Genomic DNA, 72,089 nt, shown 5'->3' with positions numbered 1-72,089 from the left:
CATAAGAACGGATCTCGTTTGAAACTCACTGGCGGAGGGGTCACAATGGCATCATATGATACACTCCACCGTTATTACGTATTCTATATCTGCCCCACTATTCCCCTGACAAGTTTATACATCGTGCCGGGCACATACACTCAGCATCTGGGTGGTATGCCAACAGGCATCCTATTCACTCACTCTCGCGGGGGCATCGATTGCCAGTTGGATCGGCCCAACGAGAGGTCACATACGAGTGACACTGTCATTGTCAGCTCCAGATGTACAGAATAGACGCAGCACATTGATTGTTTTTAGTAATTTTATCCATCTCAACATTTTCTGACAGCGGGGACGGTCCCATTTGGAGGCAAATCCATATTGAGGCGGTCATCCCAAGTCCCGTATCCACCCCAGGATACGTAACGACAGTGGATTGGACTGTCACAGCACTGACATGCAGAACAATGTATGTTCTGCATAAAAGGTTCAGCCCTTATGCCCGCCCTACAGCACGCGGCGGCGGAGGATTGGACTAGTATGACGGCGCAAGGGCACGCCTATCATCAGGCTTCCAGCACGTCAGATTGTCAAGCCCAGCCCTCCCAAATCTGCCGCCCCTTCACTTGCGGCGGGTTGGGATTGGTCCACTCCACGAGCGGTCACGCCCAGACGATAGGGGCGCACGGGCACGCCTGCCACTCAGGCCCTAATCACGCCCACAGCGTCAGGCTTAGCCTTCTCAACCCGCCCTGACACACGTGGCGATATTGGGTTGGTCCATGCGACGAGCCAATTACGCCCACAATTATGTTAATTTTTGGATTCAAACGTATATATACGGTAGCTGAATTGAGACTCTGGTTCAGCCTTGATAAAGCGAGACGGCGAAACGCGCGTTGGCGTTCAGCTAACCGCGGGGGGCCATATTTGTTTGAAGGGGTAGTGTTAGTGTTTGAATTGATGACTAATAGCTTATACTACTACAGCCACAGGGCAGGATTATATTTCCCATGTATGAGACTAGCTCGTGAGCTGTCAGTGTGTAACCAATCTATGCCAGCATCATAGTAGATGGGTTTACCTCTAAGAGCACTGCTACATTGCTGGGGGACATAGACAGTTTTTGGGAATACTTACCTATATGTCTATTGATCCCTAGATATAGCAACGGGCTCACTGATCATGATTAGTTCGCTCTGTTATTAATTAAAATTCAGTAGCCACAGCTCCTATAGCGACCATACTATGGGTGATACACTTACTATTGCTGGGGGACGTAAAAAGCACGGGAACTATTAGTTCCAGATCACATAATATAGTCCCTAGATATAGCTACTATATATCACCAAATCTGGTCGCTAGGAACTGAGGAATTATTATTAATACCCATCTCTATTGGTTCATCAGTGCTGGGGCTTAATTTATTGCCTAGATATAGCACCTTGGTGAAACAGCTGCAAAAGTCACCATTTCTTACCTGAGCAATTCAGTAGTATACCCGTACCCACTGAGCCCATTCATTAGAAAGGGAGCACTCTCTCAGTGGATGCGATAAAACGAATGGCATAACAGTAGTAGTGTGCAAATACTGTGAAACACACACACCCCCTGCTCCCCGTGGATAAATACAGATGTGTCTTTTCATGGGAGCATAGACTTCCATCAAGATATATGAATTTCCTTTACTGATCCACACATTTCTGTGGTTGTTAAATCTTTATGTGTCCAACATATTTCGCTGCAATATATTTTAATAAAAATTTGAATTAAAAGTTACGTTTTAACATGATACATTTTTCATCTTCTCCAGAGTGCACCGCCACCCAAGCAGTCTTTTCTGTCCTGTTTGTCTGAATCTAACCACTGCATGGGCGGTAGCACACCCCATAATTCACGAGCAATTCATGTGCAGTATGCTTAATAAAGGGGGTCTTCAGAAAAATCTTTAATAAAACTCACCTGTGCGGCAGCCCTTTCTCTGTTTGTATGTCCAATTGTTTAGTGGGGTCAACTCACTTTCTTAGGGCAGCCAGCACGGTACACTAATCTTTAATCATTATTTTACTGTATAGTTACTTGGTATCAACATCAGAGATCGACATTAGCTACCTTTTACCATGAATTTCACTATGAATAATCCTGTATCGCTATCTGCCAACTCAAGTCTGGACCTTAATCCTCCCCTGGCAACAACGTTTAACCTCCTCCAAGAACTGAAAGATAGACAGGCCACCCTACAGAGAAATCTTGACAGTATCATCACGTCAGATCTGTCCAATCTGAATGTGACACAGGAGGATTGGCAGAATGACCTTTATTCCCTCAAATCCTTACTCTTAAAGCAGACCAAAACCCAGTGGAACAAAACAGCTTTTGAGACATATATAAAACAACAGATTACCCCAAGGGGGCTTAGACCGAGAGTATTCCCATCATTTGAGTTGGCCATTCAGGCCTTAAAAGTGGAATGGGAGAAAGCTCTAACATCATGTTCCCTTAACTTGATACATATTCTCATTAAACATGACGAACTGGTGCTGCAACAACTTAACCAGGATATTTCTAAACTGGGTGACAAACTCAAACCATTTGAAACACTGGAGAAATTCCAGAAGGTGTTCAACAAGATTAAGTCAGAGGTAGAGGAGACAGAGAGGGATATCATTAATCGGAAAAAACACAAACTTAATAGAGACCTCCAGGATTTCCAGTCGAATCAAGTTTATAAATGGAGTACTCGAGGCTCAAAGGGTAGGAATGAGAGCAGGGGCTACACCACCTCGGAGGCTGAGTCAACTGACAGTGAGTCCGCCACTCCGACCCCACACTCTAACCCCTCCCAACGTCATCATTTTTTAGGGGTTGGTCCCAGGGACGCCAGGGATTCCTGGCGAGACCCAGGAGAATTAGGAGGTCCAAGAAGAGGAAAGCGAGGTCCAAGAGAGTGGCGAGAAGAACGCAGGGACACCCGCAAATACAGGAAATAGATAACATGGACCAACTCAGAATAATAAACCTCACCACTCATGTCCTTACTGATTCCCAGATATCATTACTTAACAAAGGTTTATCCTTCTCACCAACAGCAGACTTCAACAGATTTGAGTATGAGAAGGATACCCAGTTGTTTGCTAGGAAATTGCTTTTAAAAAATTTTTTTGCAAAAAAAGCAATATCTCACACAGGGTCACAAGAAGAGAGTAATGCCGAAGGTTCTGATATCTTTGATGATCAAGACAGGTCCATCCTCAGGATACTAACAGAGTTGGAAGCTGAGACTGAACATCAATCCACCCCAGCTGGTCATTTGAAAAAGAGATCCACTTTCTGCCCCGATATGAACATCTGCCCACAGGTTAGGGTCTTTGTAGAGATGGTCAACCGAGATCTTGACCAACTAGAACGGGCCAAACAATGGCGACCCAGATTTGACAACCTAAGTGAGACAGAGAGAAGGGCCCTTCAAGAACTTAGGGAGTGGACAGATACCATCATCAAACCCTCAGATAAAGGGGGAAATATAGTTTTGTGGCCTGTGGAGAAATACATGATTGAACTTCACAAACAATTAAGGGATAAGACCTGTTACCAAAGACTTATTTTCAATCCAACGGATAACTTTTTAGGATTGTACAACCAACTGATCTCTCAAGCCCTTCAGGAAGGCACCATTACAAAGACCCAATATGACTTTCTGACTGTTAAAAATGTCAGGATACCTACCCTGTACCTGCTTCCAAAAGTCCACAAATGTGAGACGAACCCGCCCGGTAGACCGATCGTCTCGGGCATTGGTGGCCTAACAGAAAGGGCCAGCCAATATGTGGACACCTACCTGAGAGGATATGTGGAAGGACTACCATCGTATGTGAGAGATACGATGGACGTCCTCAACAAAATCCAGGGCATCACGATTGGAGATGACACATGGCTCGCCACATGTGATGTCGAGAGCTTATATACCAGCATAGTCCACCAGGCTGGTATCCAGGCAACAGAATACTTCCTCCGGATTAACAACCATACCCCCAATGGTGACTTCATCCTTAAACTTTTGGAATTTATCCTCACCAAAAATTACTTTGTGGTAGATGGGCACTACTACCTCCAGGTACGGGGCACTGCGATGGGGAGCCCTTGTGCCCCCACGTATGCCAACCTGTACCTGGGGTGGTGGGAACGGGAGGTGGTATTCACTGAAGGCATGGAACTCTACACTGACCATGTCGTCATGTGGTTACGCTACATTGACGACCTCCTGATCATCTGGGAGGGGGAAAGAGATCTTTTTAAAGAGTTCATTACAATGCTCAATGATAATAATAACAACCTCAGACTCACATACCACATGAGCAGGACAGAGGTGGAATACCTGGACCTCCGCATATTTGTGGAACCCGATGGTAGGGTTTCCACAGACCTGTTTAGAAAGAAAACAGCCACCAATGCCCTTTTACATCATGAGAGCGCCCATTTCCCCCCAGTCAAGAAGGGGCTGCCAAAGGGTGAATTCCTGCGTATAAAAAGGAATTGCTCAGGACCCCTGACTTTTCAACAAAGGGCGGACGAGCTCAGTCAAAGGCTTCGAGACAGAGGGTACAGTAATAGGGCTATTGGTAAGGCCAGACAACAGGCAGAGGAGGTAGAAAGAGAAACCTTACTGGTCCCCAAGGACACAAAGACAGGTGATCAAGAAAAGGTCCGTTTCATAGGGACCTATTGCAATCAGTGGCGAGAGATCAAGAGCATCCTAAACAAACATCTGGGTATTTTAAAGACCGACAGAGACCTTGATTCAGTACTGGGAGAAAGCATCGACATGAGCTGGAGGAGGAGTAAAAATTTGAAAGATATACTGGTACTTACCAGTCTCACCAGTGCAAGGAAACCCACTGCACATAAGAAGGGGTCATACAAATGCGGGACATGCCGCAATTGTGTGTATATGACCAAAACCACTGACTACTGTGACAAATTTGGAAAAGTATGGCGTATTTTTGACTACATTACGTGTGACACGGAAGCAGTGGTCTATAACCTTGAATGTCCCTGCGGGAAACAATATGTGGGGAAGACTTTGCGACCTCTTAAAAGGAGAATATCGGAACACGTGTACAGTATCCTGAATGCACAAAAGGACAAGGAACGTATGAAAACCCTCACGCCAGTGGCCAGACACTTTTTGAGGTCCCATCAAGGCAGTCCTAAGGGACTGAAAGCCTATGGGATGCTCCAAGTGAAGTTAGATGCGAGGAAAGGGGACCTTGACAAGGAACTTCTTAAACAAGAAACCCGACTGATTTTCCTCATGGGTACCATGACACCATCGGGACTCAATGAGGAGAACAGTTTCAGTGTTTACCTGTAATATCTGTAACTCAATGAAACATCAGCAAGTGAGACTAGTCACCAGATGTCTCCACATACTAGGTTATGGACCCATAGACTTACTTGGTGGATAAATCAGCACAAACCATAGTTCACTATGAATGACTTTTGACAGGCCGTATTATAAGGTATATCCCGGCAATCCCGGTTGCAGGGCTACTTCGCTCACCCTACCTCACTCACACACCCGTGTGTTACCATCTCACCATCACTCATCATTATCACGCCTCCAACAACCTGGTACCCTTGGGTACCTCCTACACCTCTTTGCACACCTCCTGGCACAGGCCTCATACACCCTGTTTCTTCCTTGGCACCAACACCGTCCTTCCCCTTTCCCCCTCTCTACCTCTTTTTCTGGGAACGATGACCACCCACCAACCGTATGTGTAAGGGCAGATCTGTCCAAACTCTATGGATTGCTTGCATTCACCCACATACTTCACATGTCGGCACAACTTGTGACCACAGCATCTCTCTATAACAATACCATTCACACCTTATTGTGATTTTTGTCTCACAATGAATATGACACATCATAAGTAAGTTCTAAGTCATGATGGGATCCTAATACTTACCTATAGTGGATAAACCTCATCCCCCTTATTGGTGGGAACATGAACAATCATATCCAGAGACAACAGTGTGACTTTGTACCACACTAGACCCAGACTACACATAAGAACGGATCTCGTTTGAAACTCACTGGCGGAGGGGTCACAATGGCATCATATGATACACTCCACCGTTATTACGTATTCTATATCTGCCCCACTATTCCCCTGACAAGTTTATACATCGTGCCGGGCACATACACTCAGCATCTGGGTGGTATGCCAACAGGCATCCTATTCACTCACTCTCGCGGGGGCATCGATTGCCAGTTGGATCGGCCCAACGAGAGGTCACATACGAGTGACACTGTCATTGTCAGCTCCAGATGTACAGAATAGACGCAGCACATTGATTGTTTTTAGTAATTTTATCCATCTCAACATTTTCTGACAGCGGGGACGGTCCCATTTGGAGGCAAATCCATATTGAGGCGGTCATCCCAAGTCCCGTATCCACCCCAGGATACGTAACGACAGTGGATTGGACTGTCACAGCACTGACATGCAGAACAATGTATGTTCTGCATAAAAGGTTCAGCCCTTATGCCCGCCCTACAGCACGCGGCGGCGGAGGATTGGACTAGTATGACGGCGCAAGGGCACGCCTATCATCAGGCTTCCAGCACGTCAGATTGTCAAGCCCAGCCCTCCCAAATCTGCCGCCCCTTCACTTGCGGCGGGTTGGGATTGGTCCACTCCACGAGCGGTCACGCCCAGACGATAGGGGCGCACGGGCACGCCTGCCACTCAGGCCCTAATCACGCCCACAGCGTCAGGCTTAGCCTTCTCAACCCGCCCTGACACACGTGGCGATATTGGGTTGGTCCATGCGACGAGCCAATTACGCCCACAATTATGTTAATTTTTGGATTCAAACGTATATATACGGTAGCTGAATTGAGACTCTGGTTCAGCCTTGATAAAGCGAGACGGCGAAACGCGCGTTGGCGTTCAGCTAACCGCGGGGGGCCATATTTGTTTGAAGGGGTAGTGTTAGTGTTTGAATTGATGACTAATAGCTTATACTACTACAGCCACAGGGCAGGATTATATTTCCCATGTATGAGACTAGCTCGTGAGCTGTCAGTGTGTAACCAATCTATGCCAGCATCATAGTAGATGGGTTTACCTCTAAGAGCACTGCTACATTGCTGGGGGACATAGACAGTTTTTGGGAATACTTACCTATATGTCTATTGATCCCTAGATATAGCAACGGGCTCACTGATCATGATTAGTTCGCTCTGTTATTAATTAAAATTCAGTAGCCACAGCTCCTATAGCGACCATACTATGGGTGATACACTTACTATTGCTGGGGGACGTAAAAAGCACGGGAACTATTAGTTCCAGATCACATAATATAGTCCCTAGATATAGCTACTATATATCACCAAATCTGGTCGCTAGGAACTGAGGAATTATTATTAATACCCATCTCTATTGGTTCATCAGTGCTGGGGCTTAATTTATTGCCTAGATATAGCACCTTGGTGAAACAGCTGCAAAAGTCACCATTTCTTACCTGAGCAATTCAGTAGTATACCCGTACCCACTGAGCCCATTCATTAGAAAGGGAGCACTCTCTCAGTGGATGCGATAAAACGAATGGCATAACAGTAGTAGTGTGCAAATACTGTGAAACACACACACCCCCTGCTCCCCGTGGATAAATACAGATGTGTCTTTTCATGGGAGCATAGACTTCCATCAAGATATATGAATTTCCTTTACTGATCCACACATTTCTGTGGTTGTTAAATCTTTATGTGTCCAACATATTTCGCTGCAATATATTTTAATAAAAATTTGAATTAAAAGTTACGTTTTAACATGATACATTTTTCATCTTCTCCAGAGTGCACCGCCACCCAAGCAGTCTTTTCTGTCCTGTTTGTCTGAATCTAACCACTGCATGGGCGGTAGCACACCCCATAATTCACGAGCAATTCATGTGCAGTATGCTTAATAAAGGGGGTCTTCAGAAAAATCTTTAATAAAACTCACCTGTGCGGCAGCCCTTTCTCTGTTTGTAAATCCCGAGTATAATATTTAAAGACCAGACTGGATTTATTTCAGGCCACCATTCAACTACGAATGTTCGTAGGGTACTGGCAGCCATACAACAAGCCCATAATAAAAAAGATAGAAAGGATGGAACTCAAATGGTGCTTACAGTTGATGCTGAAAAAGCCTTCGATTTAGTTTTATGGCCCCACTTATTTAAAACATTAGACTTATTTGGCTTCCCTTCAGAATTCATTGATACTATCAAGGCAATTTATACTGCTCCCAGGTCGGCTGTGTCATGTAATGGGCTACTATCCCAGTTCTTTCAATTAGGACGGGGGACAAGGCAGGGGTGCCCTCTGTCCCCCCTCCTATTTGCAATAGCAATAGAGCCTATGGCAATAGCAATCCGGATATCCAAAAGTATTCATGGCATCAAAATACAAAAGGAAGAATTGAAAATTGCGCTATTCGCGGACGACACATTGATTTTCATTTCCGATCCAGAGAGGTCTATTCCAGCATTGCTGGATCTCATAGGCTCATTTGGGGAGACCTCTGGATACAAGATCAATTTGTCCAAATCTGAATTAATGGTGCTGGGAGAAAAGAACTCATTGACCCTTCAACAAATTCATAGTCCCTTTTCAATCACTGACTCTCATTTCAAATACTTAGGAATCCAGATTAGCTCGGACCTATCTAAATTATATAAATTGAATTTCACAAATACTATAAATTCCATAGAACTAAAATTAACATCTTGGAGAGACCTACCGGTCTCACTCCTAGGTAGACTAGCAATAATCAAATCAATTATTTTCCCTAAGATTTTTTATGTTATGCAATTGATTCCTCTGAAATTGAGTAGATTGGACCTAATACGGATTGAAACTCTGTTTTCAAAATTTATTTGGCAGGGGAAGCGCCCGAGAATAGCTAGAGCAAAACTGCAGACTACGAGAGAAGAAGGGGGATTCGGGCTCCCAGATATGAAAGCATATTCGATGGCAATTTTCTTTCGATACATATCAGACTGGATTCTTAATAAGGGTACTTATACCGACCAAGACCTAGACCGAGCTGTTTGTCATCCATTCTCCCCGGGTGCCCTGATTCAATCAAAAGGAATAGCTATCCCAAAAGAAATTAAAACTCATGTTTTGTTTGGTGACACCTATGCCATGTGGTTAGCAATGAATAAAAAACTCTTAAGGAACCCCTTTGTGTCTCGGTTTGTGTCGTTATGGGGGAACCCGTCCTTTCCTCCTTCAATGAACATACCGTTATATACGGAATGGAAAGATAAGGGACTAGATATGGCCTGCCGTGTATTTGACCCAGGTGGATGTTTTTACTCTTTCTCAGATTTGTTAAATAACTTTAATCTCACACGATCACACTTTTTTGTGTACCTGCAAGTGCGCCACTTTATCTCTTCCTTGAAAATATCTAGCTTACAAGTGAAGGGAGCAATCCCTATATCTCAGGTGACCTCTATAGACCTGCTTTTGCATTATCTTATGTTTAAAAATTATAAGATTAAGTATCTATATATGTTACTTATGAAAAACCAATCCTCGAATAATCTTCAATGGCAACTTTTAATGCAAAAATGGGCCAATGACATACCAGGAATTGGCCAAATAGAAGATATTATTGGAATGCAGTCACAGTCTTTAAAGGTGCTAAACGCAGTCTATCTGCAAGAGGTCTTTATGCGTACTGTGCACAGGGCATATATAACTCCTCATAGGCGCAGCTTTATGGTCCAAGAAGAAACGGGGGCCTGCATGAAGTGTGGACTTTCTGTGGCCAACTTTGCACATTGTATGTGGTCATGCTGTAAAGTTCGTCGATATTGGTGGAAGGTTCTAAACTTCTTAGATAATATATATCATGTTAAGTTTACTTTTGACCCCTTGGCCCTGATGGGCCTATCTTTCAAAGGTTGGTGTACGGAAAATCTTAACAAAAATGACATAGCTCTTCTTATTATAATTTTGGCGGTGGCAAAGAAATGTATTCTTATGTTTTGGACTAAAAAAGCAGCTCCACAACTTGAGACCCTAAAAAAAAGCTAATACAGATTTTATATTTTGATAGGAAATATGCCAAATTAGATCTTGTACATGGAATGCGAAAGTTTATGGCAAAATGGTCTCCATTTATGAATACCTTAGACACTGAGTCTAAGACACATATTCTTTCCATTTTTGAAACTACAAGTGAATCAGAATAACAAAAAAAAAAAAAAAAAATGTACTCTACTATACCAGCCTTTATTGAGGTGACTACGTATATCTTCCTTGCCTTTGAATTTGCAATATAGAACTAAAGGAGGATGGAATACCTCTGAAGAGGTTTGTTCTTATAGACATGGCATACTGTACTAGAGGTATATTCATAGAACGGTGTTAATAGACTAATGATTAAAGATGTGTATAGTGTTAATAGTATATTAACTAATGTATATATATGCCAACCTCTTGTGATCAAACTGTAAGTTGTCTCTTTCTAACTTCCAACAATTCTTACTAATAATGGCCCTTATTCTGATCGGTGCGGCCCGATCAGAATATGCGGCCGCAACCGTGCAGGCGAATCCCCGCCTTCCATACGGATCGCCACCTGCCGTCCGTATGCGGATATGTGGCGATCCGCATGAAATTGGACGGGGATACGCCTCCTCCATCTTGGGAGCAGCCCCTGCATTCGATGGTCGCCGAACATCGAATGCAGGGCCGCACGCTCCACCAGGTCCCGCAACACAAGACCACACGGACACTTGTCCGTGTGAAATCATGTATGGGGGCGGGCAGCTGACATCCGGCGATGTCAGATGCCCGCCCCGTACCCACGCGTCACGGCCTCATTACCATGCATACGCCCCGCGTTTGCATGGTAACGCCCATGAAACGCGGGGCGTATGCATAGGGTAATGAGGCTAAGTAGCCCCTCACGCCCCTCTACGCCCCCTGTGCGGCGTATAAAGAATCCGTGCGGCGAAATCGCCTGCACATGCGCAGAGTGACCTCTGCACATGCGCAGACGATCAACATCGGCGGTCCGTCCGCATGCGGGAATATCCGCACCGATCAGAATAAGGGCCAAGATTATTCCTTCCTACCCCCCCCCCCCCCCCACTGGTACTTTCCTAAGTGTTATCCCATGTATTGTCTTGTCTTGTTGTGTCTGGGTTTATTATTGTTCCATGTAATTCATGTCTAATTGATATAGGAATACTAAAGAGCAGGTGTAATGACACAGTTAAAATACATCTTTATTAAACTGGATAGTAATAAGTAATAATTGTGGTGTTTACAGTCACAGAGCAATCCAGACATATATCTTCTTGTCAAATGTTTATTATTAATGGTAAGATATAAAGACTTGTAATATGGTATGTTTACAATCGCTTGTCCAAATTGTATGATATTGCATGGACACAATTTGTTCATAATTTGTGTACTATTCTATGTTAAGCAAAGAAAATTTGAATAAACAGATTTAAAAAAAAAAAAATGTTACCTCAGATCTCTTTCTCTCTCACACATGCAAAAAGACAGAGGCAATCACAAAGTAGCAGACTAGCTTTCGAAGCATTTGCTTCGAGCGGGCTTACAAGTTTATTAATATTTTCTTATATAGCGCATCAAATTTCGTTGCGCTTTACAATTGGAATCAGTGATACAACAAACTGGGAAGCTACAGTCAAAGAGGAAGGGAAATAGGCATTGATACACAAGGATAGGTGTTATCTATTGCATAGGGTCCAAAGCTCAACAACAAAAAAGGTTGATAGGGACAAAAGGTCGACAGAGTCCAAAGGTCGACAGTGATAAGGTCAACAGGGTCAAAAGGTCAACATTCAAAGGTTGCCATGAAAAATGTCAACATGAGTTTTGCATAGTTTTTGTGTCTATGTTGACGTAGGTCGCCATGGACACCGCCTAAGTATACCGCGTCCCCTCGCATGGCTCGCTACGCTTGCCATCCTCCACACTGTAGTTGGCCCTTCGGCTCAACATTTTGTACAAAAATGCATGTCAACCTTTTCATGTTGACCTTTTGACTGTCAACCTAGAGTCAATCTATCATGAGTCCGGATACCAATACAGTTATGTGGTGAGGGACCCACATATTTTATAATTGGAAGCCACAAGTGCTGATTTTGCCTATTTCATTGACCATAAATAATTTGAATTGGTTCTGGACCACCATCCTGAGGCACCCCTGCAAGTGATCCGCAGCAGACCAGGGAGCTACGGCATGCAGTTTGGGAACCGCTGTCATAGGCTACAATGATCATTTACTTACTGATGCAAATCTATTCGGCTCAGGACCTTGTTAACGTTTCTAATCAATGAAGCGTTATATCTCCAAATCGTTTTATCTTCTATTAAAGATGTGTTCTGACGAGGCGCTCTGCAATGGTGAAGCAGGGCTGTCTCAGAAGAGACTATTTTGTAATGTCCAATAGATTTTAGAACAGTGTGTACAGATGTCTGAATGACTTTCCTCGGATCCATAATAATTTTTTCACTATCTAAATAGCCCGGTCCTCTAGGCTCTCGGAGAACGTGCTGCAGTATATTGTATCCGGGCAAACTCTGCCAAGATGAGATGTTGGAGAAGCTTCCATCAATGGTGACAGTTTGAGGGAACACGTGATTCTCAAAGAGAAAAATCCCAACTCCTGGGTGCTGTTGTTGGAGACTTTCCATCAGGACGTCCCAGGTCCGATGTTTAATTGGCAGTATTATTTCATCAAGGTCATTAAGCAGCACAAACTTACTCCTGTACATGTTCCGATAGACACAGTCATTGAGTGCTGCCACTTGACCATAATACCCAATATCATTGGCATCCATAGAATGGTACCATGCTCGAGTCGTTCTTAGATACCGGTGAATTGGCCAAGGTGTCACCTCCACAACACCTTCTGCAATGTAGTACTGAATGACTTTTTCCACCTGTGGGCTGCAGTTATTGAGGTAGATCATGACCCGTTGTGCCCCCAGTATCCGGTACATCTCCACCGCCTGTATGAACTGTAAGATGTTACTATAATTCTCAAACATGGGGGAAATGCAGACCGTGAAGTTGGCAGAGAATGGTTCAATGTCCAGATTTTGTATTTGGAACAGGGGTAACTGCATCATGTTCCCCGTAGGAGATGTATGGACAGATAGGTACTCGGCGTAGCAGCCTGGTGGCTCCATACAGACCAGGTCCGTTGTGCCATATGGAAACTCAAACCGATCAGTGTGTATGTCTATCTGAGCCTGGGAAACCTTCACCGATTTGGTAACGGTACAACAAAAAAAGCAGTACAGCTCCTTCACTTCTGTGTGGTGGATAATGGCGAGGATACGGACTGCGCGTTTATCATTTATTCGGGGTTTGAAATAAGGGGCTATAATAAATGTCCGGTTGTCTTGCAGTGGGGTTATAGTGTCGGTGGTTAGTCTATGTTCACAGCAGATACACAGAGATCTCCAGTGATCCAACTGGGTGTTTAAAGAGTTAGTATAATATCCCAGTAGAAAGGCAGCAGTCAGTAAGACAGACATGTATATTAGCTTCTTCCTTGTGATGATGGTCATCATATCAGGAAATGAGTTACTGGGGGAGAAACACAGGAAACATGTGAGAAGGCAAAGTGATAAAAGTATAGAACGTGCTCTGTTTTCCACACCTGTTTTATACTCAGCCAGTGGATGGTGCCACATGTTAATGTGACCAGTGGAGATATAAGAGCGGTACTGTTTCTGGCTGATAGATTAGTATTACATCTTATTTATAAGGTGCCACAAGTGTTTTGCAGTGCTGAACAGAGAGGGTGATTCAGACCAGGTTTTCTCCCATGGCCAATAAGGAGGGTCTGCGCATGCAAATGTGAGAATATGCGCATCTGTAGACCCCTGTGAAAACTCCTACAGTGAGTATCCCACTCATTCAGAACACTACACTGGTTAAACCCAGAATTATGCTAAGTATGAAAGATACACAGTAAGAGCAGGTCAGACTTGAGCACGGAGCGGGTTAACAAAATGGCTGCTGAGTGTAAACCAGGAGCCCACATCTATGGAATGAGCGAGGGCATAGGTTTTATATATCTAAGGGGGATGCTGTGCGTCTCATTACGCTAGTTAGAACACACAGGGGATGCAATGATCGACCCGCAGCTCCGGTCCCCTACCCACACCGCTGTCCTGGCTTGCACCTGCTGTGAAACAGGGACTGAGCACCTGGCAGGAGGTGACCCACCTGAGCACAGGACTGCTCACCGTCACCTCCCCGCAGTCCGGCAATCGTGCCCTGGCTGCAGACAAGGGCGGATCCAGGAGAAAATGACAGGGGGGGCACCCTGATATGAGAGGGTTTGGGAGGGGGAGGGTGTTAGTGGTGCCAGTGTACATGCTAAGGGAGTGACGAGAGCAGAGAGAGGGCGGGAATGGGGATTAAAAATAGGTCCTGGCGTTTAAAGTACACAGGCCCACCTTGGCGAAAAAAGTAAAGGATGTAGTTGTGCGCGCGCCGAAGGTGCGCTCTGGAAAAGGGGGTGTGGCCACTCAATAGGGGGCATGTCCCTGAGTGTAGTGTACCACACCATATACAACTTCTACATATTATGCAACAAAATACTAGACCCCATTATACTTGCCCCTTACACATGATGCTTACGCGTGACGCTTCTGACGAAGGAACAATTTCCGAAACACGTTAAGTGTGATTCTCCCACTATCCTGACTTGTGGTTCCCTGAAAAGAGCTGTGCGGCGACGGTGAATCCTGGACTGAGCCCCCTTGCTTCTGGATCAAGGGACCTATACTGGAGGAGGACCCATTTACATCATATGCCTGCTGCTTGCATGGGGCCACATTGTTCATGCTTTTAAACAAGTCACTAATTTGTAAGTGCATTTTCCACATTAAAACCGCTTTTAATCAAAGTGATCTGCACCATGTTGCTTTCTATTATGTCTCCCCTGTATGTTGAATAGGGGAGAATTGGAAAATATTTGAATAATCTGGATCATCCACATTTCTCATCATATGCAATCAACCTGTAACATCTGACAAGTTGCACCTGGTTTTATATTTTACCTGTACAAGGTTTATTCACCTTGGGGCATAGTTACCTTTGAGCGCTATTTCTTCAGATTCACTTTTTTTCTATTTGTACCATGTACAAATGTGAAAAAATATATAAAGACTACCTTAATACAAAGTATTGAAGAAAAAACGGAGGCCCTTTGGGTGACCATAGAAACAGGGGAGAAGGCGATTCTTCGTATAGGGGTGATCTACAGACCATCAGGTCAGGAAGAGGAACTATACAAGAGCCTATTGCAGGACATCAATAAAATGGCATTAAAAGGAGAGGTGATAATCATGGGAGACTTTAATCTACCTGATGTAAACTGGGAGCTGCCTGTTGCAAGTTCCACCAGAAGTAGGGACATGCTGAATTCCTTGCAAGGAGCATCCCGCCAGCAATTGGTGAGGGAGCCCACTCGTAAGGACACAATATTAGAATTAATACTTACAAATGGTGACAGAATATCTGTCATAAATGTGGGTGAAAATCTGGGATCCAGTGACCATCAAGCAGTATGGTTCAAAATAAAGACAAAGACTGACTCATCGCACACAAAAACAAAGGTGTTAGATTTCAGAAAGGCTGATTTTGTAGAGATGGGAAACTCTGTAAGGGATTCTTTGGCAGAGTGGAAGAACTTGGAAGGAGTGCAGGATAAGTGGGAAAAATTAAAAAGTGCAATTCTAAAAGCAACAGAACTTTGTGTCAAAAGAGTTAGGAAAAACACAAGAAAAAGAAAGCCATTGTGGTTTGCAAAAGAAGTAGCAAGTATTGTGAAAGCAAAAAAGTTTGCCTTTAAGAAATTTAAGCAGACGCAGAAGAATGAGGAAAAAGAGGTGTATCTTGTTAGACAGAAGGAGGCTAAGAAGGTAATCAGATGTGCAAAAGCACAGGCTGAAGAGAAAATGGCCCAGTCAGTGGGTAAAGGGGGGAAAACTTTTTCTAGGTATATAAGTGAAAGGAGAAAAACAAAAAGTGGAATAATTAGACTGAAGACAGAGAGTGGAAGTTTTCTTGAGGGGGACAATGTAATAGCAGATAATATTAATAATTATTTCTGCTCAGTATTCACTGCTGAAAGAGAGGGGAAGGGGCCACAGTTAAGTTGCAAGTATAGTCAGAAAACTGAGGGAGAGACAAGTACATTTACAGAGGAGAAAGTCCTCACAGAACTCTCAAAACTGAAAGTGGATAAATCAATGGGGCCAGATGGGATACATCCAAGGATACTAAAATAGCTGAAAGGGGAGTTGGTAAAACCAATAACAGAATTATTCAATCAGTCACTAGCTACTGGAGTAATCCCAGAGGACTGGAAAACAGCGAATGTAGTCCCACTGCACAAAAGTGGAAGCAAGGAAGAGGTAAGCAACTATCGGCCGGTGAGCCTTACATCAGTAGTAGGGAAATGGATGGAAACACTCTTAAAACAAAGAGTTGTAGAATATCTCAAAACCAGCAATTTACAGGATCCAAAACAGCATGGGTTTACTGGGGGAAGATCATGTCAAACAAATCTTATTGACTTTTTTGACTGGGTGACTAAAGTAATAGATCAAGGTGGGGCTGTAGATGTAGCTTATCTAGACTTTAGTAAAGCTTTTGACACTGTCCCACATCGCAGACTGTTAAATAAACTTGAAAGCTTGGGATTGGATTCTAAGATAGTTGAATGGATAAGAGCGTGGTTGCAGGACAGAAAACAGAGAGTTGTAGTAAACGGAGTACAGTCAAAGGAGGGAAAGGTTACAAGTGGAGTACCCCAGGGATCTGTATTTGGACCGGTGCTTTTTAATATCTTTATTGGTGATATTGCAAATGGAATTGAGGGTAAAATGTGCCTTTTTGCAGATGACACAAAGGTATATAACAGGGTAGACACACCAGGAGGGGTAAAACAAATGATTGAGGATCTAGGCAGATTAGAGAAATGGTCAAGAGAATGGCAACTACAGTTTAATGCCAAAAAATGCAAAATCATGCACTTGGGTCTCAGAAATCCAAAGACTCAATATAGTATAAATGGCACTATAATGGAAACTACAGAGGAAGAGAGGGATCTAGGTGTCACTATTTCAGGCAGTGGCGGAACTCCCGGAGGCAATGGAGTCATCTGCCGCCGGGCGCCAGCCTTAAGGGGGGCACTGGCTCCATTGCCTCCTGTTGTTCCAAGCCAGCAGGGCCGGAGACTCCGCACTGCCCAGGGCCCCAACCTAAGCGAACTGGTTACTGTATGCAGCAGCTGCGCTGGGTCCCCGCTCGTTAGATATACACGAGCGGCTACTCAGGCAGCAGTGAGCGGTCCCCGCCCCTTGAATATCTAATGAACGGAGACCCAGGCCGGAAGTTGTACTTCCCTGGCTGCCGCTGGCTTCCTCCAGGGCTGTGTGGGGACTGGGGATGATGCGGTTGGCACTGTGCAACATGCGCGCCGCGGAGGGTGTGATGCCTGGTGATCCCCGTGCCAATGGGACTTTCTGCAGGTGGGAGACTGCAGTCTCCTGGGACTTGGCAGCCACTGTTTGCCTTATACATCCAGGACTTATTACAGTAAGTGTCTCAGACTAAACAGGAATTGTTCAAATGCTGTATTTTAGTTTGTGTTCCTGCACATTGCAGTCAATTAAAACCTTTATAACATGCCTATTGCCATAACTTTACCTTTCTACCAGTCCCAAATGTGTCCAGTCCCTCCACCCATCCGTCTGTGCCCTCCTCCACTCAGCTGTCTGTGCCCCCTTCTACTCCACCCTTGCCCCTTCCCCATTACCCATTTGCCTTTTCTCTCTCCACCTGTGCCCCCTTCTCCTTTACCTGTCCGTGTACACCACCTTCCATCCACCTGTCTGTGCATGCCCCCTTCCCCTTCACCCGTCTGTCTGTGCCCCCTTCCCCTCCACGCATCTGCCTGTGCCCCCTTCCACTACACCTTTGCCCATTCCCCTCCACCCATTTGCCTCCATCTGTGCTCCCTTCTCCACCCGTCCGCCTGTGCTCCCTTCTTCTCCTTCCGTCCACCTGTGCCCCCTTCCCCTCCACCTCCTTCCTCTCTGCCTGTGCTCCCTTCCCCTCCACACATCCATCTCCTTCCTCTCCACCTGTGCCCTCTTCCCCTCCACATATACACCTGTGCCCCCTTTGTCTCCACACCCCCCCATCCACCTGTGCCCCTGAAACCTTCTCTTCCTTAACACTCTTTCTCTCTCATATTACTGACAACCTCTCTTCCTCTTTCTCTCCCTGCATCTCTCTTCGCTAAGGCAGCAGAGAGCAAGGAGCCGGGCAAGCTGCCTGCATGGCGTGATTAATTATTATTATTTTTTTTTTTATGTAGTGGTCTGTGATGTGTTTGCAGGGAGGTACATCTGTGAGTGAGTGTAGGGCAACAAATTGCTTAATGCCAGCTGCTCTGTGCATCATATTTAATAAAGTGTGTGTGTGTGGGGGGGGGCACAAACAAAAGTCTTGCCTCCGGGCGCCTGAGACAAACTTACGCCACTGATTTCAGGGGACTTAAAAGCAGGTAGGCAATGTAACAAAGCAATGAAGAAGGCAAGTCAGATGCTTGGTTGCATAGGGAGAAGTATCAGCAGTAGAAAGAAAGAAATAATAATGCAAATGTATAGGTCATTGGTACGACCTCACCTAGAGTATTGTGTTCAGTTCTGGAGGCCATATCTCCAGAAGGATATAAATACATTAGAGACTGTACAAAGAAGAGCAACTAAAATATTGCATGGCCTACATCACAAAACGTACCAGGAAAGACTAAAAGATCTTAATATGTATACTTTAGAGCAGAGAAGGGAAAGGGGGGACATGATAGAAACTTTCAAATATATCAAGGGCTTTAACAAGGTACAGGTGGGAGACATTCTCCACATTCCCCTATAATGGTTTACCACCCAGCCTCCTGCTGTCATGCACCCTAACTCCCACCCAGTAGGAGGAGACACTGACTCAGGGTCACCGTCCTGTACTCCTGTGCTGCCACACTTTACCCTCACCCACTGGCAGAAGCTGCACAGTGTCCCCCACCCTCCTCTTCTGGCAGTGGTGGAACCTGCAGCGCGGCAGCCAGGTCCAGATTTCCCACCTAGGGGCGGCACCTGCTTGTGGCGGTACCGGATCCCCCATTCTCACTGGGGTACGTGAAATGCGGGAGCGGGGTCGCAGGAGTCCACTCGGGGTGGAATTGCCGGAAGGGGGTCAGGGGGGTCTGCAAATTACGGGAGGGGGGGCGCGAGGGTCCGCGAATTGTGGGAGGGTGCGGGGGTCCACAAATCGCAGGAGGGGGGTTGTGTGGGTCAGTGAATTGCGGGAGGGGGGGGTTGCGGGGGTCTATGAATCGCGGGAGGGGGCGCGAGGGTTCCGTGAATCGCGGGAGGGGTGCGGGGGGTTCCTTGAATCAAGGGGGGGAGGCACAGGGGGGCGGGTTTAGAATCGCGGGAGGGGGGCGCAGGGGTCCGTGAATCGCTGGAGGGGGTCTGCAAATTGCGGAAGGGGGGCTGGCGGGGTGACGTGAATCGCGGGAGGGGGGGTTGTGAATCGCGGGAGGGGGGGCGTGAATTGTGGGAGGGGGCGCAGGGGGTCCGTGAATTGCGGAAAGGGGGGTGCGTGGGGCGCCCTGAATTGCGGGAGGGGGGCCGCGAATTGCGGGAGGGGGGCATTGGGGACTATTAAGCTTATTTTACATACACACACATAACATCCATATATAATGGATGAATGGGGGATGAAACGCGTTGAGAGAGGGACTCTTACCTATGCGATGACTGAATGACCTCATCCAATGCATCAGATAAGCTCTTAAAAATCTTTTTTATTGTACGGGCAAATTTTGTCTTGTTTGCTTTTTAATAAATTTGTGTTAGCAATATTACGCTATTATATTCCTTTTTCCATTCCTGTGAACCTGAGGTGTTTTGTTGTGTATACACGGAGCTGAGAAATATTGAAGCTACCAGACACCCAGAGGCACCTATCAATTAAGCGAATGAAAGAGTGGTTGGGAGACCACTGATTACGGTACACTTGTACACACTAGGGGTGATCTATTCACTTAAGGTGGAGGGATCCGTTTTAATATCAATATACTGCACCAGAAGGCGCCCATCTCACTTTTTTCCAGATTCACATACAAAGATTCCCGAGAACAGGAATCAACAGGAGAGGAGCGGCCACTCGAAAAAGAGGAACTGGGCAGGACTATAGAAAACGGACACATAGTGTCAACTTTCCTAAAAAGACTTGACAGGGGGGCATCCACTCAGCGCTAGTACCACCAATATCTTGTTACAATTTTGTTCTTTCTGGGTACATCAAGCAGCAGAGTGTATTGTGTTTTCCCTGTCTGTAGACTTTGGCTTTTAAACCAGTGTGTAATATGAGTAACGTCTTCCAACCCAGAGCAGGGATGTCGCGGAGAATGGACATTTGTCAGAGAATCTTTAGTAATACAGAGACACCAACCCAGCCAGGGAATAAATCTATAGATGATAAATTTTGGGACATAGAAAGGGTCCTGGCAAAAGAGATTAGAATATGGTGGGATATTGCCAGTATAGACCAATACATTAAAATGGATAGAGTCCCAAGAGGCCTGAGAGTCCAAAAAGAACCCACTTTTACGAGTACAAATGAAGATTTTCTTAAACAGTGGGATAAAGCTTTGCATGACTGCTCTATAAAATTGATGGCACTGATAGTAGAAGAAAAAGGTAGAGAGCTACTTAAAATAGAAAAAGAAATAAAGGAAAAGGAAAAGGAATTGGAAGAACATAAGAATAGTGAGGATTTCAAAGCAAACGAAATAGTACTTGTGAAAAAGTTAGAGAAAATTGAGGAGGAAGTCATTCGTACTAAAGAAAAAAAGCATAAGAGAGATAAACAGGACTATGATAATGATAGAATAAAAAAGTGGAATGACAGAACCATGACGGGAAAAGAACGCAGAGATGACTCAAGACAAAGAGTATACAAAGAGTGGAAAACCATACCACAAGGACACAGAAAAAGACAACAGGGGACTCCAAGAAGGGGGTATCTGGAAACAACAAACAGATATGGGGCATTATTGCATCAGAACGAAGAACAGAAGTCAGAACAAGGACATTTTTTATCCAAAACAGCCTCCGATGTCATGCCGAGGAGGGTAATGGAAGTAAAAGAGGTAGTGACCAGAGCACCACAACTAAAAAGAAGACTGGCAGAAAGCGAGGTTCAAGAGGAAGAGGGCTTAAGCGAATATATCAAAAGAAGGAACATACGGACCTAGAAGGAGAATACAAAATGGGAGATGGAGGCATTTATAATTTGTCAGATCACAATCTGACAAAAATGGAAATAAAATTATTGAACAAAGGCCTCTCCTTTGCACCTAGCTCCGATCTAAATCAGTTCGAGATCTTTACGGACTTGAATAAATTCGTCAGGAAGCTCACCCTGAAGAGACACTTCGCAAAAAGGGAGCCCATGAATACACTAACAGAGGAAGATAGATCTAAATCAGGACTCAAACCAGTTTCTAAATTTTACCCGTTAGAGTCAAAAAGCACCCAAATTGACCTATTTTATGAATTAGCAAGGAAGGATTTGGAAGGTCTGAATCTAACAAAGAAAAAGAAAGCAGCGAATCTAACGAATTTTGAAAAACAGGCGTTAAAAACCCTCAAAAATAATGCAAAAGTAGTACTGAAGAGTGCAGACAAGGGAGGGGGACTTGTCCTAATGAATCGCACAGATTATGAGGGAGAAGCTCTAAGACTTTTGGGGGATGAGAAGTCGTATCAACGACTCCCCAAAGATCCCACGACAGACTTCCTAGATAAACTCAGACCCATATTGGTTACTGCATTACATCGAAAAATTATTAGTAAGGATGAGTACCAATATTTAATTAAAAACTCACCGTTTATACCGGTTTTCTACTTTCTTCCGAAAATCCATAAGCGGTTAGACAATCCCCCGGGGAGACCTATAGTCTCAGGGACAGATTCTCTCACTTCTGGCCTTTCAGAATACGTAGAAGTATTCCTCAAGAAACATGTACCAATTTTAAGCTCGTATATTAAAGATACCACCGCCATACTGCAGACCCTAGAGGGAACAGAATGGAAAGAAGGCTATTTATGGGCAACGGTGGATGTACAGTCATTGTACACGTCAATCATACACGAGAAAGGCATCGAATCCTGTAAAGAATTCTTAGAAGGTGACCAAAGCATGGACGCCACCCATAAAGATTTTGTGTGTACCTTAATGAGATTCATTTTGAGTCACAATTATTTCAAATTCCTAGAGCTGTTCTACATACAGACGTGTGGAACAGCAATGGGGACGGTTTTCGCTCCCAGTTTCGCGAATCTACATATGGGAAGCTGGGAGAAGAAAAATATATATGAAAATAACCGTTTTTTGAATAAGATCAAATTGTACAAAAGGTATATCGATGATATCCTGATCATATGGGATGGGACGAAAGGAGACTTCGATGTTTTCATGAGGGAGCTGGAAGTGAACGATTACAATCTTTCCTTTACATATAAGATCAGTGAAGAAAAGGTTGACTATCTGGACCTGGTACTATCTAATGAAGGGGAGAGAGTGATAACCAAGAATTTTGTGAAAGAAGTGGATGCCAATTCTTATGTTCATTACAAAAGTAATCATAAGAAACAGTGGAAAAATAATACTCCACTATCACAATTTTCAAGGATTAAAAGAAACTGCACAGAAGAGACAGACTGTGAAGAACAAGTCGAACTCTATAAGAAGAGATTTTTAGAGAGAGAGTATCCGGACACAATCTTGGAAGAAGCTGTGGAGAAAACAAAAAAACTGAATAGAAAAGACCTCCTAAAATACAAAAATAAGGACCAAAGAGGAGAACGGGTGAATTTTATCACAACCTTCAATTCGCAAGAACAAGAAATTAGGAGGATTTTAAAGAAACATTGGGGTATTTTACAGACAGATCCAATTTTAAAGAAGATCCTCCCTATACAACCTGATGTAGTATTCAAGAAAGCGAAAAACCTTAAGGACTCATTAGCACCAAGTATGCTCCAACAGAAGAAGAAGGGAGTAAACACCCCCTGGGACTGAGCGAAAGGCTTTTTTAAATGCAATAAGTGCAATATATGCAAATTTGCACATCCCGATTTTAGGAATTTTAGCAATTTTAATGGTTCTAAAAAATACACTCTGAAAAACCTAGTTAACTGTAATAGTAGCTGGGTGATATACATGTTAGAGTGTACATGCAGTTTCAAGTACATTGGCAAAACGAAACGCCAACTGAAACTGAGAATTCAGGAACATGTGAGAGGTATAAAAAACAAAACAGATGGTCACACAGTTCCGAGACATTTTGTACAGGCCCATAATGGGAATGTAGAAGATCTAAAATTCAAAGTACTGGAGCATGTCACTTTAGGTCCAAGGGGAGGAGATAGGGAGAATCTTTTATCCAGAAGGGAGATGTTCTGGATTTATGAACTTGGTACGTTAACCCCAAATGGGCTTAACGACAACTATGAATTAGCACCATTTTTATAAAGCATTTTATAAGCCTTTTTTACCCCATTTTATCGGGTTTTTATGATATTTGATGTTTTTTGTGTACTTCTGTGAATCGTTCTGATGTGTGATATATAATTTTTTATGTATTTTATATTTTTCCATACTGCTGTTATATTGAACTAAAATCCGAAATGTTCAGAAGAGAGAGGGGCGGACTGTAATATCGGGAATTTCGTGGGAGGGCACTGTGACCTACAACCCCATGAATGCACTGATTAGACACCGGCCCCCCCTTTTGTATATGTATACATTTATCTGTGTCTAAACACATATCGGCAATACCATTGGCTGAGTACCCTCCCATGCCATACACTGTGTAGGTAGGGGGAGGATCAAGTTACCATGACAGCCGAGGTATTTACGAATGGTTCTAGCTAGTGACAGCAGAACCAGGAAATCGCGCACGAAACCGGAAGTCGCGTGCGTATCATGGGACTTCTGGTGATGATGCGCGTGCGTTCCATTTAGCCAGAGAGTCTATGAATGGCTCTGAATGCCGGGGAAGAACCCGGAAGTCGCGTCTAGAACCGGAAGTCTCGTGCGTGTCACGGGATTTCCGGAAGTGACGCGTATGCGTTCCACATAACCGGAAGAGGGAGTGGAGAACCGCGATTTGGCGGGATCCACAACCATAGAAGTGGTATAAATAGAAGCCTGTTTTGAGAGAGGACTTATACTCCTGAGGAAGTCCAAGCCGTTTTGAGGCGGGGGATGAAACGCGTTGAGAGAGGGACTCTTACCTATGCGATGACTGAATGACCTCATCCAATGCATCAGATAAGCTCTTAAAAATCTTTTTTATTGTACGGGCAAATTTTGTCTTGTTTGCTTTTTAATAAATTTGTGTTAGCAATATTACGCTATTATATTCCTTTTTCCATTCCTGTGAACCTGAGGTGTTTTGTTGTGTATACACGGAGCTGAGAAATATTGAAGCTACCAGACACCCAGAGGCACCTATCAATTAAGCGAATGAAAGAGTGGTTGGGAGACCACTGATTACGGTACACTTGTACACACTAGGGGTGATCTATTCACTTAAGGTGGAGGGATCCGTTTTAATATTAATATACTGCACCAGAAGGCGCCCATCTCACTTTTTTCCAGATATATATATAAATGCATACACACACATACATACATACATACATATTCACACATAAACAAAGCATGCATGCAGTAAATACAGCATACATACATACATACATGCATATACACACACATACCACCTTATTAACACAAAGTACATACATCCCACTGCCTGCCCCATCACCCATCCACATGCTGTTTACAATAACAACTGCACAGTTTCTTACAGGCAGCATCCCCTGAGGCGGAGCTCATCCTTCTTAAAAAAAAAAAACCACATTCCACAGCTTTGATATATCAGCACACCCTGCGTGCGACTATGTACATACCCCCTGGGCCCACCCTTTCTTCCGGCTCTACTGGCTGTGCAATGTGAGTGGGCGGAGAGCAGCCACCGCCCCTGGTACTTATCCTGCCTCCAGCTCCCATGGCCTCTGGCCCAGCAAGCCACTGTAGTGCACCTTGCCCCTGCACACCCTTTTTCTGCAAATCGGACCCTATTAAATTGGTGATTTCAGAAAACTGTTTGAATTCTGACGTTTTTTACTTAAAATCACAAAAATTAAAATATCTCATCCTATTAAATGTTACCTCAGATCTCTTTCTCTCTCACACATGCAAAAAGACAGAGGCAATCACAAAGTAGCAGACTAGTTTTCGAAGCATTTGCTTCGAGCGGGCTTACAAGTTTATTAATAATCTCTTATATAGCGCATCAAATTCCATTGCGATTTACAATTGGAATCAGTGATACAACAAACTGGGAAGCTACAGACAGTCAAAGAGGAAGGGAAATAGTCATTGATACACAAGGATAGGTGTTATCTATTGCATAGGGTCCAAAGCTCAACAACAAAAAAGGTTGACAGGGACATAAGGCCGACAGGGTCCAAAGGTCGACAGTGATAAGGTCAACAGGGTCAAAAGGTCAACATTCAAAGGTTGCCATGAAAAATGTCAACATGAGTTTTGCATAGTTTTTGTGTCTATGTTGACGTAGGTCGCCATGGACACCGCCTAAGTATACCACGTCCTCTCGCATGGCTCGCTACGCTTGCCATCCTCCACACCGTAGTTGGCCCTTCGGCTCAAAATTTTGTACAAAAATGCATGTCAACCTTTTCATGTTGACCTTTTGACTGTCAACCTAGAGTCAATCTATCATGAGTCCGGATACCAATACAGTTATGTGGTGAGGGATACTCATATTTTATAATTGGAAGCCACATGCGCTGATTTTGCCTATTTCATGAACCATAAATAATTTTAATTGGTTCTGGACCACCATCCTGAGGCACCCCTGCAAGTGATCCGCAGCAGACCAGGGAGCTACGGCATGCAGTTTGGGAACCGCTGTCATAGGCTACAATGATCATTTACTTACTGATGCAAATCTATTCGGCTCAGGACCTTGTTAACGTTTCTAATCAATGAAGCGTTATATCTTCAAATAGTTTTATCTTCTATTAAAAATGTGTTCTGACGAGGCGCTCTGCAATGGTAAAGCAGGGCTGTCTCAGAAGAGACTATTTTGTAATGTCCAATAGATTTTAGAACAGTGTGTACAGATGTCTGAATGACTTTCCTCGGATCCATAATCATTTTTTAGTTATTTAAATAGCCTGGTCCTCTAGGCTCTCGGAGAACATGCTGCAGTATATTGTATCCGGGCAAACTCTGCCAAGATGAGATGTTGGAGAAGCTTCCATCAATGGTGACAGTTTGAGGGAACACGTGATTCTCAAAGAGAAAAATCCCAACTCCTGGGTTCTGTTGCTGGAGACTTTCCATCAGGACGTCCCATGTTTAATTGGCAGAATTATTTCATCAAGGTCATTAAGCAGCACAAACTTACTCCTGTACATGTTCCGATAGACACAGTCATTGAGTGCTGCCACTTGACCATAATACCCAATATCCTTGGCATCCATAGAATGGTGCCATGCTCGAGTCGTTCTTAGATACCGGTGAATTGGCCAAGGTATCACCTCCACAACACCTTCTGCAATGTAGTACTGAATGACTTTTTCCACCTGGGTGCTGCAGTTATTGAGGTAGATCATGACCCGTTGTGCCCCCAGTATCCGGTACATCTCCACCGCCTGTATGAACTGTAAGATTTTACTATAATTCTCAAACATGGTGGAAATGCAGACCGTGAAGTTGGCAGAGAGCGGTTCAATGTCCAGATTTTGTATTTGGAACAGAGGTAACTGCATCATGTTCCCCGTAGGAGATGTATGGACAGATAGGTACTCGGCGTAACAGCCTGGTGGCTCCTTACAGACCAGGTCCGTTGTGCCGTAGGGAAACTCAAACCGATCAGTGTGTATGTCTATCTGAGCCTGGGAAACCTTCACCGATTTGGTAACGGTACAACAAAAAAGCAGTACAGCTCCTTCACTTCTGTGTGGTGGATAATGGCGAGGATACGGACTGCACGTTTATCATTTATTCGGGGTTCGAAATATGGGGCTAGGATAAATGTCCGGTTGTCTTGCAGTGGGGTAATAGTGTCGGTGGTTAGTCTATGTTCACAGCAGATACACGGAGATCTCAGTGATCCAACCGGGTGTTTAAAGAGTTAGTATAATATCCCAGTAGAAAGGCAGCAGTCAGTAAGGCAGACATGTATATTAGCTTCTTCCTTGTGATGATGGTCATCGTATCAGGAAATGAGTTACTGGGGGAGAAACACAGGAAACATGTGAGAAGGCAAAGTGATAAAAGTATAGAACGTGCTCTGTTTTCCACACCTGTTTTATACTCAGCCAGTGGATGGTGCCACATGTTACTGTGACCAGTGGAGATATAAGAGCGGTACTGTTTCTGGCTGATAGATTAGTATTACATCTTATTTATAAGGTGCCACAAGTGTTTTGCAGTGCTGAACAGAGACGGTGATTGAGACAAGGTAGGCCAGGCGTGAATTTTCTCCCCCGGCCAATGAGGAGGGTCTGCGCATGCAAATGTGAGAATATGCGCATGTGTAGACCCCTGTGGAAACTCCTACAGAGAGTATCCCACTCGTTCAGTACACTACACTGGTTAAACCCAGAATTATGCTAAGTATGAAAGATACACAGTAAGAGCAGGTCAGACTTGAGCACGGAGCGGGTTAACAAAATGGCTGCTGAGTGTGAACCAGGAGCCCACATCTATGGAACGAGCGAGGGCATAGGATTTACATATCTAAGGGGAATGCTGTGCGTCTCATTATGCTAGTTAGAACACACAGGGGATGCAATGATCGACCCGCAGCTCCGGTCCCCTACCCACAACGCTGTCCTGGCTTGGGCGCACCTGCTGTGAAACAGGGACTGAGCACCTGGCAGGAGGTGACCCACCTGAGCACAGGATTGCTCACCGTCACCTCCCCGCAGTCCGGCAATCCTGCCCTGGCTGCAGACAAGGGCGGATCCAGGAGAAAATGACAGGGGGGGCACCCTGATATGAGAGGGTTTGGGAGGGGGAGGGTGTTAGTGGTGCCAGTGTACATGCTAAGGGAGTGACGAGAGCAGAGAGAGGGCGGGAATGGGGATTAAAAATAGGCCCTGGCGTTTAAAGTACACAGGCCCACCTTGGCGAAAAAAGTAAAGAATGTAGTTGTGCGCGCACCGAAGGCGCGCTCTGGAAAAGGGGGTGTGGCCACTCAATAGGGGGCATGTCCCTGAGTGTAGTGTACCACATCATATACAACTTCTACATATTATGCAACAAAATACTAGACCCCATTATACTTGCCCCTTACACATGATGCTTACGCGTGACGCTTCTGACGAAGGAACAATTTCCGAAACACGTTAAGTGTGATTCTCCCACTATCCTGACTTGTGGTTCCCTGAAAAGAGCTGTGCGGCGACGGTGAATCCTGGACTGAGCCCCCTTGCTTCTGGATCAAGGGACCCATACTGGAGGAGGACCCATTTACATCATATGCCTGCTGCTTGCCTGGGGCCACATTGTTCATGCTTTTAAACAAGTCACTAATTTGGAAGTGCATTGTCCACATTAAAACCGCTTTTAATCAAAGTGATCTGCACCATGTTGCTTTCTATTATGTCTCCCCTGTATGTTGAATAGGGGAGAATTGGAAAATATTTGAATAATCTGGATCATCCACATTTCTCATCATATGCAATCAACCTGTAACATCTGACAAGTTGCACCTGGTTTTATATTTTACCTGTACAAGGTTTATTCACCTTGGGGCATAGTTACCTTTGAGCGCTATTTCTTCAGATTCACTTTTTTTCTATTTGTACCATGTACAAATGTGAAAAAATATATAAAGACTACCTTAATACAAAGTATTGAAGAAAAAACGGAGGCCCTTTGGGTGACCATAGAAACAGGGGAGAAGGCGATTCTTCGTATAGGGGTGATCTACAGACCATCAGGTCAGGAAGAGGAACTAGACAAGAGCCTATTGCAGGACATCAATAAAATGGCATTAAAAGGAGAGGTGATAATCATGGGAGACTTTAATCTACCTGATGTAAACTGGGAGCTGCCTGTTGCAAGTTCCACCAGAAGTAGGGACATGCTGAATTCCTTGCAAGGAGCATCCCTCCAGCAATTGGTGAGGGAGCCCACTCGTAAGGACGCAATATTAGACTTAATACTTACAAATGGTGACAGAATATCTGACATAAATGTGGGTGAAAATCTGGGATCCAGTGACCATCAAGCAGTATGGTTCAAAATAAAGACAGAGACTGACTCATCGCACACAAAAACAAAGGTGTTAGATTTCAGGAAGGCTGATTTTGTAGAGATGGGAAACTCTGTAAGGGATTCTTTGGCAGAGTGGAAGAACTTGGAAGGAGTGCAGGATAAGTGGGAAAAATTAAAAAGTGCAATTCTAAAAGCAACAGAACTTTGTGTCAAAAGAGTTAGGAAAAACACAAGAAAAAGAAAGCCATTGTGGTTTGCAAAAGAAGTAGCAAGTATTGTGAAAGCAAAAAAGTTTGCCTTTAAGAAATTTAAGCAGACGCAGAAGAATGAGGAAAAAGAGGTGTATCTTGTTAGACAGAAGGAGGCTAAGAAGGTAATCAGATGTGCAAAAGCACAGGCTGAAGAGAAAATGGCCCAGTCAGTGGGTAAAGGGGGGAAAACTTTTTCTAGGTATATAAGTGAAAGGAGAAAAACAAAAAGTGGAATAATTAGACTGAAGACAGAGAGTGGAAGTTTTCTTGAGGGGGACAATGTAATAGCAGATAATATTAATAATTATTTCTGCTCAGTATTCACTGCTGAAAGAGAGGGGAAGTGGCCACAGTTAAGTTGCAAGTATAGTCAGAAAACTGAGGGAGAGACAAGTACATTTACAGAGGAGAAAGTCCTCACAGAACTCTCAAAACTGAAAGTGGATAAATCAATGGGGCCAGATGGGATACATCCAAGGATACTAAAATAGCTGAAAGGGGAGTTGGTAAAACCAATAACAGAATTATTCAACCAGTCACTAGCTACTGGAGTAATCCCAGAGGACTGGAAAACAGCGAATGTAGTCCCACTGCACAAAAGTGGAAGCAAGGAAGAGGTAAGCAACTATCGGCCGGTGAGCCTTACATCAGTAGTAGGGAAAGTGATGGAAACACTCTTAAAACAAAGAGTTGTAGAATATCTCAAAACCAGCAATTTACAGGATCCAAAACAGCATGGGTTTACTGGGGGAAGATCATGTCAAACAAATCTTATTGACTTTTTTGACTGGGTGACTAAAGTAATAGATCAAGGTGGGGCTGTAGATGTAGCTTATCTAGACTTTAGTAAAGCTTTTGACACTGTCCCACATCGCAGACTGTTAAATAAACTTGAAAGCTTGGGATTGGATTCTAAGATAGTTGAATGGATAAGAGCGTGGTTGCAGGACAGAAAACAGAGAGTTGTAGTAAACGGAGTACAGTCAAAGGAGGGAAAGGTTACAAGTGGAGTACCCCAGGGATCTGTATTTGGACCGGTGCTTTTTAATATCTTTATTGGTGATATTGCAAATGGAATTGAGGGTAAAATGTGCCTTTTTGCAGATGACACAAAGGTATATAACAGGGTAGACACACCAGGAGGGGTAAAACAAATGATTGAGGATCTAGGCAGATTAGAGAAATGGTCAAGAGAATGGCAACTACAGTTTAATGCCAAAAAATGCAAAATCATGCACTTGGGTCTCAGAAATCCAAAGACTCAATATAGTATAAATGGCACTATAATGGAAACTACAGAGGAAGAGAGGGATCTAGGTGTCACTATTTCAGGCAGTGGCGGAACTCCCGGAGGCAATGGAGTCATCTGCCGCCGGGCGCCAGCCTTAAGGGGGGCACTGGCTCCATTGCCTCCTGTTGTTCCAAGCCAGCAGGGCCGGAGACTCCGCACTGCCCAGGGCCCCAACCTAAGCGAACTGGTTACTGTATGCAGCAGCTGCGCTGGGTCCCCGCTCGTTAGATATACACGAGCGGCTACTCAGGCAGCAGTGAGCGGTCCCCGCCCCTTGAATATCTAATGAACGGAGACCCAGGCCGGAAGTTGTACTTCCCTGGCTGCCGCTGGCTTCCTCCAGGGCTGTGTGGGGACTGGGGATGATGCGGTTGGCACTGTGCAACATGCGCGCCGCGGAGGGTGTGATGCCTGGTGATCCCCGTGCCAATGGGACTTTCTGCAGGTGGGAGACTGCAGTCTCCTGGGACTTGGCAGCCACTGTTTGCCTTATACATCCAGGACTTATTACAGTAAGTGTCTCAGACTAAACAGGAATTGTTCAAATGCTGTATTTTAGTTTGTGTTCCTGCACATTGCAGTCAATTAAAACCTTTATAACATGCCTATTGCCATAACTTTACCTTTCTACCAGTCCCAAATGTGTCCAGTCCCTCCACCCATCCGTCTGTGCCCTCCTCCACTCAGCTGTCTGTGCCCCCTTCTACTCCACCCTTGCCCCTTCCCCATTACCCATTTGCCTTTTCTCTCTCCACCTGTGCCCCCTTCTCCTTTACCTGTCCGTGTACACCACCTTCCATCCACCTGTCTGTGCATGCCCCCTTCCCCTTCACCCGTCTGTCTGTGCCCCCTTCCCCTCCACGCATCTGCCTGTGCCCCCTTCCACTACACCTTTGCCCATTCCCCTCCACCCATTTGCCTCCATCTGTGCTCCCTTCTCCACCCGTCCGCCTGTGCTCCCTTCTTCTCCTTCCGTCCACCTGTGCCCCCTTCCCCTCCACCTCCTTCCTCTCTGCCTGTGCTCCCTTCCCCTCCACACATCCATCTCCTTCCTCTCCACCTGTGCCCTCTTCCCCTCCACATATACACCTGTGCCCCCTTTGTCTCCACACCCCCCCATCCACCTGTGCCCCTGAAACCTTCTCTTCCTTAACACTCTTTCTCTCTCATATTACTGACAACCTCTCTTCCTCTTTCTCTCCCTGCATCTCTCTTCGCTAAGGCAGCAGAGAGCAAGGAGCCGGGCAAGCTGCCTGCATGGCGTGATTAATTATTATTATTTTTTTTTTTATGTAGTGGTCTGTGATGTGTTTGCAGGGAGGTACATCTGTGAGTGAGTGTAGGGCAACAAATTGCTTAATGCCAGCTGCTCTGTGCATCATATTTAATAAAGTGTGTGTGTGTGGGGGGGGGCACAAACAAAAGTCTTGCCTCCGGGCGCCTGAGACAAACTTACGCCACTGATTTCAGGGGACTTAAAAGCAGGTAGGCAATGTAACAAAGCAATGAAGAAGGCAAGTCAGATGCTTGGTTGCATAGGGAGAAGTATCAGCAGTAGAAAGAAAGAAATAATAATGCAAATGTATAGGTCATTGGTACGACCTCACCTAGAGTATTGTGTTCAGTTCTGGAGGCCATATCTCCAGAAGGATATAAATACATTAGAGACTGTACAAAGAAGAGCAACTAAAATGGTGCATGGCCTACATCACAAAACGTACCAGGAAAGACTAAAAGATCTTAATATGTATACTTTAGAGCAGAGAAGGGAAAGGGGGGACATGATAGAAACTTTCAAATATATCAAGGGCTTTAACAAGGTACAGGTGGGAGACATTCTCCACATTCCCCTATAATGGTTTACCACCCAGCCTCCTGCTGTCATGCACCCTAACTCCCACCCAGTAGGAGGAGACACTGACTCAGGGCCACCGTCCTGTACTCCTGTGCTGCCACACTTTACCCTCACCCACTGGCAGAAGCTGCACAGTGTCCCCCACCCTCCTCTTCTGGCAGTGGTGGAACCTGCAGCGCGGCAGCCAGGTCCAGATTTCCCACCTAGGGGCGGCACCTGCTTGTGGCGGTACCGGATCCCCCATTCTCACTGGGGTACGTGAAATGCGGGAGCGGGGTCGCAGGAGTCCACTCGGGGTGGAATTGCCGGAAGGGGGTCAGGGGGGTCTGCAAATTACGGGAGGGGGGGCGCGAGGGTCCGCGAATTGTGGGAGGGTGCGGGGGTCCACAAATCGCAGGAGGGGGGTTGTGTGGGTCAGTGAATTGCGGGAGGGGGGGGTTGCGGGGGTCTATGAATCGCGGGAGGGGGCGCGAGGGTTCCGTGAATCGCGGGAGGGGTGCGGGGGGTTCCTTGAATCAAGGGGGGGAGGCACAGGGGGGCGGGTTTAGAATCGCGGGAGGGGGGCGCAGGGGTCCGTGAATCGCTGGAGGGGGTCTGCAAATTGCGGAAGGGGGGCTGGCGGGGTGACGTGAATCGCGGGAGGGGGGGTTGTGAATCGCGGGAGGGGGGGCGTGAATTGTGGGAGGGGGCGCAGGGGGTCCGTGAATTGCGGAAAGGGGGGTGCGTGGGGCGCCCTGAATTGCGGGAGGGGGGCCGCGAATTGCGGGAGGGGGGCATTGGGGACTATTAAGCTTATTTTACATACACACACATAACATCCATATATAATGGATGAATGGGGGATGAAACGCGTTGAGAGAGGGACTCTTACCTATGCGATGACTGAATGACCTCATCCAATGCATCAGATAAGCTCTTAAAAATCTTTTTTATTGTACGGGCAAATTTTGTCTTGTTTGCTTTTTAATAAATTTGTGTTAGCAATATTACGCTATTATATTCCTTTTTCCATTCCTGTGAACCTGAGGTGTTTTGTTGTGTATACACGGAGCTGAGAAATATTGAAGCTACCAGACACCCAGAGGCACCTATCAATTAAGCGAATGAAAGAGTGGTTGGGAGACCACTGATTACGGTACACTTGTACACACTAGGGGTGATCTATTCACTTAAGGTGGAGGGATCCGTTTTAATATCAATATACTGCACCAGAAGGCGCCCATCTCACTTTTTTCCAGATTCACATACAAAGATTCCCGAGAACAGGAATCAACAGGAGAGGAGCGGCCACTCGAAAAAGAGGAACTGGGCAGGACTATAGAAAACGGACACATAGTGTCAACTTTCCTAAAAAGACTTGACAGGGGGGCATCCACTCAGCGCTAGTACCACCAATATCTTGTTACAATTTTGTTCTTTCTGGGTACATCAAGCAGCAGAGTGTATTGTGTTTTCCCTGTCTGTAGACTTTGGCTTTTAAACCAGTGTGTAATATGAGTAACGTCTTCCAACCCAGAGCAGGGATGTCGCGGAGAATGGACATTTGTCAGAGAATCTTTAGTAATACAGAGACACCAACCCAGCCAGGGAATAAATCTATAGATGATAAATTTTGGGACATAGAAAGGGTCCTGGCAAAAGAGATTAGAATATGGTGGGATATTGCCAGTATAGACCAATACATTAAAATGGATAGAGTCCCAAGAGGCCTGAGAGTCCAAAAAGAACCCACTTTTACGAGTACAAATGAAAATTTTCTTAAACAGTGGGATAAAGCTTTGCATGACTGCTCTATAAAATTGATGGCACTGATAGTAGAAGAAAAAGGTAGAGAGCTACTTAAAATAGAAAAAGAAATAAAGGAAAAGGAAAAGGAATTGGAAGAACATAAGAATAGTGAGGATTTCAAAGCAAACGAAATAGTACTTGTGAAAAAGTTAGAGAAAATTGAGGAGGAAGTCATTCGTACTAAAGAAAAAAAGCATAAGAGAGATAAACAGGACTATGATAATGATAGAATAAAAAAGTGGAATGACAGAACCATGACGGGAAAAGAACGCAGAGATGACTCAAGACAAAGAGTATACAAAGAGTGGAAAACCATACCACAAGGACACAGAAAAAGACAACAGGGGACTCCAAGAAGGGGGTATCTGGAAACAACAAACAGATATGGGGCATTATTGCATCAGAACGAAGAACAGAAGTCAGAACAAGGACATTTTTTATCCAAAACAGCCTCCGATGTCATACCGAGGAGGGTAATGGAAGTAAAAGAGGTAGTGACCAGAGCACCACAACTAAAAAGAAGACTGGCAGAAAGCGAGGTTCAAGAGGAAGAGGGCTTAAGCGAATATATCAAAAGAAGGAACATACGGACCTAGAAGGAGAATACAAAATGGGAGATGGAGGCATTTATAATTTGTCAGATCACAATCTGACAAAAATGGAAATAAAATTATTGAACAAAGGCCTCTCCTTTGCACCTAGCTCCGATCTAAATCAGTTCGAGATCTTTACGGACTTGAATAAATTCGTCAGGAAGCTCACCCTGAAGAGACACTTCGCAAAAAGGGAGCCCATGAATACACTAACAGAGGAAGATAGATCTAAATCAGGACTCAAACCAGTTTCTAAATTTTACCCGTTAGAGTCAAAAAGCACCCAAATTGACCTATTTTATGAATTAGCAAGGAAGGATTTGGAAGGTCTGAATCTAACAAAGAAAAAGAAAGCAGCGAATCTAACGAATTTTGAAAAACAGGCGTTAAAAACCCTCAAAAATAATGCAGAAGTAGTACTGAAGAGTGCAGACAAGGGAGGGGGACTTGTCCTAATGAATCGCACAGATTATGAGGGAGAAGCTCTAAGACTTTTGGGGGATGAGAAGTCGTATCAACGACTCCCCAAAGATCCCACGACAGACTTCCTAGATGAACTCAGACCCATATTGGTTACTGCATTACATCGAAAAATTATTAGTAAGGATGAGTACCAATATTTAATTAAAAACTCACCGTTTATACCGGTTTTCTACTTTCTTCCGAAAATCCATAAGCGGTTAGACAATCCCCCGGGGAGACCTATAGTCTCAGGGACAGATTCTCTCACTTCTGGCCTTTCAGAATACGTAGAAGTATTCCTCAAGAAACATGTACCAATTTTAAGCTCGTATATTAAAGATACCACCGCCATACTGCAGACCCTAGAGGGAACAGAATGGAAAGAAGGCTATTTATGGGCAACGGTGGATGTACAGTCATTGTACACGTCAATCATACACGAGAAAGGCATCGAATCCTGTAAAGAATTCTTAGAAGGTGACCAAAGCATGGACGCCACCCATAAAGATTTTGTGTGTACCTTAATGAGATTCATTTTGAGTCACAATTATTTCAAATTCCTAGAGCTGTTCTACATACAGACGTGTGGAACAGCAATGGGGACGGTTTTCGCTCCCAGTTTCGCGAATCTACATATGGGAAGCTGGGAGAAGAAAAATATATATGAAAATAACCGTTTTTTGAATAAGATCAAATTGTACAAAAGGTATATCGATGATATCCTGATCATATGGGATGGGACGAAAGGAGACTTCGATGTTTTCATGAGGGAGCTGGAAGTGAACGATTACAATCTTTCCTTTACATATAAGATCAGTGAAGAAAAGGTTGACTATCTGGACCTGGTACTATCTAATGAAGGGGAGAGAGTGATAACCAAGAATTTTGTGAAAGAAGTGGATGCCAATTCTTATGTTCATTACAAAAGTAATCATAAGAAACAGTGGAAAAATAATACTCCACTATCACAATTTTCAAGGATTAAAAGAAACTGCACAGAAGAGACAGACTGTGAAGAACAAGTCGAACTTTATAAGAAGAGATTTTTAGAGAGAGAGTATCCGGACACAATCTTGGAAGAAGCTGTGGAGAAAACAAAAAAACTGAATAGAAAAGACCTCCTAAAATACAAAAATAAGGACCAAAGAGGAGAACGGGTGAATTTTATCACAACCTTCAATTCGCAAGAACAAGAAATTAGGAGGATTTTAAAGAAACATTGGGGTATTTTACAGACAGATCCAATTTTAAAGAAGATCCTCCCTATACAACCTGATGTAGTATTCAAGAAAGCGAAAAACCTTAAGGACTCATTAGCACCAAGTATGCTCCAACAGAAGAAGAAGGGAGTAAACACCCCCTGGGACTGAGCGAAAGGCTTTTTTAAATGCAATAAGTGCAATATATGCAAATTTGCACATCCCGATTTTAGGAATTTTAGCAATTTTAATGGTTCTAAAAAATACACTCTGAAAAACCTAGTTAACTGTAATAGTAGCTGGGTGATATACATGTTAGAGTGTACATGCAGTTTCAAGTACATTGGCAAAACGAAACGCCAACTGAAACTGAGAATTCAGGAACATGTGAGAGGTATAAAAAACAAAACAGATGGTCACACAGTTCCGAGACATTTTGTACAGGCCCATAATGGGAATGTAGAAGATCTAAAATTCAAAGTACTGGAGCATGTCACTTTAGGTCCAAGGGGAGGAGATAGGGAGAATCTTTTATCCAGAAGGGAGATGTTCTGGATTTATGAACTTGGTACGTTAACCCCAAATGGGCTTAACGACAACTATGAATTAGCACCATTTTTATAAAGCATTTTATAAGCCTTTTTTACCCCATTTTATCGGGTTTTTATGATATTTGATGTTTTTTGTGTACTTCTGTGAATCGTTCTGATGTGTGATATATAATTTTTTATGTATTTTATATTTTTCCATACTGCTGTTATATTGAACTAAAATCCGAAATGTTCAGAAGAGAGAGGGGCGGACTGTAATATCGGGAATTTCGTGGGAGGGCACTGTGACCTACAACCCCATGAATGCACTGATTAGACACCGGCCCCCCCTTTTGTATATGTATACATTTATCTGTGTCTAAACACATATCGGCAATACCATTGGCTGAGTACCCTCCCATGCCATACACTGTGTAGGTAGGGGGAGGATCAAGTTACCATGACAGCCGAGGTATTTACGAATGGTTCTAGCTAGTGACAGCAGAACCAGGAAATCGCGCACGAAACCGGAAGTCGCGTGCGTATCATGGGACTTCTGGTGATGATGCGCGTGCGTTCCATTTAGCCAGAGAGTCTATGAATGGCTCTGAATGCCGGGGAAGAACCCGGAAGTCGCGTCTAGAACCGGAAGTCTCGTGCGTGTCACGGGATTTCCGGAAGTGACGCGTATGCGTTCCACATAACCGGAAGAGGGAGTGGAGAACCGCGATTTGGCGGGATCCACAACCATAGAAGTGGTATAAATAGAAGCCTGTTTTGAGAGAGGACTTATACTCCTGAGGAAGTCCAAGCCGTTTTGAGGCGGGGGATGAAACGCGTTGAGAGAGGGACTCTTACCTATGCGATGACTGAATGACCTCATCCAATGCATCAGATAAGCTCTTAAAAATCTTTTTTATTGTACGGGCAAATTTTGTCTTGTTTGCTTTTTAATAAATTTGTGTTAGCAATATTACGCTATTATATTCCTTTTTCCATTCCTGTGAACCTGAGGTGTTTTGTTGTGTATACACGGAGCTGAGAAATATTGAAGCTACCAGACACCCAGAGGCACCTATCAATTAAGCGAATGAAAGAGTGGTTGGGAGACCACTGATTACGGTACACTTGTACACACTAGGGGTGATCTATTCACTTAAGGTGGAGGGATCCGTTTTAATATCAATATACTGCACCAGAAGGCGCCCATCTCACTTTTTTCCAGATATATATATATAAATGCATACACACACATACATACATACATACATATTCACACATAAACAAAGCATGCATGCAGTAAATACAGCATACATACATACATACATGCATATACACACACATACCACCTTATTAACACAAAGTACATACATCCCACTGCCTGCCCCATCACCCATCCACATGCTGTTTACAATAACAACTGCACAGTTTCTTACAGGCAGCATCCCCTGAGGCGGAGCTCATCCTTCTTAAAAAAAAAAACCCACATTCCACAGCTTTGATATATCAGCACACCCTGCGTGCGACTATGTACATACCCCCTGGGCCCACCCTTTCTTCCGGCTCTACTGGCTGTGCAATGTGAGTGGGCGGAGAGCAGCCACCGCCCCTGGTACTTATCCTGCCTCCAGCTCCCATGGCCTCTGGCCCAGCAAGCCACTGTAGTGCACCTTGCCCCTGCACACCCTTTTTCTGCAAATCGGACCCTATTAAATTGGTGATTTCAGAAAACTGTTTGAATTCTGACGTTTTTTACTTAAAATCACAAAAATTAAAATATCTCATCCTATTAAATGTTACCTCAGATCTCTTTCTCTCTCACACATGCAAAAAGACAGAGGCAATCACAAAGTAGCAGACTAGTTTTCGAAGCATTTGCTTCGAGCGGGCTTACAAGTTTATTAATAATCTCTTATATAGCGCATCAAATTCCATTGCGATTTACAATTGGAATCAGTGATACAACAAACTGGGAAGCTACAGTCAGTCAAAGAGGAAGGGAAATAGGCATTGATACACAAGGATAGGTGTTATCTATTGCATAGGGTCCAAAGCTCAACAACAAAAAAGGTTGACAGGGACATAAGGCCGACAGGGTCCAAAGGTCGACAGTGATAAGGTCAACAGGGTCAAAAGGTCAACATTCAAAGGTTGCCATGAAAAATGTCAACATGAGTTTTGCATAGTTTTTGTGTCTATGTTGACGTAGGTCGCCATGGACACCGCCTAAGTATACCACGTCCTCTCGCATGGCTCGCTACGCTTGCCATCCTCCACACCGTAGTTGGCCCTTCGGCTCAAAATTTTGTACAAAAATGCATGTCAACCTTTTCATGTTGACCTTTTGACTGTCAACCTAGAGTCAATCTATCATGAGTCCGGATACCAATACAGTTATGTGGTGAGGGACCAACATATTTTATAATTGGAAGCCACATGCGCTGATTTTGCCTATTTCATGAACCATAAATAATTTGAATTGGTTTTGGACCACCATCCTGAGGCACCCCTGCAAGTGATTCGCAGCAGACCAGGGAGCTACGGCATGCAGTTTGGGAACCGCTGTCATAGGCTACAATGATCATTTACTTACTGATGCAAATCTATTCGGCTCAGGACCTTGTTAACGTTTCTAATCAATGAAGCGTTATATCTTCAAATAGTTTTATCTTCTATTAAAAATGTGTTCTGACGAGGCGCTCTGCAATGGTAAAGCAGGGCTGTCTCAGAAGAGACTATTTTGTAATGTCCAATAGATTTTAGAACAGTGTGTACAGATGTCTGAATGACTTTCCTCGGATCCATAATCATTTTTTAGTTATTTAAATAGCCTGGTCCTCTAGGCTCTCGGAGAACATGCTGCAGTATATTGTATCCGGGCAAACTCTGCCAAGATGAGATGTTGGAGAAGCTTCCATCAATGGTGACAGTTTGAGGGAACACGTGATTCTCAAAGAGAAAAATCCCAACTCCTGGGTTCTGTTGCTGGAGACTTTCCATCAGGACGTCCCATGTTTAATTGGCAGAATTATTTCATCAAGGTCATTAAGCAGCACAAACTTACTCCTGTACATGTTCCGATAGACACAGTCATTGAGTGCTGCCACTTGACCATAATACCCAATATCCTTGGCATCCATAGAATGGTGCCATGCTCGAGTCGTTCTTAGATACCGGTGAATTGGCCAAGGTATCACCTCAACAACACCTTCTGCAATGTAGTACTGAATGACTTTTTCCACCTGGGTGCTGCAGTTATTGAGGTAGATCATGACCCGTTGTGCCCCCAGTATCCGGTACATCTCCACCGCCTGTATGAACTGTAAGATTTTACTATAATTCTCAAACATGGTGGAAATGCAGACCGTGAAGTTGGCAGAGAGCGGTTCAATGTCCAGATTTTGTATTTGGAACAGAGGTAACTGCATCATGTTCCCCGTAGGAGATGTATGGACAGATAGGTACTCGGCGTAACAGCCTGGTGGCTCCTTACAGACCAGGTCCGTTGTGCCGTAGGGAAACTCAAACCGATCAGTGTGTATGTCTATCTGAGCCTGGGAAACCTTCACCGATTTGGTAACGGTACAACAAAAAAGCAGTACAGCTCCTTCACTTCTGTGTGGTGGATAATGGCGAGGATACGGACTGTACGTTTATCATTTATTCGGGGTTCGAAATATGGGGCTAGGATAAATGTCCGGTTGTCTTGCAGTGGGGTAATAGTGTCGGTGGTTAGTCTATGTTCACAGCAGATACACGGAGATCTCAGTGATCCAACCGGGTGTTTAAAGAGTTAGTATAATATCCCAGTAGAAAGGCAGCAGTCAGTAAGGCAGACATGTATATTAGCTTCTTCCTTGTGATGATGGTCATCATATCAGGAAATGAGTTACTGGGGGAGAAACACAGGAAACATGTGAGAAGGCAAAGTGATAAAAGTATAGAACGTGCTCTGTTTTCCACACCTGTTTTATACTCAGCCAGTGGATGGTGCCACATGTTACTGTGACCAGTGGAGATATAAGAGCGGTACTGTTTCTGGCTGATAGATTAGTATTACATCTTATTTATAAGGTGCCACAAGTGTTTTGCAGTGCTGAACAGAGACAGTGATTCAGACCAGGTAGGCCAGGCGTGAATTTTCTCCCCCGGCCAATGAGGAGGGTCTGCGCATGCAAATGTGAGAATATGCGCATCTGTAGACCCCTGTGAAAACTCCTACAGAGAGTATCCCACTCGTTCAGTACACTACACTGGTTAAACCCAGAATTATGCTAAGTATGAAAGATACACAGTAAGAGCAGGTCAGACTTGAGCACGGAGCGGGTTAACAAAATGGCTGCTGAGTGTGAACCAGGAGCCCACATCTATGGAACGAGCGAGGGCATAGGATTTACATATCTAAGGGGAATGCTGTGCGTCTCATTATGCTAGTTAGAACACACAGGGGATGCAATGATTGACCCGCAGCTCCGGTCCCCTACCAACACCGCTGTCCTGGCTTGGGCGCACCTGCTGTGAAACAGGGACTGAGCACCTGGCAGGAGGTGACCCACCTGAGCACAGGATTGCTCACCGTCACCTCCCCGCAGTCCGGCAATCGTGCCCTGGCTGCAGACAAGGGCGGCTCCAGGAGAAAATAACCCTGATATGAGAGGGTTTGGGAGGGGGAGGGTGTTAGTGGTGCCAGTGTACATGCTAAGGGAGTGGCGAGAGAGACGAGAGCAGAGAGAGGGCGGGAATGGGGATTAAAAATAGGCCCTGGCGTTTAAAGAACACAGGCCCACAGGTGAAAAAAGTGGAGGATGTAGTTGTGCACGCGCCGAAGGTGCGCTCTGAAAAAAGGGGGTGTGGCCACTCAATAGGGGGCATGTCCCTGAGTGTAGTGTACCACACCATATACAACTTCTACATATTATGCAACAAAATACTAGACCCCATTATACTTGATGCTTACGCGTGACGCTTCTGACGAAGGAACAATTTCCGAAACGCGTTAAGTGTGATTCTCCCACTATCCTGACTTGTTGTTCCCTGAAAAGAGCTGTGCGGCGGCGGTGAATCCTGGACTGAGCCGCTTGCTTCCGGATCAAGGGACCCATACTGGAGAAGGACCCATTTACATCTTATGCCTGCTGCTTGTCTGGGGCCACATTGTTCATGCTTTTAAACAAGTCACTAATTTGTAAGTGCATAGTCCACATTAAAAACCCTTTTAATCAAAGTGATTTGCACCATGTTGCTTTCTATTATGTCTCCCTTGTATGTTGAATAGGGGAGAATTGGAAAATATTTGAATAATCTGGATCATCCACATTTCCCATCATATGCAATTTATCATCTGACAAGTTGCACCTGTTTTTATATTTTACCTGTACAAGGTTTATTCACCTTGGGGCATAGTTACCTTTGAGCGCTACTGTATTTCTTCAGATTCACTTTTTTTCTATTTGTACCATGTATCTAGTAGTTTAAGGTGTTGCTACTGTGTGGATCTGTTTATAGCTGCACGCTGGTTTAATTGCGTACCCACTAGTCATATCTTTGTGCTGCCTCATGGATTGAGCCAAAATTCACATAATGCCACACTGATTGAACCAAAATGCATGTAATGTCACATGGATTGTGCCAAAATTCACATAATGCCACAGAGATTAAATCAAAATTCACAATATGCTTCATAAACAGGGAAATTGTGCGCCAAAGTCGCGCATTAAAAATATACACCATAATGCCCATTACACGTTAAGTTACACGCCATTATGTCCATTATGTTTTATGCCAAACACCATAATGCCTATTCAAAATTATGCTACATAAGTGCTGCTTACCTACATGCTCATTGCCAAGGGTTCCCTGCTCATTGCCAGGGGTTACATACTCATTGCCAAGGGTTCCCTGCTCATTGCCAGGGGTTCCATACTCATTGCCAAGGGTTCCATGCTCATTGCCAGGGGTTCCATGATCGTTGCCATGTGGGATTACATGCTCATTGCCAGGGGGAATGGGTAACTGGGGGACAGTCACCGCCAGGCAGAAGTGACAGCCATTGACAGCCAGGCAAAGAGCGGGGGGCTGCCCGGCTGTATTCAGAGCACTGCAGGTCCCGGCTATTTGAAATAATACCCCTTTCACACCAGAAAATGCAGGGATTTACCAGGGAATATTGTCCAGGGATCATTGCCACTTCCCTTAACTAAAATCGTAAACTAATACCAAATAAACTAGTAGTCAGTCTGCCCTGAAAGCCAACAGTCTCTAGAACACCTAGAACCAGAGATATCACAGTGAAAAGTGGACACATTTTCCCATAGACTTAAATGTGCCCATTTATTCAGACCCATCATGGGTTCTGACACTTGCCATTAGCCTTGCGGGGGTCTCAGAAACTTGGGGTTCATAGGTAGCTAAATGTCTCCTCTTTCATAACTATGGTTAAAAGTCCATTTTAATTGATCCACAGTGAATTTTATAGTACCATGCAAGACACCGGCACTGCTGACACTGTAACACATGCTGCACTATATAACCTGCAGCAATGGTGACCATGCCTGTCACCTCAATGCTAACAAAAATGACAGGCTCAATTCTTTTAAGATAGTACTGGGCCAGATTCTCTAAGCTTCAAAAGTGATAAACAGCCAGCCAATCAGCTCCTTTCTGACATTTTTCAAACACAGTCTGTGACATGGCAGGTAGGAGTCGATTGGCTGGCTGTTTATCACTCTCCATTTTATCACTTTTGAAGCTTAGAGAATCTGGCCTAGTGTATCAGTGCTGCTGATACTGGCCCAGACGCTGCAGTGAAAACCCTGCCGCTGTGTTCCCTATGCCGGGATCACTGTGTAAAAGGCTTTGATTCTCTTTACTGTTTTATTTGCGTAAAAGTAGCACAAACAGCTTGTAATGTATTCTTCTCTAAAGGCTAAAGCGGAAAGTTTTATCTCTATAAGTATAATGGGGAGAGATAAAAGCTTTCCCCTAAGATCCTGGATACCAAAAACACAGCGCTTTAGCGTCTCCATACAGTATTTTCTATTTGCGTACAGCAATCTCCCTCTCTCCCTCATTAGTCTAGCAATCTCCCTCATTTCACTAAGCACACATTACACTGTTACATCTTAGTTACCCCCCCCCCCCCCCCTGCATTCTACAGGAGACACCCTGAAATAGCAGCAATCTCCCTCTCTCCCTCATTAGTCTAGCAATATCCCTCATTTCACTTAGCCCACATTAAAATGTTTTGTGAAAAACAGAATGAGAGACAGATACATTTACATTGAATCATCAGCACCATTTCCCAGCACTTTACCAAGTATAGTACAGTAGCTCTTACTAACTGCTTTGGGGCTCATATAAAATTGGATATAAGTCCTTTTACAAGATTTCCCTCACATGTAGCAATGCACACCCACGTTTCTATCTGCCACGTTCACAATCTCTTTTTACAATCTCTCCATATATGGAGCTAGACACATCCTTTGGGTGGAGCATGGCACGCCCCCTCAATGGGGCACTGTGCAAAATTCTACTACCAACTATAATCTCCCTGAAACTAGTTTTCAAAAGTAGGCAAGTATGTACTAAGTAGCACTTGCATACTTATACCCCTTTTACACCGCCGAAAAATCCGGGTCAGCGGCGGGTCAGACCCGGATCTTCGGCGGTGTAAATCCCTAACGCCGTGTCCCTTTACACGGGACTTCTACCCAGGTCCTGACCTGGGTAGAACACGGCTAGGACCTGGGTAGAGGGCGGTGTAAATGGGAACGCCGGGTCGGATGACCCGGCTCCCATTTACATGAATGGGGAACGTCCAACCTGCGGACCGCAGCGTCGGCAGGTTGGACGGATTGTCAGTCTGACACTGACAGCCCGCGCTGCTGTCTGCTATACTCTGCAGACAGCAGCGGCGGCGGGGGAGGGAGGTGAACGGATGCCTGTGTGCGGCATCCATTCACCTCCTGTCCAATGGCGGGGGGGTGCGCGCGGGGACTGGGGGCTGCCTAGCAGCTTACCTTAAGGCCCCCTTACATTAGGCGATTTGGGCACGATTTTGCCCGATTCGGATGAATCGGGCCGTGAAATCGTCCCAAATCGCATATGGTGACATCCCCTCCGACCCGATGCGCGGCCCCGTGCGCATCGGATCGGAGATGGGAGGTCGGACGGGCTGCACATAAGATTTGCTAAATCTTATGTGCTGCCCGGAGCCGTGCTCCCCCACAACAGGGGACCTACCAGAGTCAGGCGCAGGGAGCCGGGCAACATCAGCGGGAGCAGGGGGGCGGCGCAGAGTACAGGGAGCCGGGCAGGAGAAGACGCTGCAGCAGCAGCACTTCAAAAAAAAAAAGGGCCATACAAACGCATAGGAAGCCATTCATTGGCTGAAACCTCTCTCAGCCAATCAGCGATTGGCTGAGACCTCTCTCAGCCAATCGCTCATTGGCTGAGAGAGGTCTCAGCCAATCAATGGCTTCCTATTCGTTTGTATGGGGTTTTTCTTTTTTTTTGGAAGTGCTGCTGCTGCATCGTGTTCTCCTGCCCGGCTCCCTGGTACTCTGCGCCGCCGCCACCCCTGCTCCCTGCCCAGCGGCTTCCTGCCCGGCTCCCTGCACCCCGACCCCCCCCCCCTGCCCACTCTGCGGGCATATTCCTGCTGCTGTCCCCCGCTCCCATTGTCCCTGCAGCTCCCCGGGAGTGGCATGTGATAAATCGCATGCGATTCATCACATGCAAAACTTGGCACATGAAGTGCCATCGCATGTGTTCCCTCCCGGGGAGCTGCTGGGACAATCGGGTCCGACTTGTCGTTATGACAAGTCGGACAAATGTAAGGGGGCTATAAGTGCTGGGCTGCCCCCAGCAGCGTTCCGGGTACGGCGGCGTCGATCGGCGCTTGAAGATGACATCGCGCTGTCATCTTCAAGCGCCGGGAAGGGGCGGGAGGGGGGTGCGGACGTTTAAGCCCGTCCGGTGTAAATGCCCCTAAACGCCGGGTCGCACCCGGCTTCAACCAGGGTCCAAAAAGCCGGGTGCGACCCGGCGTTTTGGTCTAAAAGGGGTATAAGTTGCCCGAACAGCTTTTAACATACAGTACTGTGCTGTAACCAGCAGCAAGCGTTATCTCTGGAAGTATACTGGGGAGAGATTAAAGCTCCCCCTAAGTGCCTGGATACCAAAAACTTTGTGCTTAGTCTTTCTATACAGTAGTTCCTGTTTGCGCACTAAGTAGTAGCTTTCCCAACAGCATTGAAGAGGCGTCTCAGCAAAATGAGCCCGACTTTAAACACAGTCGGGCTCGTTGTGATGAGAACGCCCGTGGATTGTCGAGCTCACAGCTGGATCTCGACGAAGCGAAAAGTCAACATGCACTTGGTTGACAATAATGTTGACACCTAGCGAGAAGCTTCTGTGCCAAAGTGAATCTTAGTAGTTAAATACACATAGGGGTATTCAATTGTGGCCAACATTTCCGACAGTTAATATCAGCCATTTGTATTTAATCCCGGCCGTTTCCATCCGGGACTCGCCTATGTATATTTGACTTTGCTAAAAGCCGAATCTGCATTGTCTAAAATGGCCGCTTCATTGTCGAATTAGTGTCTGTTTTCATTAAAAAAAACAACAACTGTGGATTCGCTGAACCACGTTTTTTTCCGATGGTTGTGATCTTTCCGACATTCAGAAAAACGGACCTGCAATTGAATAGGTCAAAAATGGCCAGGATTGAATACAATAAGTATTAGCCAGATAATAAATATAGATATGGGTCATAGGGTCCACCAATATTAGGTCAACATGCATTGGGTCGACCACAGAAGGTCGACATGGCCTAGGTCGACACATGATATAGGTTGATATGGCTAAGGTCGACAGGGTTGGAAGGTCGACACAAGCATTAGGTCGACAATGGCTAGGTTGACAGTCAAAAGGTTGACATGATTTCCCCTGCCTTCGAAAATATAGGGCAGGATGGGCGGCTGATGTCATGTGACATCAGCCGCCCGTCCCCGGCAGACAACGGCCCGCCTGCGTACCCATGGTAACGCCCAGCGTTTTCATGGGGACGCCCATAAAATGCTGGCCGTTCCTATGGCCCAGCGCCACCACCGCCCCCCATCCCTCCCTCCCCTCTGTCAACTGCAAGGCGAGTGAGCAACTCACCGCGGCCATTCACAGTCAGGGTTTGTACATGTGCAGAAATGCCCCAACCATCGGACCAGGGGCAGAATTCAGATCACTACGTGTGATCCAAAATCAGCACCTTTGTCTAGATAGTCAAAATCTCTTATAAGGTTAGCCAAAATCTCCCAGTTTTTCTCCTGCTTAGTCGAAATTGTCTAGCGCAGATTGCTTAGCATAGACAGACTGTGCAGGCAAGGCAATGTTAACTAGATCACTTATGTAGGGCACACACCAGACCGATCATGTCCGTGAGCAGATCGGGAGACGATCATATGATGGTCGTACAATCTGTTGGAGCACATGATCTGCATACGACCCAATCATGATCTGTACCCAGTTGAAGGGATCGTTTTCAAATCCTGACTGCAGTAGGTAGGTTCTGCAAAACGGCCAAATCTCCAGCAGGGACGCGCATCAGATCGGAATCAGATCTAAAACATGCCCAATTCACATACAATCGGTCGAGATTGTACCCAAATTGGGGGAATTGAGGCCAAATCTTGTGTGTACCCAGCATTACAGTTACGTGAAAAGTCTAGTGATTGAACATTATATGGAATACTTATTCATAAAGGAGTTATTAATCATTTACTTACAAAGAAAAGCATTATTTGTCATTTGCTGAACAAACTGTGACTGACTGTTTCCATACCTCCCAACTGTCACGATTTTAGAGGGACAGTCCCGATTTTCGGGTCCTGTCCCGCTGTCCCACCCGCGGCAGGCATTGTCCCGCTGCGGGGGGGTGACAGTTGGGAGACCCCCAATCTAGTAGAATAGACGCTGTGCGCATGCGCACAGCGTCTATTCTCGTATGAAAATGAGGTCGCGGCTAATTAGCATAAGCCGCGCCCTCATTTGCATACGCCCCGCCCCCTTTTCGGACGCTCGCGCGGCTTTGCCGCACGAGTGTCCCTATTTCCTCCGGCCAGAAGTTGGGAGGTATGTGTTTCACTTGCCGGCTGTATGACAGTTCGTGCACCCATGCAACAACATATTTCTCTCCTCCCAGTTTGAGCAGAGTTTACGTGTGTTTACCTCACACTGGGGCAGATGTATTAACCCTTAACAAGAGATAAATGCAAGAGTGATAAAGAGAGATAAACGTCCAGCCAATCAGCTCCTTACTGCCATGTTACAGGCTGTGTTTGAAAAAAGTCAGTAAGGAGCTGATCTGCCCCCTTGTTACCCTCAAGAGGCCACAGGATAATTAATTACTGTTTCTTGCAACTGTGGTACAAGTGGTAGAGAGTTCAAGGGGCCTAGTTACCATGGATCGCATTTACAATACGATCTGGGCAGAATGTTACCGCCCATGATGGCATTGTAAAATGCGATCCCATTGGAGGTATGTATAATACCGAAAAAAGCCCGTCCCTGCGATGTCCGGAGCTGGAAACGCGCACGGGGGGGGGGGGGGGTGTTGCACATGAGCGGTTAGCACCAACGCTGCTCAATACACTCTGGCCGGGGCAGTGTGATCCCATAACCATAGCCCAGGTATGCGAAGCCTGGCTGCCTGATGTTGATGCATCGGGCAGCTTCGCATCCCCCATAGAAACCTATGGGGTATGCAGCCGGCGGCGGTGAAGGGGGGATTGCAGCAGGCATCGGAGATGTGTTTTTGGGGATTTAGCCACAAATATTATTTGACAAATGGGCCCCTAAGAGACTGAGTTTTAAATCCACATCACAGGTTAACTACTGGACTACAATTGCACCTTGAGTTACACGTTATGCCTAAAGGGCCGAACAAATTAGCCAACCCGTGTCTGATAGTTCCCAGAGCGCTTATGGTTGATGATTTCTCTCTCGAATTAATAGAATGACCCCAAAAGAGAAAAAAAAAATGGAACAAGATAGTGTAATACTGTTTCACTATAATTAGTACATATAAGGTATGGAGAGTTTTTGACTCGTACCAAATGTATATGTCTACTTTGATTGTAGACAATAACGCTTGATTGAGGGGAATCTATGTTCCACCAATGGAAAGTCCTCCTCTTATTTGCCCAATTCAGTGGATATGCACTCGAAAGGATAAGAAACAATTTATGGTGCAGTACGTTTTAATAAGAACAGGTAAAAACAAGGGCCCTTATTGTGATCGGTGCGTACATTCCCGAATTCTTACGGAGCGGGCCGCACACAACGCTATGCGGACATCGTCCGTAGAAACGCCCATTGAGCCTCCGCATTCGGACGGACTCACTCTTTAAGAATTGGGCGTGTGTACGGACGACCTAAAAACCTTGCGTGTGCGGTGGACACGTACAGATTCTGCACGGTCTTACAGCGTAAGCACAGTCTTACCGCGTTAGAACGTACGGGAACCTGGCCGTACGCACCGATGCGGAGTATTTACGCTCAATACAACACACTTTTTCTGAGCACACACAGCGAACACATGATCCACTTATGCAATTAGGCAACCTCATTAAAAAGGGATTGTTGTCTATTTGAATCAATTAAATCCTAATATATACTGAACCACATTACTACTATATTCATTACACACATTAACCCTTACAGCATGTGAACATAACATACATCTATATACAGTATGTACAGTTTGCTTATTTAAAAGATTATAAACAAGTTACACATATACTTTTCCATTTAAAAAAAACACACAGACAACTTCGAACTGTAATTAACTATTTATTAGGGTTAAAAAACATAGAATTTTTGGAAAAAATAAATTAATTAATTTGCGTCATCGGAATGGGATTATATGGTCGACGAGTATTAGATCGACGGTGTTTTGGTCGAAGCCGTTAGTCAGACTGTACGTTTTATCCAAAGTGTATAGATAGACAGTAGCATATGGTCCATCATAGTTAGATAGAAATATGCAAGGTCTTACGGCAGAAAGGTAGACCGCTATTAGGTCGACCGGTAAATATGTCGACCGTTTCAAGGTCGAAAATTACAAGGTCGATCAACAATAGGTGGACCGCTATAAGGTCAACAAGTGCAAAGTCAACTGTTTATAATTTGAGCACATTTAGGACGCCTTACACAAGGTTCACCGTTAATAGGTTGACACATAAACCACGTTGTACAGCAGTATTCTGACGTGGCACCACAAGTGCCACAATGACCTGGCACTGCTTAGCGCTGCACACCCCCATTACACCGTCACCCATGAAGCTCTCCACCCCTGGGATCCCTCCATCTCCCTAGCTTCACCCATTAAATACGGCACACCTATTGCCGGCTAAATGCAGACTCCCCAAGTCTCCCCATAGAGTCAAACAGCCTCCCGTCTACATTTAGAAGCTCAACTCCACTCTAGCGCATTGCCGGGCCCTGTCATGACTGCGGCGCCCAGTAGGCAGCTGCCCAGGGTGCCGGGATCTCGGGGGGCGCTAAAGTCTGCCTATCAAATATTCGAGGATTTCTGTGGAGGATCCCTGTTGTACTTAATGCAGCAGGCTGCTGTGGAACCTCTGAGACCTCCCCCACACTTTCCCTAGAGGCATACTTCCCTACTTTGGTGCCTAAGAAGACTTATACCGGCCCTTGTGGCACCACAAGTACCACAATGACCTGGCACTGCTCAGTGCTGCACACCCCCATTACACCGTCACCCATGAAGCTCTCCACCCCTGGGATCCCTCCATCTCCCTAGCTTCACCCATTAAATACGGCACACCTATTGCCGCCTAAATGCAGACTCCCCAAGTCTCCCCATAGAGTCACACAGCCTCCCGTCTACATTTAGAAGCTCATTCCACGCTAGTTGATAGCGCTTTGCCGGGCTGTGTTATTACTGTGGCAATACAAGTGCCAGAATGACCTGGCACTGTGCAGAGCTGCAAACACCCATTACACTGTCACCCATGAAGGGCTCCACCCCTGGGATCCCTCCATCTCCCTAGCTGCACCCAATAAAGATGGCACCCCTAAGCACCCCTATACCTGACTAAATCCAGACTCCCCAAACTCACACAGCCTCCCGTCTACATGCGGCAATAGGTGTGCCGTATTTAATGGGTGAAGCTAGGGAGATGGAGGGATCCCAGGGGTGGAGAGCTTCATGGGTGATGGTGTAATGGGGGTGTGCAGCACTGAGCAGTGCCAGGTCATTGTGGTACTTGTGGTGCCACAAGGGCTGGTATAAGTCTTCTTAGGCACCAAAGTAGGGAAGTATGCCTCTAGGGAAAGTGTGGGGGAGGTCTCAGAGGTTCCACAGCAGCCAGCTGCATTAAGTACAACAGGGATCCTCCACAGAAATCCTCGAATATTTGATAGGCAGACTTTAGCGCCCCCCGAGATCCCGGCACCCTGGGCAGCTGCCTACTGGGCGCCGCAGTCATGATAGGGCCCGGCAATGCGCTAGAGTGGAGTTGAGCTTCTAAATGTAGACGGGAGGCTGTGTGACTCTATGGGGAGACTTGGGGAGTCTGCATTTAGCCGGCAATAGGTGTGCCGTATTTAATGGGTGAAGCTAGGGAGATGGAGGGATCCCAGGGGTGGAGAGCTTCATGGGTGACGGTGTAATGGGGGTGTGCAGCGCTAAGCAGTGCCAGGTCATTGTGGCACTTGTGGTGCCACGTCAGAATACTGCTGTACAACGTGGTTTATGTGTCAACCTATTAACGGTGAACCTTGTGTAAGGCGTCCTAAATGTGCTCAAATCATATATGCTGCACTTTTCACACACTTTTACACTGCAAATAATTAACACAACTTCATAGTAATAATACAAATACGGAATGGGATTATATGGTCGACGAGTATTAGATCGACGGTGTTTTGGACGAAGCCGTTAGTCAGACTGTACGTTTTTATCGAAAGTGTATAGATAGACAGTAGCATATGGTCCATCATAGTTAGATAGAAATATGCAAGGTCTTACGGCAGAAAGGTAGACCGCTATTAGGTCGACCGGTAAATATGTCGACCGTTTCAAGGTCGAAAATTACAAGGTCGATCAACAATAGGTGGACCGCTATAAGGTCAACAAGTGCAAAGTCAACTGTTTATGTGTGTGTTTAGTAATGTTCCATTTAAGCTGCAATGGTTCCAATTGAAGCAGTGACAAGCGTGTAATTAACAAGGAATGAGTAAAGGAGTGGATTGTATTGTGTTCACCTGACATTGGTTGTAGTGATTAGGCGTTCCGATTGCCTAGCGCATGACCGAGTGGTGTCCGCAAAGCAATACTTGCTTATGGACACCGCATATTTCTTGCCTTTTTGGTCGCGTGCATTCGGTGTGCTGTCCGAATGCACGCCTACCAAAATAAGTGCACTCCCCCGTGTCCGCCCATGTTTCCGCCCAGTTTAGCCTACTTTGAAAGTACGCCCCTGTGTCATTCCATATTTCACGAGTGATTGCGGTGCACATTTCTGTGCGGTAATAGTGAGTACTGCGCTATATAAGAAACTGTAAATAAATAAATAAGCTTGACACCCCAGAGTGGCAAACACAGGATTTTCAGAAGGGGGTTTCCAGAGGGGCGGAGCAAAGCACGGAGATGGACACTTAGGTGACCCAGTATATGCCGGGTCAGTTAAAGTATTATAGATAGACCAAATGTATATAAATAATAATAAAATATATATATATAAAGAGAAAAAGGGACCCCAACCGCGCACACCTATATGGTTGCGGCACCTCTGAAGGACCCCTGTTAGACAGGACCCGAATTGGTTTAGAGATGAAGTAGAGTGTGGTACAGAGTGCGCTACCAAGATTTAATCCACAATTGTTAAAAATATGATAAAATTTAATGACACAATGTCTACAATAGGCAGCATAAAATACATATAGACTTTTTTACAGCATGTATTTGTCAATATCTCTGATTCAGGTTATATCTGTGATGAAAACAAAGGCCCAACGCGTTTCGTCAGATAGTTGACTTCATCAGGGGCTTACAAGCAGGGTTTGACAATCCAAATGACACTTCGTACAAAACATTAGTTTTATACACACTTTCAAATCGGCATCAGTAATTTATGTACGGGATAGCATAAAAACCAAATGTAAAAACAGCCAAAAAGCTTTTTTTGGGCTGGTAACAATGAACGGACAGTTTTTTAGACTCAGTACAAGGGGTTGGTGTCCACCTCAAAAAGCAGATGTGACCGCAGTCCAATTTTCCTCCAATAGTATAGGCTTATATAATTCTGGACTACCGGATGTGCACTCTTTGGAATCATTCAGCTTTTGGATTCCAAAGAGTGCACATCCGGTAGTCCAGACTTATATAAGCCTTTACTATTGGAGGAAAATTGGACTGCGGTCACATCTGCTTTTTGGGGTGGACACCAACCCCCATGTACTGAGTCTAAAAACTGTCCGTTCATTGTTACCAGCCCAAAAAAAGCTTTTTGGCTGTTTTTACATTTGGTTTTTATGCTATACCGTACATAAATTACTGATGCCGATTTGAAAGTGTTTATAAAACTAATGTTTTGTACGAAGTGTCATTTGGATTGTCAAACCCTGCTTGTAAGCCCCTGATGAAGTCAACTATCTGACGAAACGCGTTGGGCCTTTGTTTTCATCACAGATATAACCTGAATCAGAGATATTGACAAATACATGCTGTAAAAAAGTCTATATGTATTTTATGCTGCCTATTGTAGGCATTGTGTCATTAAATTTTATCATATTTTTAACAATTGTGGATTAAATCTTGGTAGCGCACTCTGTACCACGCTCTACTTCATATATACAACAAGCCGTAACAGACCAAATCATCACCTCTACAGTCAAAGATGCCCTCACCAAGGAATTTCCGAGAATCCCAGCGCTTTACACAATACCGAAAATGCATAAGGACGCTCTCAATCCCCCGGGTCGCCCTATCATCGCTATATTATGACGTGTCTAAGTACTTAGATCATTTTCTGCAGCCACTAATACATGCGCAACCAAGATTCTTGAAAGATACCACAACCTTTCTACGCAAATTGGAGGAATGGTCTGGCAAATTCAACCAAGTCCTCATGTGTACAGTAGATGTAGCCAGCCTGTACACTAGTATTCCGCAAATGGCGGGGCTGCATAGTGTCAGACGTTTCCTATCTAACAATTTGGATTATAAGGGTCCAGATTTGATGTTTTTCCTAACGCTGTTAGAATTGACATTAACAAGGAATTATTTCTTGTTTAACGGCACCATTTATCTGCAGAGCTCGGGGTGCGCGATGGGATCTTGCGTCGCCCCGAGCTTTGCCAATATCTACATGTTTGAAATTGAAAATGACTTTTTCTTCGCCAATCAACAAATCTCCCAGTATGTAGCGGGCTACACCCGCTACATTGATGACATTTTTCTACTATGGACGGGGAGTCAAACTGACTTTGAAACAGTCATCGCAAACATTAACCAACAGAATTGTCCCATCAAACTTACCTTCGAGTGTAGTACTGAAACAGTACACTTTTTAGATGTACAAATTACCCAAAGTACCCTGGGTAGTTTCAGCAGCTCTATTTACTACAAACCCACGGATAGAAACACTTGCCTGCAGGGAACCAGTCATCACCCCACCGCTTTAAAAAAATCATTGCCTTTCTCTCAGTTTCTGAGAATAAGACGCATATACAGTGATCCGATTGACACCATCACTCAGATGCAAATCATGCTGATAAGATTCCTTCAGAGGGGCTATCATCGTAAAACCCTAACTGCAGCTAAAGCTAAGGCTTTAGCCATTCCGAGATCTGAAGCATTAGCGATTAAACCGCCCAAGGCAACACAGAATACAGTCGTCTGGACACAAGAGTTCACCACGGCCAGCCAAGAACTGATGCAAGATGCCAAAAGTATTTGGCCGATCGTTTCGCAAGATCCGACTTTACCCGCACTCAAAGACTCCAAACTACTACCCTCATATCGGAGGAGCAAGAATATTAAAGACATTTTAGTACACAATGATGTTTCCAACTGGTCGGTGCCAAAACCACAACATTTCCTTACTCGAAAACCCGGTAATTTCAGATGTATGGGCTGCACCACTTGTAGCTCAATGGAAGTAGCCGATAAATTCTTCCATCCACATACGGGCAAAGCATTCACTATTAAGTTTCCATTGACATGTTCAAGCAGGTACGTTGTGTACCAAATTAAATGCCCTTGTGATATGCGCTATATTGGAAAAACTACTAGGCAAATGAAAGAGAGGTTTGCATTGCATAAATCGCATATACGTGCTGCCCTCGAGGGTAAATCTGCGGACCAACCGGTTGCCAGGCACTGGAGGGATGCTAAACATAGTCTCTCCAGTATCAAGTTCAAGATGATCGACCATATACCGCCTGATAATCGAGGGGGGGATAGAGGTCGCATCCTTCTTCAAAGAGAAACGTTTTGGATACATTCCTTACAGACGGTCTATCCAAAAGGATTGAATGAACTCCTATCATTCACGGCATTTCTGTAGAGTGTTTACATGCATAACACTCGGGTTCTCTGAGGCGGCCAATAATATAACATTCCTTCTCATTATATTTCTGTTTTCATGAGTTATATATTTCTCTCTTCCAAGTTGTTGCTTTGCCATCATGATTCACTATATGCAATTTACATGTTGGACTCATGCTGTATCTCTTGCCTGTTATGTATTGACTTGCTGTCGACACATCATGCATGTCGACTTTTTTGCTTTGCATATGTTTCACTTGTTTTGGTACACTGATTTTAATTTACTTATGTTTGCTTCCTCAGCACGCTCTTAACCACCTAAGCTGCAGCCGCCGAAGGAGTTACGGTAGTCACCAACGCTTTAGCCAGACACCGGTAAGAAATTCCCTCCTAGGGGTAGTTACGCACAGTGTCCGTATACACTATACAGTTACTATGGCAACATGAGGAGGCATCATGGTAGCCGCGCCCCGGGGAGGTGCCGGTCTGTCACTGCGGGCGCGCAGGTATGACGTCACCGGACCCGAACGGGCCGCACTCACGGTGAAGGGCGCACAGATTCATGTAAGTTTATGTTTTGCTATATATACTTGTTGTTCACTGTTCTATTCAGGTCTTGATAAAAGGGCTTACTCCCCTGAAACGTTGACTACACCACAGTTGTCGCGTATTTTTCTTTGAACTTATGCTCTGAGTGACATCCATTCCAGGACTTTATATCAAATATACAGGATGAGCACCGGGGTCAGCTGTTATTTATACAGGAGTGACGGTCACTATTGGTCTATATAACAAAGGTGTTGTATACACCTCATGTCAAGGCACCCACTCAACCTTAAAGCAGTTAAAGTGCTTTTCTTCTACAAGACTTCAGAGTTGTGTGCACTACCCCATCCGTTTTCTTTCTTCTATTGCACTGGTTTTCTACAAAAGTCGACTGCCAGGGATGTCGTCACAAGACAACAGCACAGGATTTACAAACATAACACTACCGTTGGGTGAAGTCCTAACGCATACGGACAGCGAAGCTGAATCGATTCTCTTCAGCGACAATTTAAATAAAACAGCAGGAGAGGAATCAGTGCAACAACTCACGGCTCAACTCATTAGATTGAAAAAGAAAGAGGTGGATTTTTATCTTCACGGTGTCTCTCTGTCAGACTATTTCAGAGAGAAGAAAATTCCACGCGGTTTCAGAATTCGCAATACCCCTACAATCGGCCGTTATAACACGGAATTTTGCCGTAAATGGGCCGCTGTGCTAAACCGATGTTCTTTTGATTTGTTACTCCTAGTCATTGAGGAGTCCCGCAGAGAATGGACCACTACAACTGACAAAATTAAAGATTTTGAGATCAAACACATTGCCACTATCAAGTCAGACACAAGCCAGGATTGGTTGGCCAACATCAGTGCACAGATCGACAAGTACAGAACAGATTTAATCCAGTTCAAAAAAGCCAAATTTGAAACGGTTAACAGAGATTACTCTGAACAACGTGTTTACAGTTGGGCTTACAACAGAGGACCCCAGCGTGATAGACGCCCGAAATTCAGACGGCAGAGAAAATTCCCACTAGAAACGGACAATTCAAGTGGTGCCGCGTCATCCAGTGACGCGGAATGTGCCGGTCAAACAACTACAAAACGTCCCCCTTTAGGGGTTGCTACCAGGGCCACCCTAGATCTGAGGCACGAACCCGCACCAGGCGCGGAGGTCAGTGGGCGAGGAAGATCAAGAAATCCAAAGAATACCAAGACAACGTAGTATTCAATCTCTCCTCCAGAACTCTATCCACCAGTGAAGTACAAGTCCTCAATCTAGGCCTGTCATTTGTCCCAACTCACCACCCAAGCCAGTTCCAGGATAAAATTGATTTATTCAAATTTGACCGTCGATTAAAACTACGTGAATACTTTGGTGCAAGTACTCAATTGAATGAACAATTGGTCCAACCAGTTCGTAGAAAATCAACCTTTGTGCCCAAATCTGGCAATAGAAACATAAAATGCTTCACGGAGCACATGGAGCATAAAATCAGCAATTCTGCCAGATACACACCCACTGATAATCCCAACCTGACACAGATACAACGGCAAGCACTCAAAAAATTGGGTGATTACAAAGATATCATCATCAGACCCTCTGACAAAGGGGGAGGTGTTGTAGTCCAGGATCTCGATAAATACATAGCTGAAATCGACCGTCAACTTTCAGATTCGCATGTATACATCAAATTGGACAAGGACCCCACGCTGGTTTATAAAAGCGAATTAGATACAACCCTACAACAAGCCGTAACAGACCAAATCACCACCTCTACAGTCAAAGATGCCCTCACCAAGGAATTTCCGAGAATCCCAGCGCTTTACACAATACCGAAAATGCATAAGGACGCTCTCAATCCCCCGGGTCGCCCTATCATTGCGGCAAGAGACTCGCTATATTATGACGTGTCTAAGTACTTAGATCATTTTCTGCAGCCACTAATATATGCGCAACCAAGATTCTTGAAAGATACCACAACCTTTCTACGCAAATTGGAGGAATGGTCTGGCAAATTCAACCAAGTCCTCATGTGTACAGTAGATGTAGCCAGCCTGTACACTAGTATTCCGCAAATGGCGGGGCTGCATAGTGTCAGACGTTTCCTATCTAACAATTTGGATTATAAGGGTCCAGATTTGATGTTTTTCTTAACGCTGTTAGAATTGACATTAACAAGGAATTATTTCTTGTTTAACGGCACCATTTATCTGCAGAGCTCGGGGTGCGCGATGGGATCTTGCGTCGCCCCGAGCTTTGCCAATATCTACATGTTTGAAATTGAAAATGACTTTTTCTTCGCCAATCAACAAATCTCCCAGTATGTAGCGGGCTACACCCGCTACATTGATGACATTTTTCTACTATGGACGGGGAGTCAAACTGACTTTGAAACAGTCATCGCAAACATTAACCAACAGAATTGTCCCATCAAACTTACCTTCGAGTGTAGTACTGAAACAGTACACTTTTTAGATGTACAAATTACCCAAAGTACCCTGGGTAGTTTCAGCAGCTCTATTTACTACAAACCCACGGATAGAAACACTTGCCTGCAGGGAACCAGTCATCACCCCACCGCTTTAAAAAAATCATTGCCTTTCTCTCAGTTTCTGAGAATAAGACGCATATACAGTGATCCGATTGACACCATCACTCAGATGCAAATCATGCTGATAAGATTCCTTCAGAGGGGCTATCATCGTAAAACCCTAACTGCAGCTAAAGCTAAGGCTTTAGCCATTCCGAGATCTGAAGCATTAGCGATTAAACCGCCCAAGGCAACACAGAATACAGTCGTCTGGACACAAGAGTTCACCACGGCCAGCCAAGAACTGATGCAAGATGCCAAAAGTATTTGGCCGATCGTTTCGCAAGATCCGACTTTACCCACACTCAAAGACTCCAAACTACTACCCTCATATCGGAGGAGCAAGAATATTAAAGACATTTTAGTACACAATGATGTTTCCAACTGGTCGGTGCCAAAACCACAACATTTCCTTACTCGAAAACCCGGTAATTTCAGATGTATGGGCTGCACCACTTGTAGCTCAATGGAAGTAGGCGATAAATTCTTCCATCCACATACGGGCAAAGCATTCACTATTAAGTTTCCATTGACATGTTCAAGCAGGTACGTTGTGTACCAAATTAAATGCCCTTGTGATATGCGCTATATTGGAAAAACTACTAGGCAAATGAAAGAGAGGTTTGCATTGCATAAATCGCATATACGTGCTGCCCTCGAGGGTAAATCTGCGGACCAACCGGTTGCCAGGCACTGGAGGGATGCTAAACATAGTCTCTCCAGTATCAAGTTCAAGATGATCGACCATATACCGCCTGATAATCGAGGGGGGGATAGAGGTCGCATCCTTCTTCAAAGAGAAACGTTTTGGATACATTCCTTACAGACGGTCTATCCAAAAGGATTGAATGAACTCCTATCATTCACGGCATTTCTGTAGAGTGTTTACATGCATAACACTCGGGTTCTCTGAGGCGGCCAATAATATAACATTCCTTCTCATTATATTTCTGTTTTCATGAGTTATATATTTCTCTCTTCCAAGTTGTTGCTTTGCCATCATGATTCACTATATGCAATTTACATGTTGGACTCATGCTGTATCTCTTGCCTGTTATGTATTGACTTGCTGTCGACACATCATGCATGTCGACTTTTTTGCTTTGCATATGTTTCACTTGTTTTGGTACACTGATTTTAATTTACTTATGTTTGCTTCCTCAGCACGCTCTTAACCACCTAAGCTGCAGCCGCCGAAGGAGTTACGGTAGTCACCAACGCTTTAGCCAGACACCGGTAAGAAATTCCCTCCTAGGGGTAGTTACGCACAGTGTCCGTATACACTATACAGTTACTATGGCAACATGAGGAGGCATCATGGTAGCCGCGCCCCGGGGAGGTGCCGGTCTGTCACTGCGGGCGCGCAGGTATGACGTCACCGGACCCGAACGGGCCGCACTCACGGTGAAGGGCGCACAGATTCATGTAAGTTTATGTTTTGCTATATATACTTGTTGTTCACTGTTCTATTCAGGTCTTGATAAAAGGGCTTACTCCCCTGAAACATTGACCACACCACAGTTGTCGCGTATTTTTCTTTGAACTTATGCTCTGAGTGACATCCATTCCAGGACTTATATATATATATATATATATATATATATATATATATATATATATATACACACACACATACATACACACATACAGGGGCGTCAACAGCATTGTATGACCCCTGGGCATAGCAATGTATTGGGGCCCCTACCGATTCTCCAGCGGTAGGGGTGGGGGAAAATTTGATGTCCTGCGGGTGGTAGGGGGTTTTATATCAACCGCTCTGCATGTAGGGCCTGGATCAGTAATTTCCACTAATTACCCCTTTACTGCACAGATGGTGGGAGATGGAGTGGGAGAAGGGGGCATTGGGCTGAATGAAGGGGCTCTGATATATAACTTCCAGGGTGGTAGAGGATGTTTAATATGCAGAGGAGGGGTGTATAGTGGAGTGGGCTTATTATTCATAATTTTCTGGTGGGAGGACAGCTTGCTTGACTGCAGATATCTCCAGTTCCCAGAAATAGGTTTCTTAGATTGGAATGGAAAAACTAGAGAATCCCACCTACCATATGGTATTGGGGACTATGGGATCAGAGTTCAGGAGGCAGAGCAATCTGCCAACGAGAATATAAAACTACATACCAGGTGTGTGGAGCTGGAGCAGTAACCAGCTGCTTGATGGCTAATATCTCTGGTTCTGGGAACAGTAGAGACAAGCTGCCAGTGTCCCTCAAAGGGGGAGAGTCCCAGCTTTTGGAATATATCCTCAGAAAAACGCTAAGTCAGACAGAACCTGAAATATCTGACTGGGAATAACAATTAACAGGCTTGGATGGGGACCACTGCTTTGAAGTCAGATATCTCTGGTTCCATGGGGCCGATTTTTACAATTCTTATATTCATGGAAAGAGGAGACCCTCAGCTTTCAGCTGAGGGTCCTTAGACTCCTGGGGGGGTTTCTGGGTACTCAGAAAACCCCCCTGCGTGCGCTACTGCCCCCCCCCCCCAATGAATTCAGAGAAATTCTGGGTACTGTTAGTAGTCCTTCATCAACTGATCACAGTAATCGAGTGGGACAATAAGGGATCAGAAGCTGCTGCAGGTACCTTGGGCCCTGGTCATGTAGCAGTGGCAAACGCAGGATTTTCAGAAGGGGGTTTCCAGAGGGGCGGAGCAAAGCACGGAGATGGACACTTAGGTGACCCAGTATATGCTGGGTCAGTTAAAGTATTATAGATAGACCAAATGTATATAAATAATAATAAAATATATATATATATATATATATATATATATATATATAAAGAGAAAAAGGGACCCCAACCGCGCACACCTATATGGTTGCGGCACCTCTGAAGGACCCCTGTTAGACAGGACCCGAATTGGTTTAGAGATGAAGTAGAGTGTGGTACAGAGTGCGCTACCAAAATTTAATCCACAATTGTTAAAAATATGATAAAATTTAATGACACAATGCCTACAATAGGCAGCATAAAATACATATAGACTTTTTTACAGCATGTATTTGTCAATATCTCTGATTCAGGTTATATCTGTGATGAAAACAAAGGCCCAACGAGTTTCGTCAGATAGTTGACTTCATCAGGGGCTTACAAGCATGGTTTGACAATCCAAATGACACTTCGTACAAAACATTAGTTTTATAAACACTTTCAAATCGGCATCAGTAATTTATGTACGGGATAGCATAAAAACCAAATGTAAAAACAGCCAAAAAGCTTTTTTTGGGCTGGTAACAATGAACGGACAGTTTTTTTAGACTCAGTACAAGGGGTTGGTGTCCACCCCAAAAAGCAGATGTGACCGCAGTCCAATTTTCCTCCAATAGTATAGGCTTATATAAGTCTGGACTACCGGATGTGCACTCTTTGGAATCATTCAGCTTTTGGATTCCAAAGAGTGCACATCCGGTAGTCCAGACTTATATAAGCCTATACTATTGGAGGAAAATTGGACTGCGGTCACATCTGCTTTTTGGGGTGGACACCAACCCCCATGTACTGAGTCTAAAAAACTGTCCGTTCATTGTTACCAGCCCAAAATTTTGGCTGTTTTTACATTTGGTTTTTATGCTATACCGTATATAAATTACTGATGCCGATTTGAAAGTGTGTATAAAACTAATGTTTTGTACGAAGTGTCATTTGGATTGTCAAATCCTGCTTGTAAGCCCCTGATGAAGTCAACTATCTGACGAAACTCGTTGGTCCTTTGTTTTCATCACAGATATAACCTGAATCAGAGATATTGACAAATACATGCTGTAAAAAAGTCTATATGTATTTTATGCTGCCTATTGTAGGCATTGTGTCATTAAATTGTATCATATTTTTAACAATTGTGGATTAAATCTTGGTAGCGCACTCTGTACCACACTCTACTTCATATATATATATATATATATATATATATTTTGGCTACATCTGTCACTCAAAGTGTGTCTGAAGCTGTAACGCTGGGTGGAGCCTCTGACTCACATGACTGACTCACATGACTGACTCTCATGAGAGAGAACCAGCCCAGTGACCCCACAGTGCCAGACACCCTCTGCCTCTCCACAGCAAAGACACAGCTACTCACCAGACACACCAGGTGAGCACCCCCCACCTCCATCTTAATTTATGATTGTCATCACCTGTTTTAAACAGGGTAATTGATAAGAAAGGTGTTTAAGCACAGGTGATGGTAATCCATAAATTAAGAAGAAAGTCCAGAAACAGAGCAATGTATCCCTCCTGGAGAGGGTCATGTTGGGAGGTATGAACCTCCCCCCCCCCCATTCACGGCAACCCCATGATTAAATGGCACATGTAAAACACTGACATGGCTATGGTCGACAATGAAAAAGGTTGACATGAGTTTTTGAAGATTTATTTTTCACTTTTTCAATGTTTTCATATTCATTCTCATGTGTCGACATGGACACCAATGAAGTGCCACACTTATGTCAACATTTACATGTGTTGACCTTTCTGTGTTGATTTTTTCTTGTGGCGATTCGCAGCACCCCCCGGCGACCCCCCTCCCGCGATTCACAGCACACCCCCCGCAATTCGCGGCGACTCCCGCGATTTGCGGCCCCACCCCGTGACACCCCGCGACCCCCCCTCCCACGATTTGCGCCAACCCCCCGGGCCCCCCCTCCCGCGGTTCGTGGTACCCCCCACCCCCCGCGACCCCCCTACCGCGATTCCCCCCCCTGACCCCCCCGCCTGTCATTGCGGCAACCCCCTGCCCCCGTGACTCACCCTCCCACGATTCACTGCAACCCCCCGCGTCCCCCCCTCCCACGATTTGCGGCACCCACACACCCCCCCGCGACCCCCCCTCCTGCAATTCACAGCATCCACCCATGACCCCTCCTCCCGTGATTCGCGGACACCCCTCACCTCCTCCCTCCCCCCCCACCCCTGCTCGCGAATCACGGTAACCCCAGGATTAAATGGCACATGCAAAACACTGATGATTTATGATTGTCATCACCTGTTTTAAACAGGGTAATTGATAAGAAAGGTGTTTAAGCACAGGTGATGGTAATCCATAAATTAAGAAGAAAGTCCAGAAACAGAGCAATGTATCCCTCCTGGAGAGGGTCATGTTGGGAGGTATGCACCTCCCCCCCCCCCCCATTCACGGCAACCCCACGATTAAATGGCACATGTAAAACACTGACATGGCTATGGTCGACAATGAAAAAGGTTGACATGAGTTTTTGAAGATTTATTTTTCTTTTTTTAAATGTTTTAATATTCATTCTCATGTGTCGACATGGACACCAATGAAGTGCCACACTTATGTCAACATTTACATGTGTTGACCTTTCTGTGTTGATTTTTTCTTGTAGCTATTTTTTTCCAGTGACAACTATGTGCACGTCAACCTACACATCATCAACCAATTCTTTGTATAATATATAACACCTGTTCTGTTTTACTGTAGGTGTTTTAAGTCAGATCTTTTACTGTTACTATTACTGTTTATGTAAATGCATTCTGTATGACAGCAACATCCTACCATCCTTCTACAAGAATATATAACCAACTAGGTGATTCATCGCGCCCCGTGCCCCCCCTCTCGCAATTCACGGACCCCCCCGCGCACCCCCCCTCCCACGATTCACGCCCCCTCCCACGATTCACGTCACCCCCCGCACACCCCCCCTCCCGCAATTCGCAACCCCCCCTCCCGCAATTCACGCCCCCTCCCATGCTTTGCGGACCCCCGCCCTCTCCCGCGATTCGCGGACACCTGCGCCCCCTCCCTCCCTTGATTCACGGCACCCCCCGCGCCCCTCCCACAATTCACAGCACCCCTAAGCCCCTCTTTAGTCCCCCGTATGCCCACACACCCCTATCACTACCCAGCTTCCTGCTTTCCTGAACTGTAACTTCCACCACTGGGGAGTCGCTGACGCTGTTTTGCCCACATTCCCCTATCATGCCTCATAGCCCAGCCTCCTGCTCTCATGCACCCTAACTCCCACCCAGTAGGAGGAGACACTGACTAAGGGCCACCATCCTGTACTCCTGTACTGCCACGCTGGACCCTCACCCACTGGCAGAAGCTGCACAGTATCTCCCACCCTCCTCTTTAGTCCCCCTTATGCCCACACACCACTATCACTACCCAGCCTGCTGTTTTCCTGTATCGTGACCTCCGCTGACTCAAAAACACCCTACTATACTATTGCGCACACACACACCTAAACAACATGCACACACAGCCCCCCCCCCCCCACATCCACAAATGTCACTGTACTATCCACACTATCAATGTACATCTTACTCTGTAACCGCTTTTTAATTACACAAAACAATACACACCCCCTTCCAAATCATATGCTCTCTATTTAACACATTTCACCTATAACTCAAGTTGCAATACAGGCATCTTTCATACAATTCTAACCATCTTTCTCATATTCAAATGTTCACAAATTAAGGGGGCGCAGCCCCTTACGACGGTGTGAAGAGCGCCCGTAGGGCGCGATGAATCACCTAGTATATATATATATATATATATATATACACATACATACACACATACAGGGGCGTCAACAGCATTGTATGACCCCTGGGCATACAGTCTTTTTAAGCTGAAGCTTGTTTCTATTGAGTAATTTTTTGTTATACCCCTGATGAAGTCCAAGTGACGGAATGCGTCGGGGAATTGGAATGATGGAAAATATGACTGCATACGAATGAAATATTGCTGAAAAATCTTTTTATTTATTTTAATAAATTGTATGAAATTACAAAAAAAGTGTCAATTATACACCTGTCTTATGGTGGTGGTGGTGACACATACAAAGGCGCACTCTATATCTTTGTTGCATATATATATATATATATATATATATATATATATATATATATGCAAAAGAAATTAGAGAGGAAGCGCAATATGAGCAATAAGTAAAAACAAATTTACTAAAAGTGCAGGCTCACATACATCATAGTGTCCGCGGACCCCAGAGTTTCCGCAAACAGCATATTGGCTTGAGTGGTCCTGGTGTTGGCTGACGATGCATCCTGATTTCTCTCCTTTTTGTATATATATTATTATCTGTCTGTCTTTAATTGGATTTGTTAAAATGGGTCGTGATCCTTTATATGATCTATTATGACTAATATTTGTCTTTTTATCTCTTATCGCCTCTCTTTCTAGCACATTGGCTATATAATATTACCATTGAGTCGGGCAACTCTTACCAAGAATTGATAAGCTTACCAAGAAGCTCCCGCCCCCTCCTCCCCATGTCCACCCAGGCACACCTCCCCACGCCTGCATACCACCCACCCACCCCCACACACCATCGCCCTCTGTACAGGCACTTTAGCCCCGCCCACCCACCCACCCCCACACACCATCGCCCTCTGTACAGGCACTTTAGCCCCGCCCACCCTCCACAACCCTTACTGCCCACACGTGCAAGGCACGACCCCCCACACCCGCTTGGAAAGGGGCGTAATTTAAAATGTTGCGCCCCCAAGCCAAAACTCCCCAATGGGAGTAATAGCGGTGGTACTGTGCAGGTGCTGGGATAATGAGCACGATCACACCCCCGGCCACGGTACACAGCCTCTATGGTACCTGGTCACAGGGCTCCTTCTCCAAGTCTCCATGCCTGCGCCTGACACTGAGGACAGCCCCCCCAGAGCTGGCAGGGGGCTGGGATCATCAGCCACTGCACTCCCTGGTCCCGATCATGCATATGTAATGATCGGGACCAGAGTGCAGTGAATAAATTAATATTAATGAGCTGCTCTCGGCTCCCGGCCCCCTGCTGGCCAAAGTGTATAAAAAAATGTTTAAAAAAATTAAAATTAAATATATATTAACGTGCTTTAAGCACATGATTACAAATAGCATGCCCCTTCTTAGAAAAAAAATCAGATTTTTTGACCCCAAACTTCCCCCCCAAAACCCTTTATTTCAAAAGATCACTTTCCTGTTCACCTAAAAAAGATGTCGAATGCAAAACGGCGAATCATGGCAAAAGTCATAGAGAAAGCAGTTCTCCATCCTAGCATTGAATATACTCTTGGCGAATTCCAGTGAAAACCCCATTGAAATACTCCAGAGACTTGCAGCAAACATGAAATGGAGAACTGGCCGGCATTCACTGTTTGCTTTCGGCGAACAGTGAACATTGAATAGGGTAAATCACATTTTCAGTGAAACAGATTCACCGCAAAGGAGTGAAAACAGGCCGATTCACCGAAAAAAAAACGGAGAATTGGGAGCATTGAATACTGGCGTGAGAAGTGCAAAGGCGGCTGGCAGCAAGATCAACAAGGTCCCTCTCTGCACCTTGCTCATCTTGCTGCTGGCCGCCTCTGCACCTCTTACACTGACAGCGCCTGTACTGCATCCTGAACCCGGCGCCCCCCGCAGACTCTGCTCCTCCAAGCAGCGGCGGGGGCTACCGCACGGTGGCTACGCCACTGCGCTCGGATCACCAACATCACCCATTCAAGCTGCAGTGGCCACCGCCAGCCCATGCCAGACGCCCCCAGCTTCACACATCGCGCCGCTGCCGACACCCGCCGCCGCCTTGTAGTGGGAGCGGCACAGGGCGAAACACCGCCAGCCCCTGCCTGCCGCCCCCACCTGCTCACAGCATAGTGTGGTCCATGATAAATACTACACCAGTACTTTGGATGGCCACACCCCCTGATGAAGTCCCTAGATGATGAAACGTGTTGGGCGTGGCCTGATCTAACGACGCTGTGCCTTGACGTTCCTGACCCACGGAAGCCTCAGCGGCATAGGCGTGCGCAGCCCATTTTATTAGGGGGTGCACCTTCAGAGGGGCGTGTCATCCCCGCCTACTGTGTGTGTCTATCCCCGCCTACTGGGCATGTCAATCACTGCCTAATGGGCATCAATGCAAACTAAATAGGTGACTTATTTATGTATATGGGCTTCAGAATGAAGCATTCTCCCCACACACCAGAAAGAGGGACAGTGCAAAAATTTACACTGTAATGCCCATTGCACATAATGCCACACACCGTAATGCCCATTACACATATCGGCACACACTGTACTGCCCATTACACATGTCACACATTGTAATGCTCATTACATGTTCAGGCAAGGCAATCCTCATTAATGATGGTCATGCTCATCGCTCCCTTCGCCGCTGCCTCCCTCGTGTCCCTCATTGGCAAGTGTATATAAACTTGCGATGCTGCCCCCTGCCCCTAATAGTGGCATTTGCGGGATCAGTAAATGTAAATGTGGCATTACTCACCAATTAAGCCTTTAATGAATCAAGCAATAAGTTTGTTACAACACCTTGGCCCTCTCTCCCCTAATAAGGCTGCCTGCAGCAGACACTCAGTGACTGCTGCAGCAGCTCCTGCCCAACACCATTTATTTATCACTTTACCATTACTATTTTTTTTTCTCACCAATCAAGAATATTCAATCTTCCTTCCTCTTAGGTGGAACACTGGCTGTGGCCAGCCTGCCCTGCGTGGCAATTCAGTTGCACACAGTGAGGTGACTGAACTCAATGAGCTCCCTGAGCTGACAATCACGCACTGAGTAAGCAGGGCAGGCGGGTGGGAGTGCGCGCTGTGACATCTATGGAGGCGGGGCTGCTGAACGGGACAATGGAGGTCTGCCGCAACACCCTGCATCGGACTGCGGCGGCGGTGTGTTTCCCTTGTGTGTGGGCTGGAGGTCAGCGGGGGCAGGCATCTAATGCAGTCCTGACAGCTGCCGGGAACCAGGTGCCGCTTTGGGAATTTACAGTAATACATTTTGCATGCAATCGTGAGGGAGGTGCTAGTCATTAGGAGGTGCCTGTGCACCCCTGGCACCCCCCGTGCGCACGCCTATGCTCGGCGGTGAAAAAGATGGTCCCGGTTATTTCTGTCGACTGTGCACTGTAGTGGATTCTACTTTGGCAAGCTGTTTGCTGTTTACTATGATGTATGTGAGCCTGCACTTTTAGTAAATTTGTTTTTAGTTATTGCTCATATTGCGCTTCCTCTCCAATTTCTTTTGCATGTGTTTGGGATAATCAAAGCTACGGTCTGGCTTTGTGGAGAGAGCTGCAGTACATTCAGAACAAGGAGGCACTCCTACTGTATATGTGAAACTTTGGCTGTGCGCGGTCTGGATTTCCATTTGTGTATATATGTATGCATATATATGTAATGTTATATATATACCACAGCAAGTCGGGCACTCCAGTATGTAAAGAAATTCCTGGGGCATGTGCCCGATTGCAAAACAGCATACAATTTGGATGAAAAATCAGCACTCCTCAGTAGCTCACGCAGGGGGGTTTCTGAGTACCCAGAAACACCCCCCAGGAATCTAAGGGCCCTAGATTGAAAGCTAAGTGTCCCCTCTTTCCATGGGTACAAGAATTTTAAAAATTAGCCCTGGGAAACTGGAGATATCTGACTTCAAAGCAGTGGTCCCCATCCAAGCCTGTTAATTGCTCTTCCCAGTCAGATATTTCAGGTTCTGTCTGACTTACAGGCGCATTTATCAAGATCGCATTTTACAATGCGATCTGGGCGGAATATTACCGCCCAGGATCGCATTGTAAAATGCGATCATATCGGGGCAATGTATCATTTTTAAGGGCGCAGGGACAGGGCTCCGATAGGAGCCCGTCCCTGCGAAGCCCTAACCCAGAAGCCGGGGGGTCTGCGCATGCGCAGTTATGCGCTGACCCCCGCCGACCTCTCTGACCGCACTGCCCTGCTCGGGCAGTGCGAAGTGTAGCCATAGGCTACAATGGGCTATCGCCATATCAGAATGGCGATAGCCCAGGGCTGCGATGCCCGGCTGCCCGATGTTAATACATCGGGCAGCATCGCATCCCCCATAGAAACCTATGGGGGATGCGGCCGGCGGCGCTGCAGGGAGGATCGCAGCAGGGATCGGAGAAACATTTAGGAGAAAGTTAATATTTGCGGCTAAACCCCGAAAACGTGCGTTTTCGGGGATTTAGCCGCAAATATAGTTTGATAAATTGGCCCCTTACAGTTTTTCTGCGGATATATTCCAAAATCTGGGACTCTCCCTCTTTGATGGACACTAGTAGCTTGTCTCTACTGTTCCCGGAACCAGAGATATCAGCCTTTCAGCAGCTGGTTACTGCTCCAGCTCCACACACCTGGTATGTAGTTTTATATACTCATTGGCAGATTGCTCTCCCTCCTGAACTCTGATCCCCTAGTCCCCATTACCATTTGGTAGGAGAGATTCTATAGTTTTTAATTCCATTAAAAGCTAAGAAATAAGTTCCGGAAACTGGAGATACAGTATCTGCAGTCAAGCAAGCTGTCCTCCCACCAGAAAATTATGAATAATAAGCCCACTCAACTATACACCCCTCCTCTGCATATTAAACATCCTCTACCATCCTGGAAGTTATGTATCAGGGCCCCTTCATTCAGCCCAATGCCCCCTTCTCCCACCATCTGTGCAGTAAAGGGGTAATTAGTGAAAATTACTGATTAAGGCCCTACATGCTGAGCGGTTGATATAATACCCCCTACCACCCGTAGGAACCTGCTGTGTGGTCCACGCTGTGCTTCACCCCAAATGGATGCCCTTGTTGTCTAACTCCTGAGGAAGGTCCTATATGGACTGAAACGCTAACGTTGAGTACCCTTCTTTATACTATGATGTCTATGTGAATACAAATACACAGCTTTTTATTTTGCATCAAACAGTCTGGAGAGTGTGTCTTTTTGGTCTTTATATACATGGACTTTGTTTCTTGTAAGGAAAGTTCTGGACATCACCCCAGCGGTTGCATATTTTGTATGGAGTGCGATCTTATTGCATATATATATATATATATATATATATATATATATATATATATATATATATATATATATATATATAGTATCCCAAACGGATGTCACTCAGCAAATAAAGCAGACAAAGAAGATAGTATCTTTAGCCAACGTTTCAGGGCTTTGGCCCTTTTATCAAGACTTAAAGAACATAAAACAAGCAGACATATATATAGAGAAACAAAACTTACAGTTTAGTGCGCCCAAAAACCATGCCTTGCCTCCATTCAGGGTCCGGTGACATCATCACTGTGCGACAGCAGAGACGGCCCGCAGGGGTTCCCTTTCATCAGCGACCATCTCTGTTCGCTGATGAAAAGGAGACAATGGGCAATATATTGCTCAGCAATGTATTGCTAGCAATATATAGCTGAGCAATATATCTCCCCCCGTGTGTACGGGGCTTAAGAGATGTGCTCTGCAGTGTGACTGTGTCAAAATGACAGTCACACTGCAGAGCACATCTCTTATGGTCTATTGTGTTGGAGTTTAACTAGCCGTTATACTATCTGCCAACGTTCAATTGTACATATCACACCCTGAGGGAAAATCTTTCTCTGACAGTGTAATGAGAGCATCAGCTTCAGGAATTGTTGAAAAATAAACATTGAAGCTCCTTGTAATGGCAGAACTACCTAGGGTGTAGGGGGTGCAACTGCTATGGGGCACAGCAACTGGAGGGGCCCGATGGACAGCAAGCACTCCCGTGCACCTTGCTTAGGTTTTTAATTATTTTTTAAGGGAGCTGCTGCCGCGGCCGCCTGTGTAAAGCTGAGCTGCTCGCCGGAGGAGTAAGGAGCCGGGTGGGGGGGGCGTGGCGAGAGTCCGGAAAAAAGAGTGTGAGGGAGGAGGGATTGTCTGCTGCCTAGCTCTGCCTAGCAGTGGGACTGACAGTGAGGGGCCGCCGAGGGAGGAAATTAATCTTGCCAGTGAACTTAGTGCAGTGGTGGCTGTGTCCAAAGACAGGGGCAAATGCAGGATTTTCAGAAGGGGGTTTCCAGAGGGGCGGAGCAAAGCACGGAGATAGACACTTAGGTGACCCAGTATATGCCGGGTCAGTTAAAGTATTATAGATAGACCAAATGTATATAAATAATTACA

At 45.3% G+C, this 72,089-nt stretch overlaps 1 protein-coding gene, 1 long non-coding RNA gene and 2 pseudogenes across 2 annotated transcripts in view; 1 reads left to right on the top strand and 3 right to left on the bottom strand.

The window, feature by feature from the left end:
- Nucleotides 1–10,720, top strand: part of LOC146036535 (uncharacterized) — a 59,392-nt gene extending 48,672 nt beyond the window's left edge. The window contains exon 3 of the long non-coding RNA XR_014460834.1: nt 8,918–10,720. This is a non-coding gene — a long non-coding RNA (uncharacterized LOC146036535). The remainder of the gene's footprint in view (nt 1–8,917) is intronic.
- Nucleotides 10,721–12,313: 1,593 nt separating this feature from the next.
- LOC146036816 (beta-1,4-galactosyltransferase galt-1-like) lies at nt 12,314–14,893 on the bottom strand. Its single transcript, XM_083160686.1, has 2 exons — nt 14,688–14,893; nt 12,314–13,625 (listed from the first exon to the last, which is right to left on the bottom strand). The coding sequence occupies exons 1-2, from the start codon at nt 14,891–14,893 to the stop codon at nt 12,314–12,316; spliced, it is 1,518 nt and encodes a 505-aa protein (XP_083016812.1).
- An 11,329-nt stretch (nt 14,894–26,222) lies between these two features.
- Nucleotides 26,223–28,746, bottom strand: LOC146036814 (beta-1,4-galactosyltransferase galt-1-like; annotated as a pseudogene).
- An 11,331-nt stretch (nt 28,747–40,077) lies between these two features.
- LOC146036813 (beta-1,4-galactosyltransferase galt-1-like) lies at nt 40,078–42,823 on the bottom strand (annotated as a pseudogene).
- Nucleotides 42,824–72,089: the final 29,266 nt, after the last annotated feature.

Source organism: Crinia signifera, chromosome 9 (genome assembly GCF_055691185.1).
Source record: "Crinia signifera chromosome 9, ASM5569118v1, whole genome shotgun sequence".
NCBI lineage: Eukaryota > Metazoa > Chordata > Amphibia > Anura > Myobatrachidae > Crinia > Crinia signifera.
Note: the sequence above shows the minus strand (reverse complement) of the source record. Positions and strands in the feature narration are given on the sequence as shown.

Coding starts and splice junctions, on each gene's coding strand:
- LOC146036816 (XM_083160686.1), bottom strand. CDS start 14,893: ATGAACAATGTGGCCCCATGCAAGCAGCAGGCATATGATGTAAATGGG. Junction 13,626..14,687: donor CTTCGTCAGAAGCGTCACGC/GTAAGCATCATG, acceptor TTTCTCCCCCAG/TAACTCATTTCCTGATATGA.